Source organism: Impatiens glandulifera, chromosome 7 (assembly GCF_907164915.1).
Source record: "Impatiens glandulifera chromosome 7, dImpGla2.1, whole genome shotgun sequence".
NCBI classification, from domain to species: Eukaryota; Viridiplantae; Streptophyta; class Magnoliopsida; order Ericales; family Balsaminaceae; genus Impatiens; species Impatiens glandulifera.
The window spans coordinates 30,077,564-30,149,652 of NC_061868.1; the positions used below are offsets into that span (position 1 = coordinate 30,077,564).

A 72,089-nucleotide genomic window follows, 5' to 3' on the forward strand; every position below is an offset into this window, starting at 1 on the left:
TAATTGGTTGTTGGATTTGGTTTTAGGTTATATTGAGTTTGGTTGTATGATTTTGTAAGATAATGTTAGATTAGGTTGAAAATATGTTTGATTTTGGTTAGTTTAGGTTTTGGATTGATTATTTTCTTGGATTGATTTGATATATGTTTGGTTTGATTTTGGTTAGTTTAGGTTTTGGATTGATTATTTTTCTTGGATTGATTTGATATATGTTTGGTTGAATGTTTGTTGGTTTGATTGTTTTTTAATTGAGGTTTGATTTAGGTTAGATATGATTGAAGTTTAGGTTAGAATTTTAGGTTAAAATTTTGATTTTGGTTAGATTGAAGTTTGATTGGAGTTTGATTTGGTTAGATTTATTGGTTTGAATATTTGGTTATATTAATGTTGGTTATTGTTATTAGGTTTGGATTAGGAATTTTAGCCGCCCGCTGTCCGCCCGTCGATCTACATCCGCTGCTCTTCTTTGTCGCTCTGTTTGTGCAAGGTTAGTTCTTGTTGGTTTATTATATGGTTAGGTTAGTTTCATGTTAGATTTATGTTATATTTGAAGTATGTTAGATTAGGTATTATGTTTGATTTATGTTAGATTATGTTAGATTAGGTTTGAAATGTGTATGAATGTAATAATGTTGAATTATAATTGAAATAGGTTTTGAAATGTGTATGAATGAAATAATGTTAGATTTAAGTTAGATTTATGTTAAGTTTTATTATTGTTTGTTTATGTGGAATTTTGGTTATAATATTAGATTAAATTGAATTTTGGTTGGATAATGATAGATTAGTTAGAAATTATGTTAACATTAGGTAAGCCTAATTAATTTAGACAAAATTAAGTAAATAATAATCCGGGTTGTTTTCCATTTTATTAGAAATATGGAAGTACCCGATAAAAGCTGGATGACCTTACGTCGAGATCATCCAGATTACGAGGAAGGTGTTGACAAATTCCTCGAGTATGCTGTTAGGAATACATCCCGACAAACCGTGAAATGTCCCTGTGTGAAATGCTTGAACACGCTGTTTATGGAAATAGACGAAGTGAAGACTCACCTGATCGTTTATGGAATAAATGTGCATTATGAGTATTGGTATTTTCATGGAGAAAAAAGACGTACTACTCAAGTGGTGAATGACGATGTCGATGAAGATGCCGATGACTATGATGATGATGACGACGATGATCAGTCGGAGGATGCCGTGCCGGAATTCAACGATCCGATACAGGAGATGAATAATACAGTTAATGAACAGGTCAACGAAGAACGTTATATGCACGAATTTATAAACGATATGTTCCCCAACGTTAATGACGTCCCGAGCAACGATGAACCAGTCGAAGATGCGCAAAGATTTTATAAATTGCTTGATGATTCCAAACGGCCATTGTACGAAGGTGCTCGAATAACGAAATCATCGGCACTACTGAAACTACTTAACATAAAAAATGTATGTCAATGGACGAATTCTTCGTTCGATATGTTGCTGCGTCTGTTTAAAGACTACATATTACCGATTGACGCTCAATTGCCAAACTCATACTACGAAAGTAAAAAATTCATCACTGATATCGGGCTTAAATATGACAAGATAGATGCATGTAAGAACAACTGTATGCTATTTTGGAAGGACGACATAAATGAAGATTCGTGCAGAGTTTGCGGTCTTTCAAGATGGAAAGTCGACCAAACAAGTGGGACAGTTCGGGAGAAGCAAAACGGGAAATTCATTCCAAAAAAGGTGTTGAGATATTTCCCTTTAATACCAAGACTGCAAAGACTATACATGTCCTAAAAAACGGCTCCAATGATGAGATGGCATAAAGAAGGAAGAGTTGATAGTGATACGTTGAGACACCCCGCTGATTCCTTAACTTGGAAGACGTTTGATGAAAATTATACAGATTTTGCTTCAGAATCTCGAAACGTAAGACTGGGTTTATCAAGCGATGGGTTTCAGCCATTTGCAAATGGGAAAAAATCATACAGTGTTTGGCCGGTTATTCTTGTTCCTTATAATGTGTCACCCACGACTTGTATGGATTCTAGCAATTTCATCTTATCTATGTTAATTCCGGGTCCAAAGAGTCCGGGAGATGCAATTGACATATTTCTCCAACCATTGATCGAAGAGTTGCATGAACTGTGGCAAACAGGTGTGAAAACGTTTGATGCACACACCTCGCAATACTTTAACATGCGAGCGGCGTTGTTGTGGACCATTAACGACTTTCCCGCATACGCGAATTTATCAGGGTGGAGTACGAAAGGTAAATTTGCTTGTCCTTGTTGTAACAACGACACGGTATCCCTTCGATTGGTTCATGGTTCCAAACAATGTTACTTGGGCCACAGACGTTTCCTTCCACCGAAGCACAAATACAGAAGGGATAAAGAGTCGTTTGATGGTCGAACTGATTATAGAGATCCCCCTAGATTGTTAACGGGGCAAGAAAGTTATGAGCAAGCACGAGACCTAGAAGACATTATTCTTAGTGCGGATATGAGCAAGAGAACCAAGATATATCATGAAACGCAGGGAGACAATTGGAACAAACTTAGCATTTTCTTCCGTCTACCTTATTGGAAATCGCTATTATTGAGACATAATTTGGATGTGATGCATATTGAGAAAAATATCTGTGATAGCGTGTTGGGAACAATAATGAATGTGAAAGAGAAGACTAAGGATGGTCCTAAAGCTCGTAAAGACTTAGAACTCTTAGGCATAAAATCATGGTTACATCCTATAAATGATGAAGGAGTTGTTCATTATCCAGAAGCGCCTTTCACTTTGACATCCGAAAATAAAATGCGTCTTTGTAACTTCTTGAAAGAGCTCAAGTTGCCTGATGGGTTTTGCTCAAATATCGGGGGTTGTGTAAATTTGGAAGAGAAAAAACTTTCGGGATTAAAGAGTCATGATTGTCACATTTTGTTGGAATATCTAATTCCTTTAGCAACTCGTGGATTGCTTCCAGAGTATGTGTATGATGCGTTAGTAAATTTGTCTCGTTTCTTTCGGTTGTTGTGCTTCAAAGAGTTGATTCAAGAGGACCTGGAACAATTGTACATGGATATTACATTGACACTTTGCAAATTTGAAATGATTTTTCCGCCGTCAATCTTCGACATCATGATGCATCTCCCGGTTCACTTGTCATTTGAGGCTTTGCTTGGAGGACCTGTTCAGTATCGATGGATGTATCCGTTTGAACATTACATGGGTACAATGAAAAGATATTTGCGGAATAATAACCACCCAGAAGCCTCTATAAGCGAGAGCTATCTTGTTAACGAAAGTATTAGTTTATGTGCCAGGTATATGGAGGAACAAGATCAAGAAAATGCACATCCTGAAATCTCGGGCATTTCAATATTTGTATCATTGGAAGACCTATCTAACGGAAAAGTATACAACTTGGATTATATCGATCGAGTGACAGCTCATTCTTACATTTTGAAAAATTATCCCGAAGCAGAACCTTTTTACATGTAAGATTCAATGTTGTTGTTACTAATTAGCATTAAAGAGTGTTACTAATTAGCATTCGATCTATTTGCAGAGATTATAACAACGAGTCCAGTGGAGAAACGTTTGCAGCATATTTCAAGCATCGAGTGAGTAAATTACAAACCATATATATCCTAACTCTTCTTATTCATATTAACAACTTCATTTCGGATACATATATAGGTCGCCCATTTAGCAGAAATTAACGACATATCAAGAGACCTCAAGATCTTAGGAGAAGGTCCAAGTATGTACTCGTCTATGTATGTTTGGTGTAAAGTAAACGGATTCAAATTCTGTACAGAAAAACACGACGAAGGGTTGACAACTCAAAATAGTGGGGTGGTTGTTGAGGGGTACAGCGGATCTGAAACTATGTCATACTATGAAGTTTTGACGGATATAATCGAAGTACAATATTATTCTCACAAACAAGTTGTTTTATTCAAGTGTAAGTGGTTTGATACACACTCGGGGGAACTAGGAGTGAAAGTGGACAAATATGGCTTCGTAAGTGTAAATGTAAACCGAATTTTGAAAACCCAAAGTCAAGACCCGTATATATTGGCGAGTCAAGCAAAACAAGTATTCTACGCCCCTGATATGTCAGCCCGACCCGGTTGGAAGATTGTGACAAAAATAAAACCGCGGTTTACAAACATATAGTTCAGATTAATTAATTAGGTAGATTTAATAATGTTTTTAACTTTATATTCATTTTTATTACTACTTTATTTCAATTATTCACTCATTTTTATTACTGGTGTGAATTAAGAATGTCTGAAGGTCCTAAAACAACTTGGAAGAGTATGAGGAATACACCCAAGAAATTGGATAAAAGTTACCAAAACCTACTTGCCCAATCCGAGTCGTTAAAGCTTCGAGGATCGTCTTCTAGAGACCAACCACCGATTCCTATGGTCCCGATAGCTACTGCGCCTCCCCGAACATACGAGACTGAAGACGATGATGATCTCCACGAGTTTATAGAGAGCACATACGCTGATAACCTACCTAGCGATAAGGCTGAAGACGAGGGTCTTGAGGAGCCTATCGAGGAGCAGGAAGACGAGGAGGAGGACGGGACCACTCCCGACCCATCATCGACAGGTATTTCGTTTACAAATTAGTTAGTGTTTCAATTGATTGACATATTTAATTAAGATTTTGATAATTTTGAAGAATCTTCTGCCCTCAAAAGACGGGGGAAAAACAAGAATATTGCGCTGTCTAAGAGGCTAGCGGGGACGAGGATCCCTCTAACGTTTAGAGAGAAGGATGGGAGGCCAGGCGGTACAGACGTGGGAAGGACACGGTGGTCTAGACATGTGGGGTCGATTATCCGGGACCCCGCAGCCGTCTCACACCGTCTTCTCAAGTGGAAGGCTTTAAGTGCAGACCAATTGGATTCACTGTGGACTGCTATCAAGGTAATACTTATAACTTGATTATACATTACGTCATTAAATAATTATTTGTAACATTTGGATGTTATTTTTTTTAGGATCCGTTCGAAGCGACTAATGGCGACATTGAGTATTTTCGAAAGACCGGGTTGGGACACGCCAATCAGATATGGGATAGATGGCGGTCAGATTTGAACAAGAATTATATCCGCGTCCACAAAGGAGACGAGGCAGCGGTACTGGCTAATCCTCCACCGGACTACGATCGAGATGATTGAGAGTTTGTGTGTCGCAACCATTTCTTCACAGAAACGTTTAAGGTACGGTTTCATAATTCAAATAAAAGTTGATATTAATTAATCTAACTTCATTTGTTATTTCAAATACAGAGACACAGTACTACAAATATGAAGAATCGGAAGAATCTGAAATTCCCGCATCGAATGGGAAGTAGACCGTTTGCACAAATTGAAGACGAGTTGTTAAGTACATTATTTGTAATAACTTAATATAAAGATTGTTATTAATTATATAAATCATTTATTTCAACAGGCGATTGAAATGGGACGGCCACCGTCTGTAATTGAAGTATTCAAGAGGACCCGTACACCAAAACCGACACAAGAAAACCCAACACCCGTCCCGGACGAACACGTGCAAGAGAAAATTGTAAGTGAATTGAATATGCCTAGTTTTTTTATTATAGAAATGATATTTTATTTGAATTGTGCAGGCTGAGATGGAGGAGGTTGTTAGTAACGAACCGGGAATATCTGATTTTGAATTGACGGAGAGGGTGTTCGGACAACAAAAACACGGGGTAGTCTTCGGAATGGGATCAGGCGTCCGGCCCACACACTTTCGTGAGGATCGTCGTAGTGGAAACAGTTCACAGCGAAACAATGAGCGATTGTTAGAAGAGAATCAAATGATGAAGCTCAAGCTGGAGGAACTGGAGAAGAGGGATGAAGAAAGAAGGCGCAGAATGGATGAAATGAAAGCGGAAAATGAAGAAATTGTGGAAAGAATGGAGAGGGAGAAGTCAGAGATGAACGCAAGAATGGAGAGAATCGAATTGTATATGAGGCAAGGACCACCTCCTCCCCCCACAAGCTAAGGTTGTTTCGATTCAAAACATTTTTTCATTAGTGGTTGAATTTAGAACAGATTGTTCGGAATATTAGTTTGGTGTCGAATTTTGTAATGTTCATGATCAATTAATGTGATCGTTTAATGTATGTTGCATTTCTTTTATCATTGATATATTGGTTTGGTGGCTGAACAGGTTTTGGTTGCGAACAAAATAATCCGCACATTTTTAAAAATTTACAGGAAAAAACCGAAAGTAAAAATGAAATCTCTCGGGTTTTCTCTTTGTGGAAAAACCGAGAGATATTAGAAAACTCTCGGTTTTTAGCCGAAGAGAAAACCGAAAGTTATATGAAAAACCCTCGGTTTTTCCTCTTTTGGGTAAAAAGCGAGGGTTTTTCATATAACTCTCGGTTTTTTAGTTTGTGGGAAAACCGAAAGTTTTGTAATATCTCTCGGTTTTTCCACAAAGAGAAAACCCGAAAGTTGTTTGCAAAACCCTCGGTTTTTCCACACAGAGAAAAACCGAAAGTTATATGAAAACTCTCGGTTTTTCCACAATGAGAAAAACCGAAAGTTGTTTGCAAAACCCTCGGTTTTTCCACACAGAGAAAAACTGAAAGTTATTTGTACAACCCTCGGGTTTTTCAAAAAGAGAAAAACGAAAGTTCTTTGTAAAACCCTCGGTTTTTCCAAAAGAGAAAAATCCGAAAGTTTTCATATAACTCTCGGTTTTTCTCTTTGTGGAAATCCCGAGAGAGTCAATACCGAGGGATGGCGAGAGTTACTAAAACCTTCGGTAAGGTCTCTTTACCGAGAGTTATATGGTCAAAACCGAGAGTTTTAACTCTCGGTTTTGACCACTTTTTCACCAGTGAATGCTCAAGGTATTGAATAAACAAAAAAGTCAATCCAAACTATTATTGGCAAAAACTTGAATTTGGAAAACTAAATGAGGAGGATTACGAGTTCAAATCTTGCAATAGGAGATGACAAAGTTGACACGGCGAATCAAAATTGCAAATGCAAAATTATCAGATGCATCCCTTTAAAGCTAAATGAGACAAAATGGAAAGAAGTGATCATCTTCCTATTCAAACAATGATGTCGCATAAGATTTCTATCCCCAACAATGCATCATAAACACTTAAAATAAAACTAATTAATAACGTGATATAAGACGTTTATAATCAATAGCGCATCGTAAGTAATCTAAAACTAATAAATAAATAAAATAATAAGTAATGTAAGTCGCCTATCCATGATAACGCAATATAGAACCTTCAACTCTTAGTAGGAGTCAAAGGATACTCAACTAAGAGCTCTAAAGGATAACTTTGTTTGTCCAACAAACTAGATCGGCAGATAAAGAATCTACATATATAACCCTCCCAAGACAAAAATAAAAAAGAATAGCAAAGAGGAGTGGTTGTTTTTTCAATGCTAATTACTTCAGACCCAATGCGAGGTAAGTTGTCTATCACTGTTAACGCATTTTAATTATTTTGAACCAAATAAATGATGATGAAAAAAAGGCAATGATAATGAAAGGTAAGTCGTTTATCGCCAATAGCGCATTCTAAATCATTCAACCAAAAAATAAATAAAACCAAAATTCACACTATGTTTCGACATCATTCCTCTCCCAAGAGAATACCGTAGGCAACATTTTCTCAAGGCCCAATTATAATCATTTACTTTCCAAAAAATATTTTAAAATGTCTCCATGATCCCTCTCTATAAAAAAAAGAGTCAAAATGAGAGTGTTCCTTCAACGATTATTTAAAAAAAACTCTATAATTTCCTCGATAGTTCGAGCAAAGGATATCAGATTGCATATTTTCGTGTACTCGCGACTAGTTCTAAATAAGGAAAGCTCGTGGAAAAAAATTATAGTCTAAACTTAAAACACGTGACTAAAATAATTGTTTCGCTTCCTAAAATGTTGCAAAATCGATAGATGTCTCGAATTCGAGACTTGTAAAAAATAAGTAAAACTAGTCATCAAGGTTGAGACGTTGAAATCATCACTACATGTTCTCTAGACTCTTGTCCTTATTGCCTAAAGACAAGAACGTGAGTGTACCGATTCTGTTAGACATTCCCGTGCTCTTAAAAAAAGAGAAAGAGAGTGCTTCCCACATGATTAAGATATTGCAATCACATATATCTCACCCAAACTCGCGTTCTAATTTCTAAAAGTAAGAGCATATGACTACTGATTCTAATAGATATACTAGGTCGCCGCAAATAATAATAATACTCAAAATGAATAAGATATTGAAATCACTACTCGATATCATTAAGACTCACGTCTTGAATTGTTTAATAGAAACACGAATTTACTGATTCTATTAAATAGTACCCGAGTATAATAAGGGATCTCTCAAGCCAATAATGATAGAGAATCTCTCCATTTTTTTTTAAAACACAAAGGAAGCGAAATAAAATCCAAAGTATATGACGCAAAGTGAAAAGTTGATTTAAGACATCAAAATGATGTTTCGGGAGAAAAAAATAATATCCAAAATATCTTTCAAAAAAATTCCGAGAATACGGATTCGACTGCATTATTGATGCACTTTGTGTCAAAATGAAAATTGGCTTCCTTTTGAAATGTTCGAAAAAGGGACACTCAAAATGAGACTCTAAACCTGTTTGATTCAGAATTTGTTTTACATTTTAACTCGCAATCCGAAAAAAAAAAGTGAAAGCCCGTGCTAGGAATATTTTCCATAAATAAATAAAATAAAAAGCACCCAGTCATATACTAATGACATTTTCCAAAAATGATTAAAGCATAAAGTCTTTAAAAAAAATGGTGTTTTCTGAAATAAGAAAAAAAATTAACAGATTTCAGTGGCAGATTTATAAGACTATTCATATCCAATCAGATGTATATATATAACTCTCTTTTCAATATATTCCATTCTTGTCAACTAGTTTATAATAAAAAATAATATTTAACATTCTCGAAAGTCTTTTAACAAACCCACCCAAATCAAATGGGCGTCTAGCCATTGAATGTTGAAAGTCCAATAACATTTTTTGAAAGTCAATCCACTAAATAAAACTTTTGAAGGATATTTGAATTCCATATTTGTCCCTATCATCATCTTTATAAAACCCAATAAACGCCTCAAGCTTCTATCAAATAATATGCAGACCTTTCTTTCTACAATTTAAGATAGTGATGGTTGTATTTGTGTTAACTTTTGCAACTATTTTGGTTTTGCTATGGGTAGCGGTTAATTCGCTGTGGGTTTTTCCTAGAAAGATCTATAAGAAGTTGAGAAAGAATGGTTTTGACGGTCCGAAGCCAATTTTCCCTCTTGGAAATATCAGTGAGATAAGACAGAGTTATGATCAGAGAGATATTGTTAAGTTCCTTCCTTCTTCTGTCATCTCTCATGACATACATTCCTCGGTCTTTCCCTACTTCTACCGTTGGCAATCTATTTATGGTAAGTTCAATTTTAAAAAATAATATGTTGTTTGTAACTTCCTAGACTATGTTGTCATTTCAGACACTCACCTTGCATGCATTTGTTCTGTACATGCTCCTTATCAGTATAACTATATATGCTTCATATTGAACACGAGGATCATTTTAAACTCACTATAATGAACTCACTAAAAAATTACAAATAGATTTGATACAAGTGTCTAAGTGAGGTGTACATCCTGGACTAGGGGTTGTCTTTAAATCACACTCCAAGGTGTTCTCTGATATTTTGATGGCCCGAATACTTGGAATAGTTTTGTAAAGTTAATTTTTTTATTTACAGGGAAGGTGTTCATCTACTGGTTAGGAACAGAGCCATTTCTCTATACAGCAGATCCAGAATTCCTAAGAAAGATGGCGTCCATAGTGAAGGGAAAAGACTGGGGAAAGCCAACCGTCTTCAAGAAAGATAGACAGCCCATGTTTGGAAACGGTCTTGTCATGGTGGAAGGACAAAAGTGGCTTACTCATAGGCGTGTTATCTCACTCGCGTTTTCTCCACCCAATCTCCATGTTAGTTCCTTCATATTCTCTTTTCATCTCATCAACTTAGAGACTTGGATTAATGCAGATTATTAGATCATTTTCTTACTAATTATTTTTTATACAATTAAACAAGATACAAAAGCTTATATAACTTATGTTCTATCCGGTCAAGTATTTATCAATAAACCTTGAAAAATACAACTATTAAAATGAAATTAAGGGGAGTAGTATGTTTACATTTTGAGATTTTCTTCTACTGATTTTATATATAATTATTTAATTACAATTTTGGTTATTGAAAGTGAAGGGTAAATATTTTTAAGAACAAAGTCAGTGTTCAAGGTTCATTCTTGGACTTTCAGATAATATTGTAAGGCAAGAATTTATAGTCAACATATGATACCGGTACACCAATACTAATGGACTATACTTTTTGGTACAATTCAACAAAAAAACTGTTCAATGTTCTAGAAAAAGAGAGCTATAAAATAATCATCAATCTCATAAATTAATTTTATATTTGATCACATAATAAAGTAACCAAAAGAAATACATGCATAAATAAATTATCATTTACAAGTTTTATATATCTATATATCTATCTCTTCACCTATATATATATATTTTTCTCATAATTTATTTAAATTAATCTAAAATATTTTCTATATCTTTTCAAACTCATCATAATTCTAATTTCCAAACCTCATGCACCATCAATGCAGGCCATGACAAGCTTAATGTTGGAATCAACAAGAAAGATGCTTGACCGATGGGGTGCACTTGTTGCTTTGGGAAAGTCAGAGATAGACGCAGAGGCAGAGCTTTCCATAACAACAGGTGAAATAATCGCTAGAATAACCTTTGGCCTAGATCATAAAAACGGAAGAGAGGTGTTCGAGAAACTAAGGACCATGCAAAAGGTGTTGTTTAGTGCTAATCGCTTTGTAGGTGTCCCTTTCTCTAGATTGGTACAACCAAACAAAGTCCATCAGGCTTATAGGCTTGGGAAAGACATCGACCGTCTGATCTTATCTATCATTAAGGAACGCAAGGAATGGGACATTAGTGGAAAAGAGAACGTGGGCGTCCACAAAGATCTCCTCGGTGCCATGTTACAGGGAAACAAACATTCAGATGATCATGTGTTTAGTGAAAGAGAATTATTGGATGAATGCAAAACCTTCTTCTTTGGTGGGCATGAGACAACTGCGTTGTTGATTACATGGACATTATTGGTTCTTGCCGCATATCCCACCTGGCAAGATCAATTGAGAGAAGAAGTCAAACAAGTAGTTGGAGACAACAACATAATTGATGCAAATATGCTTTCTAAACTAACAAAGGTAAAAATCAATTTCATTACTCCTATCCTAAGAATGTACTATTGTTTTTGGTTCGTAAAACATATAAATAATGTAATCAAAGAGTTTATTTTTTGTTTTTCTAATGAATGTTTAAAGACAATGTGTTCACCTAAAAAGATATACTTTAAGATTGATTCTATTTTAAGATAATATAGGACCCATACTTCCATTTTCATTGTCTATATGGATAAACTATTTTATTTCTAGTGCTAATTTAATTTTAATTTTTTTCATGTAGATGAGATGGGTGCAAAATGAGGTTTTACGATTGTATTCACCGGCACCAAATGCGCAAAGGCAATCTAGGGAAGACATATCTATAGAAAATAATGTCATTCCAAAGGGAACAAATATATGGATCGATGTAGTGTCCATGCATCATGATAAGTCACTATGGGGAGATGATGTAATGGAGTTCAAGCCTCAGAGATTTCAAAATGACCCTTTGTATGGAGGGTGTAAGCACAAAATGGGGTTCTTGCCATTTGGTTTTGGAGGAAGAATGTGCGTGGGAAGAAACCTATCAATGATGGAGTACAAGATAATCTTGTCCCAAATCCTCACTCAATTTTCTTTCTCGGTTTCATCTAATTACATTCATTCCCCAGTTCACATGCTCTCTCTTAGGCCAACTCATGGGTTACCTCTTATTTTTAAGTCTCTTTAAATTACTAATTTGAAATAACAGTAATTTATTTATCATATAAAATTATAAAAACTTTAGATGTAACTTCTTTATTTATGCATGGATTTTAGAACTCATGATAAGAATAGCAAATTATCTTAGGAATGATTTACTATAAATATTTTATTATTTATTTATGTTTATGTCAAATTGTTAAATTGATGCTTATTATTAGAATCAATTATGATTATATAAATGTCATTTCAAACATTATAATTTGATTTTTTTTATTGTTTATTGAATAATTATCATCTTCTATAATATTAATTATAGTTTCTAATTAAAATATCTCGAAATTCATCAATACTCTATTTATATATTGTTGTTTGAGTTTAACTAAAAACTAATTATGTAAAATTAAGCAAATTACATTTATTTTAAAATTATCATGCACAGCCATTTAAAATGGAATAAATTTGTAATTTGTAACATTAAAAATAAAACCTAGTTAAAATTTAATCTTTATTTAATTATTACAAATTTTCTCTATCCTCATTATTAATTGAACACTCATTCAAAGTTCTAGCCAACAATGTAATATATAATATTTTTATAATAAATGCATGGCATTGATCATACTTGGCAACAACATATTCCTACATAAGAAATTTTGAGAATTGGTAGGTTATATAATTTTCAAACCTTCTAATATTTATTATTAAAAAATATATATATAAAGTTGGGGCGATAATTTATTAATAATTCTATAAATGAAAACTGCAAAATAATAATAAAAAAGTAATGAAAGAAGAAAAAGACAAAAAATGAGATGTGACGCCTAAAACCGACTTAAAAAAACTGTTTAACTCTATTGTCGATACCCTAATGTCTATCTTCCTCTCGAATCACGTAAATTGAGATGATGAACCAAATTAGAATATTACTAGAGTACAATTTCAATTCTTGTAGATTTGGTTAAATCCTATAGCTTAACCTTCTCTCGTAACTATTAAAGCGAGGTGAGAAAATGGAACTTCTCGAAGGACGTGGCCTAAAATGAGATGAATAATTTAATAGAATTTAACAAAATACTGTATTAACTTTAACGTTTTTAGAGTCGCAGCCCAATTTTTGTTCGTGTGAAATTTGGAAAAAAGATTTTAATATGAAAACACAATTACAAATTCTATTTTTTGGTCTAGGACAATATGTCCATACACCAAAAACAAAATTATTAGTAAAAATCCGTTCACACTACAATCTCTATATTCAACCATCATCAAATTCAAGCAATTTGTGTTCGAGTTCGTCGTTGTAGTTGATCATTATTCGATTTCTTTACAAATTCTTAATCCTCGTTTAGTTTAGAAAACACCCAAAGGAAGCTATCTAGGTTGGTTTGGTAGAACCTAGCCGCATCGCAAGACTAAGCATTTGGGCTCTTCAACTTTCCTATTCAAGGCCCGGCTCACATTGTTCCAACAACGGACAATTTACCGAATCAAATTTAACTATTTTATCTTAAATCACAAATTCCTAAATTGATAAAAACAAACAAGTTCTCACATCGACGAGATGATGAGCAACTTGAGTAACAAATACAGAATCATCGCATCTAAGATAACGAACCACTCATAGAAAACAACAAGTTCTCACATCGACGAGATGAAGATCACTTGAGTATCAAATAAAGAATCCTCATATCTAAAATAATGAACCACTCCCAAAAAATAAACAAGTTCTCACATCGACGAGATGATGAGCAACTTGAGTAACAAATACATAATCCAGCACACCCATGTTGTTGATTCATGTAACGAAATAGATGATTTTGGTACGTTTAAGGTTTCCAACTCTCAAAGAAAAACAAATAACTCAGTACTCTAAGTCAACCAATTCATGTAATGAAACAAATCACACTAGGATCTATTGACACATGACAGGTCTAGTACGCTAAGAATGCTAACTCTTGAGACAAAATAGATCACGCTTGGATCTATTGACACGTGACAAGTACATCACGCGAAGACTACTAACTCTTGAGACAAAACAGATTGCTCCTAGATTTGTTGATACACGATAAGTACAACACGCTAAAGATGCTGACTTTGGAAACAACCTAGGTAAACTCAGCACACTAAGGCTGCTGATTTACAAAATATGAAAATGAATAAATAATCGTCGTTTGATCGTTAAAACAATGAACATTGAGATTAACAAGCAAATGAAAATTGTGTAAATATGCATAGGTGGTATTTACTACAATCATGTAATAACAATCGTTGTTGATCGTCAAAACGATCAACACCTGGGTTAACAAGAAAGTGAAACATGTGTAAATATACACTAGATGACATTTATAACATTCACTAAAATAAAATTCGTCATTTGATCATCCAAATGTTCAACACTAGGGATAACAATCAAGTGAAACTTGTATAAATACGCACTATATGATATTTACAACAAATAAATAATGAATTGTCGTTTGATTGTCAATCCAATCAACACCGGGGTTAACAAGGAAGTGAACTTGAGACTTGAAGTGTACATATCAATAATTGTAAGTTTCAATATAAAATATAAATAAACTTACTACACTTTGGGTTGTACATACTTAATGTATCTTATTAATGATCTAGTCATGAAGACTAGACATTGTATCAACAAAAGTAATAAAGACCTAGTTATTTTGATTAGGGCATTCACACCTATTGTCCATAATGAAGCTTCATTCTAAAAGGTAATGAAGATTTGTTTGCAACACTAAGCTTTCAAGATGAGATAATGAAGAACTACTGACGACACTAAGTCATCATATCAGGGGATAATGAAGAGTTGTTGGAGATACTTAGTCTTTATATTGAGTAGATGATGAGCAATTGCTGGTCACACTATGTTATCATATCGAGGAGATGATGAGAATTGATGATCACACTGAGTTCTCATATTGAGGAGATGATGAGCTACTGTTTGTAACACTAAGTTCGCATATCAAAGAGATGATGAGTAATTACTTGTAATACTAAGTTCTCATATCGAAGAGATGATGAGAATATGTTTGGTACACTGAGATATCATATCGAGGAGACAATGAGCAACTGTTGGTCACATTGAGTTCAAATATCGAAGAGATGATAATTTTCATATCTAGATGATGATGAGAAACTATTGGTAACACCGAGTTCACATATTAAGGAGATGGTGAACAATTGTTGATAATATTGAGTTCTCATATCTAGGAGAGTATGAGCCAATGCTGGTAACATTGAGTTCTCATATCAAGGAGATGATGAGCAATTGTTGGTCACACCAAGTTTGCATATCAAGGAGATGAAGAGGAACTACTGCTAACACTTTGTTCTCATATCGAAGAGATGATGATCAACTATTGCTCACACTGAGTTCTCATATTAAGAAGATGATAAAAACTTCTGGTAATATAAAATTCTCATGTCGAGTAGATGATGAACAACTTATGGTCATACTGAGCTCTCATATCGAGGAGATGATGAGCCACTACTAGTAATACTAAGTTCTCATATCGAGGAGATGATGAGAATCTACTAGTCACAATACGTTCTCATATCGAGGAGATGATGAGTCATTGGTGGTAATATTAAGTTCTCATATTTAGGAGATGATGAGAAACTAATGTTCATGCTGAGTTTTTATATCGAGGAGTTGATGGAAACTATTGGTAACGCTGAGTTCTCATATCGAGGAGATGAGCAATTGTTGGTCACACTGAGTTCGCATATCGAGAAGATGATGAGTCATTGTTGGTAACACTGAGTTCTCATATTAAGGAGACGATGAGCAATTGTTGATCACAATGAGTTCTCATATCGAGAAGATGATGAGCAATTGTTGATAAAATGGAGTTCTTATATCGACAAGATGATGATAGACGGTTGACGACACTGATTTTTCATGTCTACAAGATGATGAGAGACTAATGTTTTCTGATCATGCGATTGGGATCAACACAAAGAATTGATTACATGAATGTCAAATAAGTCACAGGTAAAGAAAAATTGCATATACACTTTATATATCTCAAAAGAGACTAAGAAAGTCCAACCGTACATAATATGACATTAGTTTCTAAGACTTCACTTCGGGTCTTGACATAGACATGAAATTAACCTAGAAAAGATAAAAAGTTGAATTTAACGTATGAAGGCTGTAGATCCAAAAGATTATGACCTGGTAAAGTGAACCAAGTGCGCCTTGAGAGCATCATCATGTCTCTTTGTTTAAGTATCATTTATTGAAAGATGATTTCTAAAAGTTACCGGTGTTTAGGAACATGTTTTACACTACAAATGAAGAAATTCCATATGCCTATGTATACACACCATAGGAAAGTTTTAAAGGGTGTATCTAGCTTTATCGAGGGTAGTAGAAACACACTGTTAGGGAATAGTTTCTCAATATAGATTGATGACACCCACGATTTTCTTTGCTAGCATCTGGTATGAACAATGAGAATATAGGCACAGCTCCGGTGGTGTTCTAATGATTATATGCATGCCTTAAAACAATGCCCTCATTGTGGACTAGGGTGTTTCGATTTTAGGATGCCACGCATGCATGACTATTCTTGGGAAGAAGGGATTTAATGCACTTCTAGCTCAAAAGCTGCGTTCAATGAATGCATTCTTTCGAAAAAATGACCTTAAAATGAACTAGGGAGTTTAATTTTCAATTAGTACAAAGAACAACAAGTTCAAAACCAAAAGATTTGAATGCATTTTGTTAGGTCAAATGTTATGGACACCGAATGCATGATTCGAAGAAATAATATACCTAGTATGAACTAGGGTATTTAAAATTTTCGTGTTGCATAAATGCATGAAGACTTGGATATTTTGATTTCTTGATGCAAAAGTTAATGAACCTTGATCCAATCGTCGCGTGCTTAGTTCTAAATCAAAACATCATCAGCATTCAAAGACACGTGAAAAGTTTTGGACGATTATAGAGGAGATTGGTTTTAACTCCCATTTCTTTTCTCGATACGAAGGAGATTATCTAGAATAATCTTCCAACTTTATACAAGCAATAACTTTTATTAAGGGTTATTTGATAACTGAAGTTTGACTCACAATGAAGATTTCCATGTTTCGATTCAGTCATCTCTTGGGCTAATCATTTCAAAATTTTATTTGCTTATATTATTTTTTTAGACATAAATTCTTAAAAACTCTAAGCATGAGAGCATATACTATGGTTGTTCGATTGAATCGGTACGCCTAATGAAAATGCCCAATAGTAATTTCAAAACCTTAACCTTTGTGAGTATATTTTTTGTAGTAATTGAGGTGTATCTGGATGAATCAGTACACCTAGTAAAATTGCCCAAAGTCTTTTAGCAAAAAGCATAATGTATGGATCGGAGGTGATATGAAGGGATTTACTTGACCATTTGTTACAAATGAGCTACCAAATGAACACAAGGACCAACCTATTTTGCTTTGTTTTTTAATTGATATCTTTTGATATACTTGACCATTTGGTATAAATGAGTGATCATTAAAAAGATCTTTGAGTTATCTTTCTATTGACAACAAGTAGTATTCATGGCTTGACCTACAACCTGCATTTGTCTTGTAACGCCACTCGACCTCTTTTGGGTTGCTAAAGATTCATTACAAACGGATGCATTAGTTGGAAAATTCAATATGGCTTCTTTCCCAATCGTTCCATGAACTTGTAGGATCTCAAACATAGTGACCATATCTACTCTAAACTAACTAATACCTTGCATCATCCAAAACTCAATACATGTACATGTTTTAGAAATTTAAACGTGAAACTAAAATCTAAAGATTTTTTTCATAATCGACTCTAACATGGATTAAAACAAATTTACAATGTTTAGGATCATCATTCTCATGCATAAGCTTAGAACGACGATTCGATTTTCAAATTGTTGAATTGTGATTAAGTTATGAACTCACCTAGTTTTGATAATTTAGTTTAAATAATTAAAAAGGGAAAAATTTTTGAATTGTGATTAAGTTATGAACTCACCTGGTTTTGATAATTTAGTTTAAATAATCAAAAAGAGAGAAATTGTTAGATTAATGTTTTAATTGATTTAGGATAATTTATCATACTTGATTTCGATAATTGATGAAATGGTTTTGATAATAAATGGATAAAATTAAGTTCAATTATATAAATATACTTAGATATCAACATTGTAAGTGGTGTAGTGGTAAGTACTCCCGCCTGTCACGCAGGTGACTTGGGTTTGTATCTCACTAGGTGCAAAAATTAATAATTTGAGTTTTATTATTTCAGCCACAGCTCAATGTCAAAGGTGCGTGAGCAGACGTCTCAAAGTCAAAGTAGTACGCGTAGATAGATGTCATCTAAATCCTTTAGATGGTGTCTAAGCAAAACAGATGAACATCTAAGATGTGTCTTTTGAAACTGATGGGCGTCTAAGAAGATGAGCGACGGCTGGCAGTAGAGCTCAACAAATGAACGACTGCCACGTACGTTGTTTTTCAAATTGCTTGTGTTGTACTACCATGATCTCAAGAATATATTCATGCTATACTACCCAATACATCATGGATAATACATCCAACGGAAAGAGAACATGTGTCCATAAAGAAGATTTTTCCATTGGTGTACTTCAAGTATAAATAGCTACCCAAGGACAACAGATGAATCACTTGTATTGCTAATACAGAAGAAACTTCTCTCTCAATATTGATAGTACAGCTGATCAAAACTGAGGATTTTGGAATTAAAAAGGAAATGAGATATGTTCAGCACATACATGATAGAAGGAACTCTGTCAAGTCTAACACACAGATTGGGAGATCTATAAGAATAATTCAAGTATGGATCAACAATGGATAATCCATCCTGGATCCAAAGAAAATAGGGTACCAAATGTGTCAATATTTACAGGTGCAGGTAAATCAAGAATAGCAGCTTGGAATAGTCAAATGACATTTGGACAGCCGATTACTGACGGACACAACATATGATAAGCAACAGGCTGAAGTGGCTGACATCTTCACGAAGCCACTTCCCGAGTCTATGTTTTCTTACCTTAAAAATATTTTAAGATTGTAAGATTGTAAGATTATGATAATGTCAAAATTGTGTTTAAATCATGAACTCACCTGAATTTTATAATTTATTTTAAATAATCAAAAAGAGAGAAATTGTTGAATTGTGTTTAAATCATGAACTCACCTGGTTTTGATAATTTAGTTTAAATAATCAAAAGGGGAGAAATTGTTGAATTGTGATTATGTTATGAACACACCTAGTTTTGATAATTTAGTTTAAATAATCAAAAAGGGAGAAATTGTTGAATTGTGATTAAATTATGAACTCACCTGGTTTTGATAATTTAGTTTAAATAATCAAAAAGGGAGAAATTGTTAGATTAAGGTTTTAATTGATTTATGATAATTTATCATACTTGATTTTGATAATTGATGAAATAATTTTGATAATAAATGGATAAAACTAAGTTCAATTATTGTTAGTCATATCAATTATATAAATATATACTTAGATATCAACAACGTAAGTGGTGTAATGGTAAGTACTCCCGCTTGTCACTCAGGTGACCTGGGTTTGTATCTCACCGGGTGCTAAATTAATAATTTGAGTTTTATTATTTTAGGCACAACTCAAAGTCAAAGGTGCGCGAGCAGACGATTGGCATGTACGTTGTTATTCAAATTGTCATATATTCACGTTGTACTATGTTTTGTCCAATAGTGTGTGCGTTAGGAGTTTAGGATAGGCGGTCAATTAAGTCTTGAGTTTCTGACTAGGTTTGTGTAAGCGCTATACAAATCAAAGTCTTCTACTGAATATCCTTCTTGTTGAAGAATAATGAGTGACGTAAGAGTTTTTATCTCCGAACATCCATAAAACTCCTTATATTCTTTACTTTCCGTCCATTGCATTCGTTTATCTGACGCTTTAAATATAGCTAGCTGTTTCCGCACTTGAACTTGTTCAAGAGCTTGCGAAGATTTATGAAGAATATAAACATGTTTTAACTTCTAACAAAGTTAAAATCGAATCGAAGTTTGAAAGTTGTTAACTGTAGTCATACCCCCGTTTCTATAGTCAATATCGATCCTAACACAAATTCTCAAAATTGGATTTCTGTGTTTACTTATCATGATTAATGAAAGCACTCTACTCAAACAACTTCTAAAACACCTAAGGGAATTTCTAAACTATAAAATCAAAAGATGAAGTAATATAAAGAATGCACAAAACTTAGATATGAAAAAAATGGGTTTATTCATAACTTATATTACAAAAAAATGGTATATTTACTATTGATTGATTTTGACAACTTCCTAGCTCACCCCTATCCAAAAAATGAAAAGCTTTAATGAGCCATAATGATAGATTCTTCTCGAGCTCTTTGGCACTAAGATTTTCTAACATAACCCAATAAAGCCCTTTGAAACTATTTAAGTTATCCCTCATCCTTCATTCTAATCCAAAGCATTCAAATTTTGAATCTGATTTTCCCCTCAAATCATTTGGAAAAAAGATGGGATTCTCATTTGATCTAGATCCCCAGGAATTGTTTGATAAATGATCCTTGTACTCTCATGATGATGTGGGATCATTCTGAGAATCAAATTTTGGGCATAAATTGTTTCGATAATTTAAAAAACAAAATAAAATATTTTGTTGTGTTCACAAGTTGCTCGTCACGAGGAAGGCAGAGACACAGGTCGTTGAACATGCTCGACGCATGACGCGTTGGAGTAGGGGAGGTCGTTTTGGGATTCTAGACTTGGTCCAATTTCTACATATTGAGAATTTGGGATCGACTTATGCTCCATTGAGTTTTCCAAGTAGGTGTTGACGAGCCTAGACTACCTAGTGGATTGAGTTAGTGCCAAGTTGACCAAGTTGACCCACATACTAGGTTGTTTGTTCTAACTATCAGATCTTCTAAGAATAGTTATGAAGAAATGAAACTTTGGAAAAACTAGGAAGGACAATAATATTTGTTGAAGAGGAAAAATTTTAAGAGTCTTTAGTGTTGTATATTAACATTTATAAAAAATCTTATAAATGAGTAAATTATCATAGAAATCCTAAATTACTTATACATATAGGCCCAAACCCATTAATAATTAAATAAACCCTAATTACATAAAAGACAATAAAAGCCAATAACTTTCAATTTGCTGACAATCAATGCTTAAACTCGCAATCTCCCCCATAAACTTGATTTAGTTCGAGATTCTTCACGTCGAGCAGCTCTCGCATCTTTGCGAATTTGACTCTTGCTAGTGCCTTAGTGAGAATGTTTGCATGATTCTCTCTAGTGCTTACAAACTCTACAACGATCTATCGGTTCTCGTAGCATTCACGGATAAAGTAGAACCGAGTGTTGATGTGTTTGCTGCGTCCATGAAACATCGGGTTCTTTATTAATGATATTGCATACTTGTTGTTGACATAGAGAGTTACCAGCCTCAGCTCGTATCCGAGCACCATGATTAACAAGTTTCCCAACCAAAGTCCTTGGCACGACGCTATAGTAGTTTCCATAAACTTCGCCTCACATGAAGATAAAACAACGGTTTTCCAATTTTGAGATTGATAGGTGATTAGATTCCCTTTGAGATAAAACACCATCCCTCCCGTAATTTTTATGTCGTTTGTGTCACCGGATAGGTCGTTTTTAGTGAAACCAACGACTTCTTCAACTTCTCATCCCCTTCTTAACTAAATCCCAAAGCTCGTCGTTCCCTTCACGTAACGAAGAATGTGCTTTACTTCCTGTTGGTGTAGAGTGGTAGGTTGCTCCATGTATCGACTCACTATGCCAACTGCATAAGAGATATCGGTTTGAGTGTGCGTCAAGTACCTAAGACACACGATGATACACCTATACTCCTTCGGATCTACTATGCTTCCTTCCACATCCTTTCTGAGCTGCCACTTTACTTCAATCATATACTTGTTCGAGTTGCAATCCTCCATTGCAAACTGTTTCAACACCTTCTTTTTATAAGTTGCTTGCTTCACCTCGATGCTATCTTTCTTCTAGTCCACCTCGATACCAAGATAGTACGAAAGTAGCCCTATATCATGCATCTCGAACTCCTTCATTATCTGTTTTTTGAACTCCTCAACACCCTTGATACTTGATCCTGTCACAATTAAGTCGTCGACGTATACGAAAACAATGAATACTTCTTCTCCATGGTTTCTCGTGTACACATCCTTCTCTTGAGAACAATTCACGAAGCTGAGACTCATCATTCTCTTTTTAAGGAAAGTGTTACATGCCCTTGGTGCTTGACATAGTCCATAGAGAACCTTATATAACTTGTACACCTTGCGCTCTTTATTCTTGATGATGAAGCCTTCATGTTGAGAGACGTAGACATCCACTTCGATGTCACCATTGAGAAATGCTGATTTAACATCCAACTGTTGGATCTTCCATCTACGGTGAGTTGCAATGGAAAGAATTAGCCATATGTAACAAGTGCAAATGTCTCCTCAAAGTCAACGCCTTACATCTGCATGTAGTCTTTCGCTACCAATATCACTTTGAGTTTGAGCATGTTGCCTTCGCTATCTCTTTTCAACTTGAAAACTCACTTTAACCCGATTATCTTGTGACCGGGTGGTAAGTTAGTGAGCTCCCATGTCTTGTTGTTCGTGATGGAGTCGAGCTCTTTCTTCATGGATTCATACCATGACTCTTCGTCTATCACCTCGTGATATGTTGTTGGCTCGTCGGTGGTGAGCAACAACAATTCATCACGATCCATCTCTACCAATGGTGCCTCCACATAGACATCTCGTAGGATTCCGAACTCCACGAAATTTTGTACGAGCTCATGGTTGTCGTTGCACCACTCTCACTTCTTTTCATCTTCGAATACGGTATCTCTATTCATAAGAATTTTACCACTCGCTAGATTAGGAAACTTTTGTGTCTTGCTTCCATCTTCGAACTTCACATTTCTAGTGATTTTCTCATCGAGCTCATTTAGTTTCTCTCGATGGCACGTCATATGGTTACTTTCTCTAATGTCAAGGTACCACATGTCGGTGTGATTACGCTCAATGCCACTTGCGAGGAGTTTCTCCATGACTTTCTCTTCATTGAGCAACACCACCTCTAGTTCATCCTTGGACGATTCTTGCACGAACTCTTCGAGGTTTGTTTCCTCATCTTCGAGAAAATTATTTGTCACTCCCTCAGTAAATATTAATATTGGCTCCTCGTCATAGAAGCTAGTGAGGTTTTCCTCATCATCTTCAGGCAAGACATTCGTCACTCTCTCATCAAATATTAATTATGGCTCCTTGTCATAGAAGCTAGTGAGATTTACCTCATCACCAAACCTTTTGTTAGGGCACTCGGACGCGTAGTGCCCGTACTTTTGACAAGCATAACACTTCTTTGTTCTATTGTCTTTGTGGGGCTGGGTGTCTTCTTGTCGATATGAGTTTTCTCCACGATTTCGACCTCAACCTCACCCAATGTCACGACCTCGGTTATCTCCACCATTATCGGTGCGACTTGACGATCTTGAAGAATAATAGGCTTCTCTATTTTTCTTCATTCGTGACATCCATTCATCATGTGTGAGTAATAGTGCTCATCCTCTTGGTCTCCGTAGCCGCGAAGTCTCTCCTTGTGGACTTTGAGATGACCGATGATCTCCTCGACAGTAATATTCTTGAGGTTACCAAATTGTTTGATCGTAGTAATGATCTGTATGTTTGTGGTACGACTCTGAGGAACTTATTAACGACGGAGATCTCCTCCACTTTCTCTCACAATGAGCGGATACCAGTCACAATGGATGTCAATTTCTTGGTGAAATCATCCACCGATCCTGCGTTCTTCATGCGAATCGCCTCGAAGTGTGTCTTCAAGGTTTTCAATTTTGCCTCCTTGACTCTCTCCACTCCAACATGCATTGTCTTTAGCATCACCCACGCTAGCTTAGCAAAATCCTTTTTGGCCACCATGAGAAGGATGTCCTCAGGGAGCGCTTGATAAATGGCGGCGAAAGCCATTCTATTATTTTGTTGGTCAACCTCGTCGAACATCACGACTTTCCAACACTCCTTGTGCTTGTAAGTTTACACGCATCTTCAACTCCCACAACGAGTAGTTACTCTTCGTGAGTAACATATAAGCGAGCGTCACGTTCCTTTCACTACCGATCTTCATTGGTGCCGCATCTCTGGTGGATCTTGTCGACGACATGTTTTTCAGATAGGCTCTGATACCAAATGTTGGTTCTGATTATCGAATCTTCTAAGAAAAATTATGAAGAAATGAAACTCTAGAAAAACTATGAAAGACAATAATATTTGTGGAAGAGGAAAAATCTTAAAAGTCTTTAGTATTGTATATTAACCTTTAAAAACATCCCTTATAAAAGAGTAAATTCGCCTAAAAACTTTAAATTACATCTACATATAGGTTCAATTCCATTAACAATTAAACCAACCATAATTGCATAAATGACACTAAATATCAACCATTTTCAATTTTCTTATAATTAATGTTTAGACTCTCATAGGTGTATTGTAGGACACATTTGTCCAAGTACAGCCAAGTTGTCCAAGTACAGATTTTTTAAACAATGTTTAATTGATTGTTCTGTCTGTGATATTTTATCGCTCAATATTATTATTATGTAGTTTAAATAAGTTTCTTATATGGAGTTATGGTTAATATTTAGATTTTTTTCTTTTCAATTTGTTGCATAATTTAATATTTAGACTCTCAATTAATTATTTTAGTTTTGTTAACTTTATTTTATATTATTTATAAATTAAATTTATTATATATATCACTTTTATTAAATAAGAATTATAACATAAAGAAAAATTAATAACATTTTGAGGCTCCAAATCTTAATAAACAAAAAAGCATACCAATGAATAAACTTCGGTAAAACACTTCGTTGTAACTCCTTGGAAACGCCACGTTTACCCAGTAATGTAATCGATCCGTTTCTCTCTCACTTATCTTCCAAAACAAAAAATTTCCCACGATCACCCTCTCTGTATTCATTTGCTTACATATGTTCTGATGTTCATTCTCTATCTCTGATAAACAAAAATGGTGAAGCTAGCGTCGGCACGGGAGAGCCGAATGTATGGACCGCGACTGGGCCGCGGAAGAGGAGAAAACTTGAACGCCGCGCTTTACCTTCTAGCTACGGTAGTCCTGGCCGGAGGATTCGTCTCCCAGTTCTCCCAAGAACCAAAATCAGGCCTTGTTCTATTACTCATCGCGACAGGCTTCATTATTATCGTTAACGTTCACGATCTTATTGCTCATCTCGTTATCATTGATTTTCGTCTCCGATTACTTGAATTAGATTTGCAGCTAGCACTGGTTGAAGTTGCAGTTCCTGTTGTACAGGCTATCGGCTCTCTCTTGTTTTTCTTGGGAATTCTCATTCTTTTTCTTCAGGTATGTATATAAATGATTTAGTATTGTACTCGCACAATCTCTTTACTTATTAGGAGACCAAACTTAATTGGAGTGACCTTAAAAAAAATATATTATTTGAATTTAAAAATAAAAAAAATGATTGGGAGCACTACTTTGGACTATTTTGGGGAGCGACTCGTACAGCGAAAGTGATCTCGCTGTTATAAGAAAGTGGCATCGCTCTTGTAATAAAGAGACATCGGATGTTATACAAAAGAGACCTCGACAGCGATGTCACTTTCGTATAACAACGAAAGTGACACTTTCAATGTACGAGTCGCTCCCCTAAAGCAGTGCTCCCTATTATTCCTCTTAAAAATATATTAGAAAACTTTATAATAAATATTTTATTGATTCTAACTTTGATTGAAAAAAATTTTGAATTAGAGAATAATTTCTTATATTAGAAAAATAAATAAATGTTTTTTGTTTGCATAATTGAATTTAGCCCTGTCCCTAATTGATTCTATTTAATCATAGATGTTGAGAATTTATCCCTAATCCATTATTGATACAATTTAATCAAAAGATGTTGAGAATTGATCCCTATTGTAGATATGTCCCTAGTTTATTCAATTTAATCATAGATGTTGAGAATTTATGTAAAAAAAATTTTGACTCAATGCATTATCTTCATCATTACTATATCAAATCAAATAATATCTAGGTCAATCAATCTCTTTGCAGATAACAATAATCAAAGAGGTTAGTATTGGTCTCATTGTTCTAAACACCAAATGTGTTGAATTATAAGTAAATTAAGGAATGTTTAGGGTTTTTGTTTTTGATTAGTAGGAATTGAATGATCATTAGATGGTTAAGTAAACATGCATATGGCTAATTATATAATAAGTAACCTTAATTAGATGGTAATAATAGGCAAAGTGCAGGAGGAGAAGGCTTATGGCTTCTTCAAGTTGGAGAAGCATGCTCTAAGATTGCTTGTGGCGGGACCAATGTTGTGGGTCCTCGGGTCGACTCATAATTCATGCCAAATCTATGAGAGAGCAGATGGTCACGTTCAAATCTTGCAGGAGAGTGTTCATGTCCCGTTCTTGATGGGAAGCTTGTTGTTCTTAGTGGGTGCCATTCTCAATTACTTGGGACAAAAGGGAAAGAGTTTGATCAATCATCACGGTCTCGACTTATTGGTAAGTAGGCATATTGTTTCAAATCGATTTTTTATTTCTAATTAACCATGTTAATTGGTCATCATATCTAAATAACCAAGTTTCTTATGATGCAATGATAAAATATGGCGTTACTAAATATCACAACTAAAAATAATTTTGTCTTCTAAACAAAATATCAATTTTTACCAAAAACACGTTGTTTGATGTTTGGATAGTCGCGCTAGATTACTTAAGGAAATAGCCATGCTTTTCAATGTAGTTAATGATTTCAATGTTGCGATTGAAAAAGATTACAATAGTTAGCTATTTAAAAGTAATTTCAAATCATTCAAACTAAACAAGGTGATTTTGATCATATAATTAGTATTATTAGGCTTAATTAATATATTATTTTATCTATGTTTGTGTAGGGTGAGGATTGGATTTGGTTTGGAATATTTGGGAGCATATTGTTCTTCACTGGGGGAATGAACAATGTGGTGAAGGTTTTCAAAATGCAGCAAATGGAGGGAGGAGTGCGACTAGAAAAGTTGCGTGGGGGAGCTCAAGAGCGGCTAGAGGAAGAAAGGGGAGGAGACGATCATTTTCCTCTCATGTTGAATCATGATCATATAATTAAAATTCCAACTACTGATGATAAACCGCCACACACTCCTTCGGCCAAGCCTAGAGTGGCCGCACTTACCCCAACTCCATACAAAGACGTGCTTCTTGGCCACCCCGTCTAAACCTCCTTCGAAAGCCGACCATTACTAGCGTTGGATTGAGTTTACAAGAGAAAAGAAAAAAAATCCATTTTTTGCTACACTACTAAGTAGTAATTAGCCTTTTCACACACTTAATTTCTTTGATTCTAATCAAAATTTTCTTTTCTTTGCATATGACAACATTTTAGAACTCAAACAAACATTTAAAGGATCTCATTCAAACTCCATTTGGCAGGCCAGATATGAGAACTGGGAAGCTCTCATTTAAAAAAAATTATAATAACTTATTTAGACTATTTGATTAAGAGTGTGCTTTCATGCACTTTGAATGTATTATTTTTTTCTTTTGTTTTTCAACACGATCTGATATGGAGTACTAATTTGAGGGATATCATTAGATACTTTATGCAGTTAGTGAAGAGAAATTTTATATCTGAATTTGATCACGTGTATACCTAATTCGGTGTTCCTCGACGGGTACCTAATAACAAATTGAAGAGAAATTAGAGAGGATAAAGGTTATCAAATTTTGAAAGAATAAAGGCTGATGAAAGAAGTTAATGAATAAATCGAGCTCGTCCATTGTTCTTTTCTTAACTAATTTATTAAATGGGTAAAAAATAACATTATTTTTTTTCGGGTTTTAAAATATTTACAAATACGCACATTTTTTAAATATTTTAAACGCATTCGATAATTTGAAAAACATATATCTTAAAAATACAAAATTTAAAACAAAAATATATTCAAATTAATAAACCGAACACAAAATTTTATCGTTTCGAAGTTTTATAAACAAACAAATATAAAATTTATCTTTATTCCGATTTTCTCAAATCTATTTTGTTAGATCAAATATTTTAAAGTCACTCAAATCACCTTTAACAAAATAGAATACATAAATCTTGAACTAAATACTTAATTTAAAAATAATAGGTTGAAAATGTCTATAAATTTTATTGTATTTACACAAATTAATTAGAAAAATGTAAATGATATGTTATAATAAGACACGTGTATTAATTTTAAGAAAACTCTAAATGCTTAAAATTTTGATAGTTCGAGTCTCATATGACACAATTCAAAATTTGAGCCAGTTTGATAAAAACGACTCAAATTTGAACTCAAAATAATAATTTGGCTCTTTGTTATTTGAAAAAATGAAAATAAAGAGTAATGATTGGTAAAAAGTAAAAACAAAGTAAAGAAAAGAGTTAATTAAGTGAGAAATAATTAACTTAGAAATAAACAAAAGTTATGAAACATTAAACAACGGAATTTTGATAATATTTAGAATGAAATTTTGATAATCTTTATAACGAAATTTTGATGATGTTTAGAACAGAATTTTGATGATGTTTAGTTGTGAATAAAGCTAGATGTTTAAACAGAATAAATCTAAGTTGTCTATTTGTCTTTGTGGAGGTGCATTAAACTATGCTAACTTAGACGTGGTCTAAGTAGTCGAATTAGACGAAGTTAAATGTGGTAGTCTAACTCAATTAGACTTGGTCTAATGGGATGCGAAGTTAAACGTGGTAGTCTAACTCCATTAGACTTGGTCTAATGGGATGTGAAGTTAGACGTAGTAGTCTAACTCCATTAGACTTGGTCTAATGGGATGTGAAGTTAGACGTGGTAGTCTAACTTCATTAGACTTGGTCTAATGGGATGCGTAGTTAGATGAGGACGTCTAACTCCATTAGACTTGGTCTAATGGGATGCAAAGTTAGACGAGGACGTCTAACTCCATTAGACTTGGTCTAATGGGATGCGTAGTTAGACGAAGACGTCTAACTCCATTAGACTTAGTCTCATGGGATACATAGTTAGACGAGGACGTCTAACTCTATTAGACTTGGTCTAATGTGATGCGTAGTTAGACAAGGACGTCTAACTCCATTAGACTTGGTCTAATGGGATGCATAGTTAGACGAGGACGTCTAACTCCATTAGACTTGGTCTAATGGGATGCGTAGTTAGACGAGGACGTCTAACTCCATTAGATAAGTCTAATGGGACGCGCAGTTAAACGAGGACGTCTAACTCCCTTAGACTTGGTCTAATGGAGCACGTCTAATGTTTTGCTTTAGTCGTCGTATGAAGAAAGCATCCGTCTAACCACTATCAACTAGTTGTCATCTACTCCTGCTCCACTCACTTCTGTGCAGTCTGACATGTCATCTAATTGTATCAAATGAACAAACGTCACGTATGCAAATGTCCTTTCAACGGTTTTTCCAGTACAAGACAATTTTAGAAGGATATTCGGCGCACTACCATTTCGGTACAGCCACGATCCATTTGCTTTGAGTCCGCTGCATTCTGGTAATATGGAAGGCCTTCCAAGGACACTTGCCACGTGTCCACAAAAAGATTTGACCGTTTGTGTCCTTCTACTACAAATAGATGTTCAAGGAAAACGGACGAAACACATTACCCGTTTACTGAATTCACAAGTTTACTATGGCTCTTAATGATCTCTATAATCATTCAAGCTCAAGAGAGAAAATCAATTACTGTCTAGCTGTGAGAATATTGTAAGTTGAATAGAGGTTGTTTTGTTCAACAGAGAGTTAGTTAGCTTAGTAAGTTGTATTTGATTCAAAGTATTTAGTGGATATCCTTCCGATTGTGGAAGAAAGGGTGAAGTAGGAGGGTTTGTTCCGAATATCCATAAACAACTCCCTATTTTCTTTATTTTCTGTCATTTATCTTCCATCGGTTCAAAGCTTCAAATCCGACGAACAATTTCACACTTAAATTCGTTTAAAGAGTTCGAAGGATTTGTGAAAAATATAAACAAATATTAATCCCTCACAGGATTAGTATCGAATCGTTTATCATAAGTTGTTATCAATAGTCAGACCATAGTCTCTATTAGTAACACTGATCCTAACAAGTGGTATCTGAGCCTCGTTTTCTATTCTCAAGCACCAACAAGAACCTAAATCATGACCAAAGACACCAACTCCTCCAAAATCCCCATGTTTTCGAAAGAAAACTACATCGTGTGGAAGAAGAGAGTTCGTGTTCATCTTACTTCCATAGATGATGACATGTGGAGTGTTGTCATAGAAGGTCCTATCAAGATAGAGAAAGATAGAGTTGGGTGGACAAATAAAGATAAGAGGAAGAACAACCTCGATAATTTGGCCATGGATATCTTATACAGACTTCTTGATGATAGCATGTTTAACTACATCATATCATGCGAGTCTGCCAAAGAATTTTGGGAAATACTCACTCAACTCTTTAAAGGCAACGAGCAAACCAAAGAAAATAAGATTATGGTTGTCAACCAACAGTTCGACAACTTTAAGATGCGTCCTGGAGAAACGATGTCTGAGTTTATGCAAGATTCAGCAAAATCGTTATCACCCTATCTATTATGGGCAAGAACTACAACAACAGAGAGATTGCTATAAAGGTCATGCGAGATTTGATCAGGGAGTGGGACATCAAGACTAAGGCGATGAGGGAGTCTAAAGATCTCAATAAGATGGAGGTCTTTGACTTGCATGCCGATCTGAAGGCTTATGAGTTCGAGTTGATCTCTAGGAATGAAGAGGAGCACTCCACATCCACAATCATAACCAAGGCTATGGTGACTTCTAAGGAGCCACTAGTTGCCACTAAAGTAAAGACGGATGCGCAGCAGCTCAATAGCGACGTGATGGCTCTCTTCGTGAAGAAATTCGGCAAATTCATGAAGAAGAGCAATTCTAACTCAAACTCTTCAAACAATAACAATGATGATAAGACTAAATCTAAGGCTAACGTGAAATTTTTTAACTATGGTATACTAGGTCATTACAAATAGGAGTGTAGGAAGCAAAAACGTGATGAAAAGAGGAAAGACAACGAGAATGAGCTGAAGGCCCTCATGGCGGCTGGCAGCAAGGCTAAGTGGATCAAAAGCGACTCAAATGACTCATCACCCAGTGATAGTGATGATGAAGAGGTTTCTTTCTTCATGGCAAGAGAAGAGGAAGACTCTGAGGTATTTGATTTCTCTTCAGAAGAGTTTTCACGAGATGACTTAGTTACTACACTCAATGACATGGTCATGGAGTACAGAAAGTTATCTGACTCTCAAAATGAAATAAGGTCAAAATCTGAAATCGATAAATCTATTATATCTCAAACTACTGATTCAAAAGTTTTTGAAAACAACATGGTCGAGATCTTATCTGAAAATGAGGGACTTAAAGAAAAGGTTCAAACAATGTTTTCTGAAAACCAACGTTTACCTTATATTGTCAATTCTTGGATAAAGTCTGGAAAAACTATCAAATATCAGATTAGTCTGTTAAGGTCTGCCGGATGCAAATCCAGTTTAGGATATGACAAAGCTATTCCAGATGAGTCCAGTGAAAAGTTAAACTATGCAACAGACAAGTTTAAGCCAATAAGCTTTGTCAAAGGGAGATTAACTAATAATGGAACTGATCCAAGCTGTGAGGATCTAACTTTAAAGAATGAGATTATTTATGTTCCGCCATATGTAGGCTGGTTAAAACCTAGAAAGGAAGCAACCAGCAAGTCTAGCATATCAAAACTTGACAAGAAGTCAAGAAATTTTAAACGAAAATCATCCTCTAAAGTTAAGGGATCAGCTGCTAGCATAAAGACGTCTACTAAGCCTAAATCATACGCACTAATCACAACACAAAATGGGAAGTCCATCAGAATAACTCAAATATGGATTCCTAAGGGACTGATTGACCGAGGACCCAAGTGAATGTGGGTACCAAAAGTTGTAAATACATTTTTGTGTAGGTGATACAAGAAACCTGCATGGAGGAAACTTGGAGCACACTCTTTTGAGAACATGCTCCAGAAGATCAACAAGTGGCACATTTGCCACTCCTATGGACTAAGTTTTTCTTCCTTAAAATTATTTTTGGATCTTGAGGACATCAAATCATTTATTTATTTGTTTTAAATATGAATAAATTGAGGGGAAATTTAATGTTTAATTTGTTCAGACAGATGCACGTAGACGAAATCTTTAATCGGTCTAATAGACGAGGTCGTCTAAAAGAAAAGCAAGTACTTAGAAGTATACTTTCTTATGTAGTTTGTGCTTCTGTGTTGGATATTTGTCTTGGTTTAAAACCTACGCATGTTAGATGTCTGGAAAAACAATACTTAGACGCTCACGTCTAACTAGACACACGTCTAACACGTGGTGTTCAAGCGTAATTAGACATCTATGTCTAATAGATGTCTAGACGTCTAGACGTCTGTAAGACAAGCGTGATTAGACACCTGCGTCTAATAGACGTCTATCCAACATAGACGCCAGAATGTAAATAGAAAGTTAGACGTCTAACTAAGTGTGTAGTTAGACTCTTCATCTTCGGATTAATTGAGGACAATTGTCATCTATACATGTGTTGTCATCTAATATTTCCCGCCCAAACATTAAAATAGTTATTTTCTAAACTTGAATAACTTGAAGACACGTGTCTTTCAATGTTAAAGAAAATAACTAATATACCCTTAAATATTAAGATTTTTTTTGGTAAAAACTCAGTTAATGATACCTTTGGGAAAATGCGTCAAAAATTAATTGAAAAGTTTCTTTCTCAAAAAGTGATGGTTAAACATGTGACTGTTTGAATTCTATTTAAAGACATTTTTCATGTGTTCTGGGTTCTTACGCTTCATATTTTCTAAGAACCCTAATTTTCTCTCTATCTTATCTCTAAAGAACCTTGCTTATTTCCATATCAATCTATCTCCTACTCTCAAAATGGCGAACGATTTGAGCAAGATTGGAATTCATTCGACAATTCTGAATACGAGGAAATCATTCTATGGTCGGTTGGTGTCATGAGGGAGTTATACAAGTTCCTCAAAACTTATGCATACACTACACAAACAAATGCAAACCAAACATGGCAAACCAACAAGGTTTGGGGCAAAAACGAGACAACTAATGGAAGCAAGCTCAATGTGAATCCTAGCCTAAAAAAAATAACGCTCGAACACCCGCTCCAAATTGAACTCCTACTAGAAATTGAAGAGGGATGTGTCAATGATTGGAAGCGATTTGTCGTCGAGCACTTCATAAGCACCCACAAGGCCCCATTCCGAGCAATCAAGACCTCCCTTTTCCGACAATGGAGCGAAAAGGGATTAAAAAAAGTCAAAGTCAACGACTTTGTATATTTCTTCTTCACTTTTGGCACGAAGCCTGAAGCCCAAGCCATTGTCGACTCAGATTTCACCTTCATGTTCAGTTTATGTTTCAAGCTCGCCAAATGGAATGGAGAAATGGACATTAATAGAAAACCGCCACAATTCGAACAAGTGTGGGTGAGACTAAGAAACATCCCACTGCACCTTTGTAATGCCAAAGCACCTTCCTACCTCATCGGACTCATTGGAAAGCCGCTTAAGCTTGATCCCGACTTTGACTCATTTGAACGGGTCACATTTTCCCGTATTTGTATTGAGATCGACTCAACAAGTACAAAACCGGAAAATTTCGAGTTAAGATGATGGAATGGAAACATGGCCACCATTGAGGTCATGTACGAGCAGCCGAAAAAAAAGGACGGAAAAAAGCAAAAGAAGCCTGTGGCCACTCCCGAACAAGAGAATGTCAAGGTGGTCAAGAAATCCTATATCGAAATCCTCAAAGAAAATGAAAGCCACAACGAACACGTGAACGAGAACCAAACAGATCCCGATCCCATTAAGCCTGAAATCGAGGCTCTTTTCCCACTAATTAGGTTCGAAAAGCCCGAAGTCGACGTGGATGATAGCGAAGGTCAAAGCATCTCGAAAACCATGAGCTCCGAAACCAAAGAAAGTCGCAACATTGTCAAAGAAACCACCTTAAGGGAAACAACTCATACTCTCAACTCCAAACTCAAGCCCAAAAGAAAAAAAGTGACAAGAGAAGCTAGTGAAGACGAAGAAGCCGGAACTCTATATGGAAATATATCCCAAAAAGACTTAAGGGTGACGAGAAAGAAGGAAACAAAAGAACAAGGACAAAGACAAGAGAGACGAGTCCGAGGAAATCAACCTCTATCGTCTTGTTTTAGTTGATTGATTGTTAGTTTCATTCCTTATTCACTTTTGTACTTTGATTTAATGTCCGTGTGCGTTTTTTAGGTCAATTGTGGATTCCTCATGGCCATCGTGTGTTGACTTTGAGCAAATTGTTGTAAGCTCAATTTCAGCTCTTGTACTCATTTTACCCTTTTGGGGTCTTTTTAATTAATGGCGTAAGTCATTTCTCAAAAAAAAATTATCTCTTTTGCTCACAACACACTGCAGGTAGATTTTGACTCTATTTACTCTTTCGATCAACAGGATGTCGTGGAAATGTTCCGTTCTCTTGAATACTCCAGCCTCAAGAAATATCTCGACGGTTCTTATATCTTCTATAAAAAGGAGGTCCGTGAGTTTTTCAAGATGGCGAATGTGGTTGGAGATTCGATAATGACGACGGTGAACGGAAAGTCTATCTCTTTCGATGAATCGGTGTATGTTAAGTTCTTTGAACTTCCATCAGAGGGTCACTCCTTTGCACAGCGCTTCCAGCCGAAACTATTTCATAAATGCATATCGTCTTCTAAAACGATGGTAGTTCTATCAGATTAAACGGGAAGAAGAAGGCCCTCAAGCATCATTTTATTCTTCTAAACGATATTGTGGCAAAGACTCTTCAGGGCAGGGCAGGTTCGTTCGACCTGTATATCCAAGACCGTTTCGATTACATGATAGCCATATCAAAAGGTATGTAGATCAATTGGGCATCCACCCTATTTTCTAATCTCTTCCAGTTGGTTTATTAAAGGAACAAGTAGAGTGTGGGCCTCTCAGTCCAACTCGGCTGGTTCATGGAATATTTGGGTGTTCCTATGGGCGAGGGTGAGACCATTAACCCTAGTCCCATTTTCACCAACTTCTCTGTGAATAGCACCCTTGCAAGATTGAATCTCTCGAAGGAAATGAATTTTGGCTCGTCTAGAAAATAGACGGGTGGCCAATCGGTCACTCGGTCTAAACGCCAAGCTACATCCATCCATTCTACGGGTGCTAAAAGAGTCAAATCTTCAGTTATGGAATCTGTGGCTAGCTCTAATAACCAAAAGAGTACGTCGAAAAAGTATTCTGGAGCAGTTGACTCCATTTCTGAAAGGGCAAGACAAGGTTTTCCTCTCCTTTCCGCTATTCCAATCTCGTCTCTTTCGCCCTCCCCCAGCCCGATGAAGAAGCAGGCTAGATCTTCTGGTCCTTCTATTGATCAGACGAAGGCGTCTAAGGAGTCTAAGGCGTCCAAGAAGTCTAAAAAGGTAATTTCTTCTTCTTCTCTGGCTGTAGTGCCTAGTATTGATGTTCCTGTGTAGGAAAAAGCTGAAGGACCGACTGTTGAGCCAGTTGGTTTAAATATTCAATGCTTTGATAGGAATTTATCGCATGTCCTTCCTGAAGAATTAGTAGCTGATGAGGCTACTTGTAATGTCAATATTATTAATGAAACAGAGCAGGTAATTGCTCCAACTCTTGTTGTTGTTATATCCTCTAAACAAGCTCCCATTCAACCGAATGTTGAGTCGATTGGTGACAAAATTGTTGAAGATTAACCTGTCGTTAAGGGAATGGGAATAGTGTTTGTACTTCCAGAAGGGGCCATTCCGAAGGCTATGTCCCCTTATGAAATTATGAGAGCAATTAGGAGCGCTCCTGGCATAACCATCAGAGAATCTTTGCCCACTCCCAAACCAGCCGTAGTTCCTGGAAAGGGAAAAGGCATTGCTGAAGAAATTCCGAAAAGGTTTCGGAGGCAGTTGCATTATTAATCTTATCATGGAGCAAATTGAATTGAAAGCGGCTGAGAAGATTAAAATCTTCGATACCTAGCTGAATCACAAGTTAGTCACTCAATTTGATGAAAATTATCCAAGAGGGCGAAATTGAAAAGGAATGGAAGAAATTGATCAAGATGGAGAAAAGAGTCCTGAAATGGGCAAAGACATATGAGCTCTTAGAAGCCCTCAAAAGAAAGGATCTAGTGGTGGCCAATATCATGGGTCGTGTTCTCTTTCCCATGCTTGAGGCAAGAAAGGCCAATTTCAACCCGCTTGATAGGGATGCTCTTGCAGAGCAGAATGCATTGAAGCAACTTGATTTAATTATGAATAACTATGACTCCATAGTCCTTCAACACGTTCACTACACCGAGTCTTCTGGGTTGATTTTTTTTTATTATATGTCTTCTAGTCAAGACGAGCCGATGCAAATCTTTGAAGGTGATCAGACTATTTCCGAAAAAGAGGAGCAGGCTGCTGCCCATCTCATTGAGCTGGTCAATGTATCATTTGAAGAAAAACGACTAATGGCCTAACATATTATTGAACAAACTCCTGTCTTGGTTCAATCCGATATCAACATAGAAGAGGAAGTAGTTACTAATGAAGTTATTCATGCGCCCAGCCCACAAAAGGAGACATCTGAAGTGGCTCCTCCTATTCTTGAAACAGAAAAATCTCCATTGGTCGAAGAAGAATCACCTAAGTCTATAGGGTCACGGGCTGAGGGAGAACCCTTAAAGCAAGTAGATTTTGAGAAGATTCTCTCTGTTGAGGGGAACAATATGAAAAAGACGATTCATCCTCATTCTTAGAAGAAGCACCTGTGAAAGAAAATTATATTCCTTTTCCTCATGTTCATCAATCATCCCCCATTAAGACAGTTGCAGATATTGTTGACAACGTTGTCGATCTACCTCTTCACTCTGAAGACATTTCAGAACGTATTCATCAGGTATGTGTCAACATTCTAAATGAAGAAGATCAGTCTAAGGATACATCAAATGCGCCCTCTTCCCCTCCCAAAGATAAAGAACCAGAGCATTCTTTACAAGTAAATGTGCATGCGAATCCCATTCGCACTACTCTAGCTTGTTCCCAAGTCGCATCTTCGACTTCTCAATCTTCTGAAGAAGCTTCTCCCGGAGGAGAAAACTTTTGCAATTCAGTCATGGATGCGCTGAGTTCTATGCAGCGGAACATTATAGACATATCGTCCAGATTGGGTCATTTTGAACAGGGGTCTACTTCAAGTAAAGAAGATGTCTCTTCTATTCTTGCAACCCAAAAAGAAACTGAGAAAATTCTGAAGCGGAATACCTATGAAATCAACATCCTTAATACTCAGTATAAAAAGTTTGAAAATAATTTCTTTAATCGTCAATCGGAGCATCATGCTGAAACTAAGGCTTTCACCCTAGAGCTTCACCAAGATATTATATCGGCAATAGAACATATTCGTGCACAAATGATGGAGATGTCAAACACATTGAATAGAGAAGAAGTTGAGCGAATGGAGCAGACTGACTCATTTGCAAGGCAAGTTGAAGCTGCATAAGAGGCTGAAGTTGTTGCTGAGAAGGAAATAGCTTTTGTTGTTGCCGAACCTGATAATGTTAAAAAAAGGGGAAGGAAGCACAAGAGGAGGGTCAATGCCTGCTAAAGGGATTCGATCGAAATCAAAGCGAAAAGTTGTTGGAGGTGGTGAAGATGGTTGTGGACCAGCAAAGAGAGGTCTAGGTCGTGGAGGCGACAGAGGTGGTGGTAATGGAGGCCAAGGGATCACTCGATTCAATAACATCCTAACTGGCGAATCAATGCCTAAAAGCGACGCATATTCAATAGTGAAAAGGGAAGGACCTTAAATCGTTTTTTTTTTGTTTCTCGTACTTTTTAACATTTATCTGGTCATCCAGCATTCGATGTTTTAACATTTTTAGTTCCCTTAACATTAGTTCATTAGAGTTTTCAATCAAACGCCATTTTTTAATGGTCTTTATAAATGAAACCAAGTTCAAACACTATCCTCTTAGAAAATTTTGCATCGGAAGTTTTTGAAATGTTCGAAGTCTCGTCAAATAATGTAACCCTTCACTGAGGGGAATGTTCAACTCAAAACTGATAATGAAATTATGATTACAGAGCTAATATATATACTAAGGTAGCTCTAGTAATAAGAGTTTGTTTTAAGTGATTAAAAGTTATTTTTCAATTCATATTTATAACGTCATTTAATAAATGCCAAATTTTCTATATTAAAAAAATTTATATTTATATATATAATCTAATAAGATAAATATGAATAAATTAATGTGTGTCCAATACATCCCATCATTAATAAAATAAATGTAGAATTAATTAGGAAAGGAAAGGAAATACCCAAAACTACAAAAACAAATAGAGTTTCTAAAGATAAATAACAAAACTCTAATTGGTGATCAAGTGCAGTTCTAAGCCACTTTTTTCTGTTCCAAAGGACCTTTGGGGATTTTACTTAGCACCTTGGCATCAAAAACTGCATATTGCTTCTGGAGCTCAATCATTGCCTTCTCAGCAAGAGGGTTTACACGATCTTCATGTTTTTCATATAGAATAGGTACACTATGTAGCAAGAGAAAGCCTGTGTTCCCCCATAATAATTATAATAATAAATGAGATTTGTTCAAGAGAATATATGGAAACTGAAAATAAAAACAAATTAGTTTAATTTCACCAATGATTATTTTACTTACATATGTAAAATAATGTTAGAAGATCTGACCAACTACCAATCACTGAAATAATCCACAAGCTGGCAATTGCCTGTCACAAATGATTGTATAATATAGTTAGCAAAGACAGATTAAAATATAAATATTAATTATTAAGTTATTGAATATGGATCTAAAAGAAGGTATAAAAATAATTTAAAAAGTGTTTTTAGATATTAATTACTAATATATACTATTTTCCCATCTTACCAACTTTTTGTGTGTGTGTGTGTGTGTGTTTTAAATATAATTTGATTTAATCCAATTACATCAATCAGACAAATTTCAAATTTGAACATATTTTTTTTCAGAATAAATAATAAAGGGTAAATGCAAATTTCTAATTTTGATGTTAAGACCTGGAAAATAATTACAAACCTTATTATATGGCTTCAAATTGCTTGCTGTACATGAACAAAAAAAAAACATTCTCTAATAAATAAAAGAACATTATGAGAACTTACTCCAAGAAATTTCTTCAAATTTCCTCCAACTACAATATCTCGGAAAATGTCAACACCTCGATTGATCTCACCTCTTACCATTGAAACAACCCGAAGAATAGTTTCATCAGATACCCTGAATTCTGGAATTCGAGGTGGAGGCCTGATCATTCAAACATTTTAAAAAGAGGAGATAGTAAAAACAAATTTGAAAAGGTTGGTCCTTATAAATAGATATCAAATTAAACATACCTGTTGATAAAGCTGGTTAAATTGGACCATAAGAAAAGTGCTGTGAACGCAAATATTAAGATATTGCATGTAAGAGATATCAGGTGGTACTCGAATAACTCGAAGAGCATCCATATAGTTGTGGCAATACCAACCACTATAGCTGATCTTTTCTTATCCCTCCACAACAAAACATCGGCAGCTGTATGGAAAAAAAGAAAGAAAAAAAGTACAGTTATCTCATAATAAATTTTGTGTGTTTTTGATCCTTTACTAGCCTGTTTCATCACCAGTTCAATGAGTAAGTTTAGAATGCAGGAATGACAATAACAAGTATCATACAAATACAATATATCCCATTCAGGTCAAAAGTTATGTTATGATAAACAACAACTATCAAATAACTCAAGGAAATTGAGATCTAACATCAACCATATGAACACATTATGGACCCAAATGGAAACACTTTACTATTAAGAATGACACATGCACCTGGATTGGGTGGGAGGTTTTATTTCCTCTATGAAAAATTAACGTTAACAGCGTAATTAAGAGTGCACTGCGATATAGAGAGAGGGATGTTAGATTATACATTTTCCTCCGCCGAGGACATGATGCACCGACTTATCTTTTCCAATGATACGAAATGCTTTTTTGTCACCTTCGAAGTGAATAGACGATGGGTCGTGCTCGTTAATTTGCTTCGTCAAGGACTCGTACTCCGGGTCATGATCGGCCATCGTTCTTTCAGTAATAAATTTGGCGCCTGTAATTCAACAACTTAATATACGAAGAAATCGTTTCCTTTGAAGAACGAGTAAGAGAGATAGAGAAAGATGTAGAGAAATACAAGCGCGCGGGGCCTATTTCGAGCTTCCAGGTTCGTTGAATTCCGTTAACGAATACGAGTGGCATTGCGAAAAATATGGAGACCCATTTTACGTGGGTATTGTTTCATCTTATAAAGAATGGATTATTTGAGTTATTTTGCTAAATATAAAAATAAAGATTATTTAATTTATAAATAAAATATTAAATTATTTTTATTTTATTCTTAAAAAATATTATAATAAATGTAATTAAAAGCTATTTAATAAAGAAAAGGAAAAAAAAGTTTACTTAGACGTATGTACTTTACAACTACCTACATTAGACGTATTTACTAATAAAAACTCATCTAAACGTACGTATTATCAAAAATTGGCTCATTTAGCCTCTTTTAGTAAACCATGATTAATTTTTATTTTTTAATTTATATATTTAATAATTAAATATTAATATATTTTCTCTCTCATTCATTTTCATTTATTACTAATAAATGAATCCTCTATATTTTATATTTTTTATAATTTTTTATTATTTCTATATGAGTATTTATTATTAATTATTTTAATTTTATTTAATTTATATGAGCATTCATCATTAATTATTTTAACTTTATATTTTTTCTTCTTTTTTATATTTTTTTTTATATTCACATTTATTATTAATTATTTTAAAATTATTTGGTCTCAATAATTGATGATTGAATATAACAATTAAAATCCTTTCAACAAAAAAAATTCTTCCACACAAAAATAAATTAATTAAAAATTAAAAATTGAATAATAATAAAAACTCATTCATCAAACACCAAAAGAGTAATAATCAAATATTAGACAAAACAATGCACCTTACTATTATAAGTCGTGAATAAAAATTAAATAAAAAATTATTAATTTCATTTTTGTTTATATTAAATTAAATATTACAGTAAAATATAAAATTCATAAATAAGTTGTTAATTTTTTTTAAAAAAATAAGAATTTAAAAAATATGAGAAATAAAAACTAATAAAAAAGAAAGATGACATATAAAAGAAATTAATAATAAAATAATAAATAAAATAAATTACATGCTTTAATTAATAAATAAGTTGTTAAATTTTAAAAAAAATAAGAATTTAAGAAATATGAGAAATAAAAACTAATATAAAAAGGAAGATTACATATAAAAGCGAAATTAATATTAAAATTTAAAAAAATAAAAAATAAATTATCTGATTTAATTAATGAAAAAATAGGAGAGAGAAAATATATTAATATTTAATTAATAAATATATAAATTTAAAAATAAAAGTTAATCATGGTTACTAAAATAGGCTAAATGAGCCAATTTTTGATAGTACATACGTCTAAATGAGGTAGTTATACAAGTATATACGTCTAAATAAGCTTTTTTTCTAAAGAAAATTATTTATATAGATCATTTAGTTCATGTATGAAATATCTAAAATTTGATAAATCTAATATTAATAATTGGTTAATTTACATTTATTTATGTTTAATCAATCTTATTTTTATTTCATCCTCATTTAACTCATTCTCTCATTTATTATCCGATTAAATTCTTACATTTTATCACTAAAGAGTGTTCAATCTTAATTTTTTTTAATATTTATATTTAAAAAATTTAAATTATAAATATTGTAACTTCTAAAAATATGATTGACGCAAATCTAATCGACACTATTCGAGTCATTTCAACTTCAAAACTGAAATTTTGAACTAAACGACAAGATTCGATTATGTAATTTTTAAACTAGTTTTAACTTTGTTGGAGTTGTCAGGAAAGAAAAATTAGCATTTTAAAAATACAAATAAAAAAAATTCATTTTTTTGTTTAGTGTTTGGTCATACTCGGGAAAGGGTCTCGACGCTATATTTTTTGTGTCCATCAAATGTTGTCTCTATTCAGGGACGGACCTAGGATTCGATAATGGGATGTGCTTAAAAAAAAATTAGGGTGATCATAAATAAATAACGATAAAATTTTGGATAAAACGAATAAATAAATGAAAGTTTTACCATTTTTTAATAATTAAATAAACAGAATAATAAATTCTATTAAAAAAATTTAAAACAATAGAGGTAATATAACATTTTAACCACAAAAAAAAATTCGGGTTGGACAACCTGCATAAATAGCATGTCTCTATTATAAGTTTTTAATATTTTATAATAACACAATATACTTATAGGAATATAAAATTTATCTAGAGTAAAAAAAAATATAAATAATCTAGAATGAATATTTATTTATATCCATTTCATATAAAATAATTATTTATTTAATCCTAAAAATATATTAAAATAAATTGGTAGAATATTTGACATATTTATTTTAATATCTTGTGTATTTAGAAAAGATCAATTTAAAGCAAAAAGGTGAAAGAAAAATCAATTTCAAACAAACCCTTAAAATTTTAAAATAAATTTTTTTTTGCAATCCAGTGTGGCCGTAATCATAAGAATCTGCTGCAGTTGGAATCGCATCCAATGCATCAGAGCGCTCCGCGTAGTCCGTTGTAGTGAAAGCAGCGCACGCCCAAGACACAAAAGAACAACTAACAAGACGTTAGCTCTGTTAGTCAAAACGTTAACGGAACGCCCATAAACTAACGGAACGCGGACGCACACGAAACGACGTCGTCTTATCCTCCGATCGTCTTCTTCATCATGACACTATGTGGATAAGCTTCAAGATCCGTGGTTGATTTCTCCAACTTGGAACTTAGTCGTTAGTTAACCATTTCGGCTCATTTAAAGCCTGAAATAATCACCCTACGATGGTGATCATTTCTCCCTATCAAAATAGGGATGATTCATCCCTATTCCGGCGACTTAAACCAAGAACAGTCAAAAGTCATTAATGAGTTTTGGCCGATTCAGACCACAAGAAGCTTTCACCGACTTAGGGCAACTATAAATAGACCCCTTGCGTTGTTCCCGAACTAGAGAATCCAATATACACTCTCAAATCACGATTTACAGAAAATCCGTCATTTGAGCTTAAAGCTTTTAGATTTTTCGAAAATCCATTTGAAGGCTTAAAGTTTGGATCTGAGTAACCCAAAAGCTTCTATAAGGATCAACAAATGTTCTCCAATCCTTGGTAAGGTTCCAATCACCCTCTAATTCATATTTATAGTTTGAATTTGAAATTTTTATATATCAAATTGCTTAAGCTTGTATGCTTGTTGTTTATGGTGTTTTATGGAAGGAAACCGATCCTAAGTTCATTTAGAAACTATTTGAATATGATAGAACTGATCAATCGATCTAAATAACAAAAACCTAAATATGAATTTTCAAAATAAAAAAATGGGTGTTGTTCTTGGGTTAATTCTATTGAATTACAGCCCATAAAACTTCCCAACACGATTGTGATGTTGAGAATCTATTTGGATCATGTATGATCCATTCTGATCATGTTTGATCAAAATCAAAAATTTCAAAATAAATTGAAAATTTTGATTTCTTGATTTGGTAAAAATGAGCAAGCAATATTTTTTTTGTGTCAATCAAATATATTTAATATAAGGAAGTTATTGGATAGTTCCTTACACTTCAAAATAACTTTAAAATAAAAAAACTCGATTTTTTATCACAAACTGTTTTTTTAACAAATTGATCATCATCCTAATCAATTAATAGCTTGAGGTGGATATCAACATGTTCCTAGGAGTTTTGTGAAGCTACCCAAACTCTTAGATCAAAGAATTATAGCTAAAAAAATAAATTTTAAAAACCTCCACTTTTGTGTTCTTGAGAATTGAGGTTTGTTAGCCTAGAACCGAGGATCCTCGGTCTGGACCGAAACCTAGGACCGAAAAAATCAAACCTAGGACCGATGTTCTTGAGCCAGGACCGAGAATTCCAAACCCTAGTACCGAGAATCCCAAACCCTAGGACCGAAAACCCCAAATCCTAAGATCGATAGGTCCGACCTTAGGACCGAGAATCCCAAGCTTAGGACCGAGAGCTCCCACACACAGGACCAAAGGACTTAGCCTAGAGTTAGCCCAAGACCGAAAGGTTTATACACCTCGTCCGAGAAACTTTGCCCCGGGCTAATCCATGACCGATAGGTTTATACACCTAGACTGGTATGATCATCCAATGACCGAAAGTCCTTAACACCCAGACCGAGGGACTTTGGCACTTAGACCAAAGATCTTGAGCCTTGATTGAAAGGCTTCTCGACCCAGACCGATGATCTATTGACCTCGACCAATAAAAACGAACCCCGTGCTTAGTACTCCGGTTATAAGTTATGTTTGGTTCCACTTTTCAAAATCCAAAAATATTTTTATAATTTTAGAACTCCTAATCATTTTCTAAATATCCAAAAAAATGCATTTAAAATATTTTTGGGATATTTCCACAATAATATTTCGACAAAGACTTGTTTGGTGTTTATTTCTAAACCCTAATGTCTTTAAAATGAATAATATTCTTTAAGTATTTCCTCCTTAGTTATCATGACTCGTTCTTAACATCTTATGTGAGCAAAATAGGCTCACCTCTAGTCCTCTATATCTAGATGCAGGGCCGGCCTCGAGAGTTGGGAGCCCCATGCAAATTCAAATTTTGTGGCCCCAGAAAATTAAAATAAGTTTAATAATTGTACATTTTATAAAAAAATATTAAATATACAAATTAAATATATAACAATATTAACTAGTGTAAAAAAAATTTCAAAATTTATATAAAAAAATATTAATATTAATATATATCAATTAACTAGTATTCATATTCAACAAAAATACTCTTACTTGCATTTTTTGAGTCATTATACTCAAACTTTCTAAGCACTCTTTTTCGGATGATATCATAGCCAATACATTTGTCATATATTATGTATGATGTCTCTATAATGAAAAAAAATATGATAGATATTTTAAAATAAAAAAAAATTATGGAGATAAATATAAGAATAAGAAGAAATAAAAAAAATTAATTTAAGAGCATTAAAATATAACCCAAAGATTATTTTCACAATTATGGATTTATGATAAAAAAAATTAAATTATTAAATATAGAAAGCTGCTAAAATATAAACAATATAATTAGAGTTAGTGATATAAGATGACAACAATAAGAATAAATAAAAGATGACCTTAATATTAAAGATAAAAAATAATAAAATATTTAAGAGAGAGAAAAAATTAATATATTATTATATTAGATATAATATTGAGAGAAAAAATTATTATATTATATATAATAAAGAGAGAAATAATTAATTTATATTATTATATAATATGAAAAGAGAAGAAAATAAAATAAATTATTATATATAATATGGAGAGAAAAAATTAACATATAATTATAAGGAAATAAATATAAAATAAATAAATAAATATAAAAGATTATAATATTATAGGTATAAAATAAATAAATATAAAAGTTTATAATATTATACGGTAAAATAAATATTTTATAATATATAATTAATAATAGAAATAATAATATTATATACTAAAAATTTGAAAGATTTGGGACTCCTGAAAAATGGGGCCCTATGCAACTGCATTAGTTGTATTGCCTTTGACCGGGTCATGCTTGACAAACTTAGACTCCTACCACCAGCAGGGGCGAAGCCAGGAATTGAAACCTACCCGGGCTAATCTTTTATTAAAAAAATCTATCCGGGCTAGTTTTATATTTTGCTGTCACCAATGCCTTTTAGCGACGAAAAATAGCCTTTTAGCGACGGAAAATAACCAACAACGACGGTAATTTACCGTCGTTATTGATAAAATACATAAGGCTCCCCGGGCTACAGCCCGGGCCAGCTTGCACTTGGCTCCGCCCCTGACCACCAGTATGTCCCGGAGACATCTTATCCCCTCTCTTCATTATCGAAGAATGAGAAAAGCTTCACCAAGACCCCCGGTGAAAAGTGACGATAAAGGCAGGTATTTAATCCCATGGTACCCCATCGGAAGAATGACATACATGATGGATGAATTATTTTTTATTTTTTTTGACTTATTTGTAATATCGTTCTCTTATATATATTTTCTAATTTAAAGACAATAATATCTAATAACAAATTATATCAAGGTGCGGTTGAAGGTGGGACGATACGACCTTCTCCATTGAGTTTACTATTCAACCGGACTTAGCTGTTCTCTGGACGGACTCGGCGATAACTCTATATTGAATTTTAGCAAAATAAAAACTAACTAGCATATATCCCGTGCATTTGCACGAGTAATAATATAAAAAACCGTGAAAACAATATTACGATAAAATTTTTATGGGCGGGTCAACCCACAATCCGACTCAAGTATCCATTTACTCTCACATATATCCAAATTAACCACAGCTCTCGACACGGCAATCCGAATACTTTAAAAATGAAGCATCATTCTATATATATATATATATATATTTTCTTTTCTAATTAAGAACTGTAAGTTCAATCTAAACTAATATATTTAAATCTTGTAAATTCTTTACAATTTCGTCCTTTCTCAACCCCTCAAGAAACGCAGGGTTTATCTTCTTCCTACTTCTGCGCTAGCTCTCGTCCCCGCTTTCCCTGTATCGATCGGTTCCCTCTGTAGGCATTGGTTGATTCGACAATTTCTCCCCTCTGTTTCCTCCTACTGTCGACGCTGGCTTCTTCTTAGCTCTTTTGACCTAATTCATTTATTTCTGTGGCCATTGATCATCGTCTCTTAGGATGCTTAACTTGAGGTATTCTCCGACCATTTTTACTAAAAGGGTTGGGTCTGTTGAAAATCCTAAGCAGATATGTAGCATTGTGGTGAGCTTCAATCCTCTCTAACCGTAATATTTGTTATTTGTTCCTATAATTGGATATCTGAACTTCGAGGTTAAACTGTTTCACGGGTTTATTTCACCTCGTCTCTGTTGCTTAGTAATATCTTTGATTTGTTGTCTTGGGTGCAAGTTATTCTTGAACAATGGTTAATCTTTTAGTCTTATGTTTCATTTTGGCTATTGTATTTGATTTGAATCATTTGCTAGCATCTCCAAGTACTGTACTGAAATAGTATTATATTATCTGTTTTCCAGCTAAAGTGAATAAGTATTTCTTAGTTTTGTATGAAGAACCTTGCTTCTAGTTTATTTTGATTGTCGTACTCCAATGTTTTTCCTGAAATTTCAACTTTTATTTGGGGAAAGTTTAATGTCTGGTTTCCATTCAAACGTGGAAACATGAGATACATGAATGTTTTCATGCAAGGGGGGTGGCTTTGGCATTGCAAAACTCTATTTTTATTTGTTTTGTCAGTATCTTTTTCCAATCAAATAATGTTTTTTTCATTCAATTCTTTTACTGATACAATAATCAGATGTTTCTCAGGTTTGTGCTGCAAGAGGCCCTCGACCAAGATATCCCAGAGTATGGAAAACTCAAAAGAGAATTGGGACAGTCTCGAAGTCGTTGAAACTTATCGACTGTGTAAGAATTTTAGTCTCTTCTCGGCTATTTTAAAAGAAGTTTTTTTAGTCTTGTCCTTATCCTTGCATTGAACCATCCTCCACTCTCTACTTAACCCCCTAAACATAAAGCAGGAAGAAGAATTGGATGAATATGGGTAACTGATTTATTTCAATTTGATTCATAAATCAGTTTAACAATCACACTTGCTAATTTAGATTTTTTTGAGTGCCGTTAGGAACTTCATAATCTGTTATAATACTGTTTTTATAGCCTCTCATTGGAGAAAGCAATTTAACTTGTTTTCTTCTTGGATAAAAACTTAAGGGTTATCTGCTTACAGGTGAAGGGATTGTCAAATGTAAAAGAGGAGGTTTATGGGGCTCTTGATTCTTTCATTGCATGGGACCTGGAATTTCCTTTAATTACTGTAAAGAAGGCACTGAAAACTCTTGAAGATGAGAAAGAATGGAAAAGGATAATCCAGGTCCATTATCTACCTTAGAGATTGGAAATTGCTGATTTAAATGAGATTATGATTTTATATAATATCTTATAGGTGACAAAATGGATGTTAAGTAAGGGTCAAGGAAGAACAATGGGAAGCTATTACACATTGCTGAATGCTTTGGCTGAAGATGGTAGGCTGGATGAAGCTGAAGAGCTTTGGAATAAGTTGTTTACAGAGAATTTGGAGAGCACACCTCGTATTTTCTTCGACAAAATGGTTTCCATTTATTATAATAAGGAGGGCATGCATGACAAGATGTTTGAGGTACTTATTGCTGTTATGTTTTACTAGACTTATTTCAACTTAAAATGCATGAGCACGTCTTTCTAATAATACTACTACCACTATATTACTGCCAAGATATTGAATGTGTTTTATAAACTTCTCAACATCTCAAATATTTAGTTGAAAGAATTGCAGTTGTTTCGACAACAAAAGAAAAGTGATATTTTTGAACAAGAATGTTAATTACTTTTAATGAACTTGACAGAAGGCCACTTTCTTATCAGAAGAATGGGTTATTTTTGGAGTAAAAAGTGAAATGGAGCCTTATAAGTCAAATATCTTCCCCACTTAATATATCCTTGATGGTCATACATACCTTTAGATATGCCACTTCTATTTTGACCCCTCATATTCCATTATACATTTGAAACTCCTAGGTTACATTTGTTTTCACTACCTTTAAAGATTCTGTCCACCATTAATCTAGACTTCATAGTCTTCTGTCACTTTACTCGGAGAATCGTGTGTGCAATAATTTGTTATGGTGTCTTTCAATGTACAATGGCGGTTTTAACGTTCAGATGTCCTTTGATAAAACTGAAATGTAAGTACTGAAAATTAAACACTAGAAATTAAATATTGAACATTCTTAGTGAATTGGCATATAATGAAAAGTAAATATCAGATATAATTTGAATTACAGCTTAGCAAGTTAAATGTACAGTTAAGTTGACTTGTTATAATCCATTTCACGCAGCCTATTTGGAAATTGATATTTTGTCACAATCTTTGGCATAATGCCATAATCATGATCTCATTAAAACATTTTCAAAAGTAAAAATTGAGTGATATTTTTCGTTTGGTATTGGAAAATAGATTTATTGGGACCATAAGATGTTATAACAAATAGATCCATTTGAGCTCTGCATAATTAATAAGTGGTTTACTGATTTATGTAATCAAAGCATCTTAATTGACAATGTACTAAGTGATAAATCATATATACATATACATACATATATAATATAATATATTTGTTTTTGTTTTGGTAGATATTTGCTGACATGGAAGAGCTGGGGATGCGACCAACAACATCAATAGTCACAATGGTCGGAGATGTTTTTCAGAAGTTGGGTATGTTGGACAAGTACAAGAAGTTGAAGAAGAAATACCCACCTCCTAGATGGGAGTACAGATACATAAAAGGGAAACGCGTTAAATTACCAGTAAAACATCTAAATAATAATATAGGGGATAATGGTGGTGTAAGCCACACCAGTTGGATTAGAAATGTTGAGGAGGAATCCTTAGATGATGAATCAACATGTGATGTAAATAATGCTTCTCAACATATGATAGATTCTGGCACACATTCAGAAGATGCTGAGGTGAGTTCAGAATGAAACAGTCAAAATTCTTAATAATATGCTTCTTCACTTCATGTTTATATTTGCAGTTTCATCTTTTACTTAATCAACCTGACAACTGCTTTGCTATCAAGATTGAATATGTTTTATGGTAACCATAAACATTAGACCAAGTCCAAACCAATGAAATGCACCACATCCACCTAGTCATACTAAAAATGGGATTAATTGTGGAATGGTTTTCTCATTTATTTGATAGTAATCACTCATATAAATACATAAAAACTTAAATAGACAAATTGATAAAGAGAAAATAGTTGAACTTCTGGTAGTACATTATTATAGTTAAGTTATGGGGCTTTTCATAAGTTAAACTTGTATCACTATTCACTAGTCTAGTCCAGATTTGACGTGAGCAACCCAAGCCACCTTAATCGGCTCCATATGAAACATTCAATGCTGGATTATGGATGAATATAGTAAATTGATAAAGTATAGTAGATAATATGATATTAAATTTGGTTGCATTCAATATATATTTATGTTAAAGATAACAAATAACATTTTTTAAGAAATTAACAACTCAAAACAATAAAATACTTTCTGTTTTATATATATTTTGTCTGAATTGACAGGGTCTATTATATTTGGGTCGGACATGTAGGTTAACCCAGTCATAAATACTTATTAATATCTAATTGGTTAAATATGATTTATAAGTTATTACTATTATTATTTGTTTCAAAGATGAAAATAAATATGCACATAAAAAAATGTTTTTATTCATATGTAATCTCATTAAAAATGTTGTCGAAACAAACATTTGACTAGACATATTCACAATTTTCCAATTGAATTAACAATTAACAATTACATTTGAATGTTGAACAATATAGAAAGTGAATCTTACTATTTCACGTTATATTGTGTGATTTTTGTAACTTCAGCATAATCAATACTCAAATCTTGATATGTTTTTCAATTTTTTGAGTGATCGAGATTTTTTCTCACATGTGAGTGATGTCGTGCACATCGGTTCGAATGTCTCCCAAATTTGTTCATTAGTCAAAAGATTTTTTTTGCATTTCTTTTTGTTCAAATTTATTATACTATAATTCCAAATATATATTCTTGACCATGTTAGCTACTAAATTTTTTTATCTAGAAATTATTGGATCATGTGCCATTCTTTAGGAAAGTTAACAAAGTTTATAGTTGTTACAAACTTCATTCATATATGGGTTCTGAAATCATCAATTTCCAAAGATATAGAGAACTCAATCTTTGTTGTGCACAAGAGACTAGAAGACTTCCCTTTGCAATGCCTTGATTTCATAAATTCTAATTTTAGTTTCCTCTTTTATCACCATATGTGTGAGACTTTTCTCCTCATTTAAATAGAGACTAGATTAGAAAACATGTTAATTGCTTCTTTTATGGCTATAAACACTCATTTTTACCTCACTTTATAATTTCCAAGATTAATCCGGAGAATTTGTAGGCTCATTGCATCGAAATAAAATAAAATAATTAATTTTGAAAAATATTTCGTATCAATTAATTCCAAGATTAATTAAATATCAAACGCATCTTTCGGCAGGGGAAAGGAGGCGACTAGTCGCTTCCGGCGGAGTTGCAACAATATGATATCAATAGATAAATGGGGGAATCAAAGAGATCAGAGATTTTTACTACGTACCTGATCTCAAATGCAACAAACTGAGAATGGGACAGTTGATGGATAAAGGGTACTCTACTCTAATGAAGGATCAAAAACTACAACTGAAGATTAAACTCGGGAGACTCATTGTTCAGGTAGAAATAAAGAATAATCGCATGTACAAACTTGAGCTTAAAATAATTCAAGATAAATGCATGCAACTTAATCAGGAGGATGAGGCCATCAAGTGACATTAACGGTTCGGTCATCTTCACTTCGAGGGTTGACCGAGTTGGTGAAAAATGAGATGGTGCTTAGAATGTCTAATATTAAATTCGAAAAGAGGTTCTATGAAGATTGTGTGATCGGGAAGCAAGCAATGACTTCTTTCCCAAACAGTTCTAAATATCGAGCAAATGAGCAACTCGAATTGATCCATACCAATTTGTGTGGGTCGATAACTTTAGAGGCATTCAGTGGTAAGAGATACTTCGTCTCTTTAATTGATGATTTCTCGTGGAATACGTGGGTTTATTTTTTTATATGAAAAGTCACAAGTGTTTGAATCCTTTAAGAAATTCTAAGTGATGGTGGAGAAAGTAATAAGAAAATTCATCGAAGAAGTTCGATTCGATCTGACTGAAGATGTGAGTTCACTTATATTGAGTTCAGCAAATGCTACGAGGAACATGGGATCAAACATTTCTTGACCGCGCCTTATTCTCTACAGTAAAATGGTGTAGTGGAACGAAAGAAGCGAACTATTCTCAATATGGTTCGATCTATGTTGAAGGGAAAGAATATGCCGGAAAGGTTTTAGGTAAAGAAGGTTCAGTGCACAATCTATGTGAAAAATTGATGTCCACGTGCAAAGCTAGAAGAGTAGACACATCAGGAGATTTGGAGTGGTATGAAGCCAAGTGTCTTTCATCTCTAGGTTTTCGGTAGTGTGGCTTATGGGCAGTATCAAGTCAACACATGACAAAATTAGAAGACCGGAGCAAGATGTACATATTTATCAAGTATGATAAAAAATCTAAGTCGTACAAATTTGTTGATCTCGTTAACAAGAAAGTGCCGGTGAGCCGAGATGTTCACGTAGAGGAATCAATAGCTTAGAACTGGAGTAACCTGATTGAGGAAGAAATATGTTCGAAGATTATTATGCTTCTAATATCAATAACCACCGAGATTTTAAAAGATGAATCTGAGCCTCAACAGCCAAGAATGAGAATTCAATGGACACATATGACACTACAAATGAAGTCCAGGTTGTATGTCTCCAGGCCGACTCATAAGAATTGAATTTTGAGAAAGCTGTACAAGACGAGAAAAGGAGATCAGCTATGGATGAAAAATTTGGGTAATTGAACGCAATAAAACCTGGGAGTTGACCGACCTTCCTGAAGGAGTTCGACCAATTTGAGTAAAACAGGTGTACAAAAGAAAAGATGAATGTTGAGGGAGAGATTGAGCATTATAAGGCTCAACTTGTGGTGAAGGGCTATACACAAAATGAGGAAATCGATTATGATGAAGTCTCTGCTCCTGTCACGAGAATGAAGTTAATCCGACTTCTGATTTCGTTAGCTGCTCAAAACCAATAGTCGATTCTACAGATGGATATGAAGTTAGTCTTTCTAAATGGAGTGTTGAAAGAGGAGGTGCACGTCGAACAACCACTTAGGTATATGAAGAGAAGGGATGAGAAGAAAATGTTTATATTGAGAAAAGCCCTCTACAGGCTGAAGTAGGCTCCTCGTGCCTGGAATTAAAGAATTGATAAGTATTTCAAGAAAAATAGGTATGAGTAGTGTCCGTACGAGCATGCCTTGTACACAAGGAAATAAGAAATGATATAACAGTAGTCGCTCTCTATGTTGACGACCTCCTATTCACCGGAAACAACGCAAAATTGATTAAGGAGTTCAAAAAGGTATATGAAGAAAGAGTTCGAGATGATAGACTTAGGTCTGATGACATATTTTCTTGGCCTAGAAGTGAATCAGTCGGAGGAAGAAATTTTATATCCCACGATAGGTATGCACTTAAAATTTTGAAGAAGTTTAAAATGGAGGAGTGCAACTTGGTTTCTACTCCAATAGAATCATGCACTAAACTCTCAAAGATTGATGGAGGAGAACGAGTTGATATTGGGAGATATCGAAACTTAATCGAAAGTCTAAGTATCTTACAAGTACGAGACCCAACCTAATGTTAAGTGTTGGGATAGCAAGCAATTTAATGGAGGATTTAAGCTATACACATTGGAAAGCCTTGAAGTCTGATATATGTTCAAGAAACCCTTTTACTTGGTATTTTCTATTCAAAATTAGATAACTACCAATTAGTGGGTTACTTAGATAGTGATTGGTGTGGTGATGTTGATGTTGATCACCGAAAAAGTACTTCGGGTTATGTATTTCTACTCAGGAATACGACTTTTACTCAGTTGTAAAAAAAACCTATTATAACTTTGTTGACCTGCGAGGCAGAGTATGTGGCGGCCTCTTGGAGCGTGTGTCATGCAGTCTAACTTTCAAATTTACTAAGGAATTTGGGAGTGATCTGAGACAAAGGGACTATGATCTGAGTTGATAACAAGTCGGCGATTAAGTTGGCAAAGAATTCAATTAATCACGAAAGGAGCAAGCACATTGACGTCCGATTTCATTTCATCAGAGAAGGAAATGTTGAGTTGGAGCATGTTGAAAGTTGAGCTCAATCCGCAGACGTATTCACCAAGCCACTACCGATCACACTGCTAGAAAGTTGTAAAAGACTTATTGAAATTAGAGATGTGAAGAGTATTTAAGTTTAAGGGAGAAATTTGTTGAATAACTTAAATTAAAAAGTTTTTTCTTATGTTTAGTATTCCTATAATAATAATAATAATAATGATAGTTTTAAGAGTGAATGAGATAACCAATTGATTTAGATTTTGGTGGAAGACTTATTTAATATGCATTAAAATTTATTTTGGTATTTGAAGAGGCAAACATTTGAAAAGTCTAATACTCTGCCTATAAAGATTTGTAACAATTCATTTGAAATGAATAGAAAGAAATAATCCCTATTGTTACAAAAAAAAAAAAAAAAAAAAAAAATTAATAATTTTGTATTAGAGTAGAAAAGACACTGACCAACAAAACTAGAGGATAAAAAAATCGTTATTCAGAGACTTGAAAAACAAGAGAAAAGAGAATCATTGAGAGTGAACATCAAAACAACTTATTCTAATAATTCTTGAGCAAGTCAATTTATTTATTTTAATGGAAAAAATCAAAAAACATCAAAATAAATTTTAAAATTATCTTCATGATTGAACAAAGTACTTAAGAGTTTGTATTCATTAAGGTAATTTGGAAACTTCTTGGGATATTTGACCTCCAAGGAAGAACTTGATATATAAATGGAGTTCATTTAGAAGAGCCTGAAAAGCCCATAAGAATATATAAAAAAATGGTATAGAAATTATCACGGGATACTTTTATCCTTTAATTAAGAGACGATGCTTAGGATATGAAGAATGAAGATGAGTTTATCATTCTAATAATTTAAATTAATCAATATCACCAGTTATTCACTTTAATGAAACTAAGAGAACATGATACTACTTGTTTTAATTTTATGTAGTGTTAAATTTTATGGTTTTCATTTTAGTATATTTGGTAAACATGAAATTAGATTTGAGATATGTTTTCAATTTTTATATTATGTAAAACCTCTAATATTAAAAATTATAAACGAAATTAGAATTCTAATAAAATTCAAATCAATATAATCTTATAATTTTCAATTCCCATATATATTTTAGAAAATTAATTTATCAATCTGATATTTTTTTTTAATTTTTAATTTTTAATGTTAACATTTGCCTAATTAATATATTATTGTTAATTTAGAAAGTTAACATATCAAATAAATATTTTTTTTGTAAAAGAATTATATCTTAAACAAAACTATTAAAACTTGATATATTGTGTTAAATCAATATTTTAATAATATAGATAATTATATATATTAAAAAAAATATTATATTTATTTTCGAATATAAGAATTGAATTTGAATTATAATTAATTTTCCAAATATAAGAATTTTAATTTAATGTTTGTTGTTGTAGAATTTTAATTATAATTCTATTATCCGTTCTAATTTTAATTCCATTAATTTAAGTGGACCTTGAATATAAAATTGGATCTTCCACAAAAAAATTATGGTAGAAGAATTTAGTAAATTTATTACAAAAACTCAATACTTTTGAGCTAAACAGTTTTCTATCCCGCAAATATCAATCTATAGAACGGTGATGTCCTCTTAATCTACAACCTCCACAACTCTGAAATGATGATGATATTAAGGGCTAGTTTGATTCAGGGCTAGATTGATTCAGCTTATTCACTTATTCTTAGCCTATTAACGCGAGTTTATTCAGCTATGTTTAATTGATTTCAGCTTATTTGGGTACGTTTGATTCAACTTATACGCCTAGTTTATTTATTTTTTTATATTTATAATATTATTTAATAATTAATATTATATATATATATAATGTTATACATATTTATTAATTTAATTTTAAATATTTATAAATGATTTAAATTAAAAAAATAATATATATTTAAAAATAAATTTTAATCATATATTAATTTTTATAAAATTTTGTTAATATATAATTTTATATATTAATAAATGACTTAAATTAAAAAATAATATATTTTAAAATATTAATATATTAATTTTTATAAATATATAATTGTAAATATATTCAATATATATATATATATATATATATATATATATATATATATGATATAAAAAATATATAAATATATATACAAATATTTAATAATATTTATAAAATTAAACAAAAGTAATTTATTATTATTATATATATTTTTACATTTTCACCCACTTTTTCCTGCCACGTTCTATTCATCTCAATTATAATGTGTACTTTGGATAATTAATTAAATTTAGTTTAATTTCTAAAATTATATTTATAAATTAAAATCAAAGTTGTATTTATATTTCATATTTTGTTTAATTATTTTATATATTAAGATACATATATTATAAATAATAAATAAAAATATATTTAAATATATAATTTATTATTATAATATATTTATATAAATATATAAAATATTAAAAATAGATTAAATAGATAAGAGATAATGAATAAAATAATTAGAAAGAGATTAAATATATGAAAGAAAATAAAATAAAATAATTGGAAATGAATTAAATAAATTAGAGAGAATAAATAAAAAAAAAAGTAATGGTAGAGAGCGAAAAATTTGTAGCTAATGGGGCATCATGTACATGTCACCATAGAAATATGATACTATATCATTCTCTCTTTAATTTTAAATTGTACATGTCATCTATTTAATAATTTTTTCCTCTTTAACTTTTTATAATTTTAAAAATATATTTAATAATTTTTCTCTCTTTAATTTTTTTATTATAAATAATTTTTTATTTAAAATTTAGATAAAGTATTCAACTTAAACTATAAAATAATAAATAAAACTTAAATTATTAATATTCAATTTAGATAAAATTTTTTTTATAATACTAGTTGAATTGAAGTTTTAATAAATCTTAAAAGAAAATGAAATAAAAAAAAAAACTTACAAAAATAACAATTTAAGCTTTGGTGGGATTGGAGTTATTTGAATAATAATGATGGTGGATGATTTTGAGGAGGTGATAATTATTTTGGGTAAGAAGACCTAAAAGATATTGATATATATATAAATAAAAATAATAAAAATAATTTAAAATATAAGGTATTTTAGTATTTGGGTCAAATAAAATAAATGATATTATGGATGATAAATGATTGATTGAAAAAATTTATTTAGTAAAATTAAATAAAAAACCTAAGGAGAATAAGGCCTTAATAATATATATATATATATATATATATATATATATATTAATTTAATTTAATTTATTCATTTTCTTTATTATTATTTAATAAATTTTATATTTAACTTCTTATAATTCTCTTATATATATATATATGTATATTAATTTATTAGTTTTTCTAATTATTATTCTTAAAAATATATAAATTAATTAATTAATTCAAATATATAAATAAATAATTACAAATTAATAGATAAAAAAATATATATAAAACAAACTTTTTCGTAGAGTTCTCATCTTGTTCCCAATATAGTCTCTATTATAGAATTTATTATTTAATAAATAATAGAGAATAAATTATTCAGAGGGAAATAATTAAAATGTCTTTAAAGTGTACAATAATTTAAAAAAAATATATTTATAATAATAAAAAATTAAAAAGATAAATTATTAAATGTTTTTTAATAAAAAAAATTATAAAAATAAATTATCAAATGCATCCTATTAAAAGTGTATTTAAGAGAGAGAAAATATAAATATTAAAAAGAGAAAAATTATTAAAATATGTTTTATTATAAATTTTTAAGTGAGTTTTATTATAACGTAAAATTAATGTAACAAACTTATTACCCAAAAACCACTGCGGAATCAATCAAAGCTAAGTTTAAGTAGATAGTGGTAAACACTATTTCAATAGTGAGGGATTTTGTTTTACAAAACAGTTTAAAGGAAGAATAAAATAAGTGAGTTTGTAATGTATGAGTTTACAAGAAAATAAATAAGTGAGGGCCGTTTTAAAAAGATTATTAAACTGTAGGGTCTAGTTTGTATAATTTATTTGTTTATTAGGCATAGGTCATTTTTAGTTTTCTTAATTTTGGACATTTAGGGCCATATAAATGTAATGAAGGCCTGAGTGGTATCTTTCAAATCAATGGAAATTTTTGCATTTGTGGTGTGATGAAGAACTTTATAAAAGAACATTTGAGACATACAATGATTAGATATATTATGATTTAGTTTGATTCAACTTATAAATTATGAGAGATTCGGTGCCTAACAATTGTTTACAGTAATTTTAATTAATAAATTACAAATAATTGTTTTTATAATAAAACATGTTTTTGTGTTTAGAACACATATTTTCATCTATATTGTCATCTATTTTAATTTTTAATTTATTTATTAATCTAATCCTTTTATTATTTTTATTTATTCTCTTACTCTTTTTATTAATATTTTTTATTTCTTTTTCTATTTCTTTCGTCTTATTATTTATTTAATAATTAATTATGTAAAATTATTATAATAATTTTAGATTTATATTTTAATATAAATATATATATATATATATATATTTAAGAAAATAATATTTATAATTATATATAAGATATGTTTACTGATAAATGGTATTTTTATTTATCTAATCATGTATTCTTTTCAATTAAATTTTAAAATTATATATTAGTGACTATTTATAGAAATCAATCCATTTAATTAAAGAAATTTAATAAAAAATAAAATTGAATTAATAACAAATTAAAATTATTTTAAATAAAAAATTAAAGTTATAAATTAAAAATTGAATAGTTATTTTTTTATTATTAATGAATATATAATTTTTTTTTAAAAAGTGGTTAATATTTGAAAATAAATAATATGTCTAAATATATATAATAAAATATTATTATAAATATAAATAAATTTTAAATACGGATTAAGTTTGATTTAGAAGGTACTTAGGGTGTGTTTGGTATACAGAATTGTCAGATTAGAAATTGGATTTAAATTAGAAATACGTAGATTTAGTATTTTAATTGTAATATTATGTTTGGTAAGAAATCAGAAATAAACCCAGTAATAATTTTTTAGTGTTTGATACATATAAAAACTGGATTTGGACTTGATGTTACATTACCAAAATACCTCCTTTTATTTTATAACTCCACCTTGTTCCAGCCTTAGTAACATATTCCGCCCAAAATATTGTGTCAGATTCACGGTGTGTTCCCTTCGCTCAGCTCAAAAAGGTCGTTCCTCTCCACGATAAGTATTCGCTCAGCTCAGCTGTGGTTCTCCATACTTAATTTTTTCTCAATTGTATGTTGTAGCTGTTTAGAGTTTGTGAAAGCGATATCTACATGATGTATTATCAATTTTTCTTCTAATTTTACAATTAGGGAATTAAGGAAAATCATGAGTTCACATGTGGAAAGTGTGAATGGAAAGGTTTCAACCAGAACCAAAAGATGTTGGTCCGATGAAGAGGACGCATTGCTTATCCAGATTCTTCTTGAATTACATAGCACTGGGAAGTACAAAGCAGATCGTGGATTCAAGCCTGGGCTATTTCAGGGAACCGAAAGAGAATTTTAACAAAGGATGTCTGGTTGTGGGATTCGAGCTGATGCCCATATTTACTCACGAATTAAAACATTGAAAACACATTTCGGCACAGTTTACGACATGTTGTACGGGTCAACAAGAGGATTTGGTTGGGATCCCATCCGAAAATGTTGATAAACATGTTTGAGACTCTTATCTGCAGGTACTCAAATACTTGTAATGTTGTTATGTTCTTCATTGATAACATTATACATTTTATATGTTTAATGTGTAATTTGGAAATTGTGTAGAGTTATAAGAATGCCGCTCCATTCAAGGACAAATCATTTCGCTACTTCGATGAAGTTGCAATCATTTTTGGAGTGGATCGTGCCAATGGGAATGACGTTGTCGATTATGTCCGAGCTGAGGATGATGTCAATCAAGGGGATGAGTAGTTAGGATGTAATCTTGAAGATGACTTTACTGACCATATTTCAACACCTGTTTCCCAGCCTACTACTGAAAGAAGCTCGCCAAAGGGAAGAACACCTAGTCGCAAGCGAAAAGCTTCCAAAGATGCCGACTTGGTTAAGGTACTAAGGGACAACACAACAACAGTAGTGGCTGGCTTTGAGAATGCAACTGACAAGATTTGTAATGCAATTACCGACATTGAAGTGCGTTGGAAAAGGGGTTTGCTGAATGGTGAGCTTCTAAAGCTAGTTGGGTTGATATGTAGAGATCGCATGAAGGCATATCGTGTGATAGGTTGCAGCAATCACATTATTTTGTTATAAGCTTAACCCTTTTGATTAATGAAAAACACTAATGATATCTTTATATTTGTATTTTGACAATTGTAATACTACTGAAAGATGAAAGATTTTTGCATGTTTATTGTTGTTTCTTGCATTAGCAAAAGTTCTATATAGTTGTCATTGTTGTTAGCAGAGAACAACATTTGGTTCTTTTAACCATTTATGACTGCCTTTCATATTAATATGCAGATTCAGATTTTTCAGAGAGTGTTTCTAAGTAGATAATTGTTTCTTACATGATCTAAGAGACTAAGACAATTTATAAACTTTGTCTATTTTATATTTACAATTTCAATGCATCTTTACTACAAACCTATAACTTATACAGATGCATTGCACTGAAGATCAAAAATATTACAAACCTGAACATTGTGTCAATAATAGAACTATATGAATTATATGAATTTGTCATGTATTTGAAAATGAATATATAAAAAAGAAACAGGGATAAGTGATAAAAAATAGTAATATATGCTTATAGAAACATTAACATATTGTTCTTCAAAATCCTTTCCCGTCATAAGTGATATGAGAATTCTTAACTTCACTACACTATGGTTACTCCGAGAATACCAACAAGAACTAAAGATTTACAAGTAGAATTGAGAATCACAATAGCCCAAAAGGACTCTAAAATCAGAACCTCTTCTAGAAAGGATTCTGCTTTTCCAGTTTCAAAGATTATCCACAATGTGAACTTTTCCACTCATTATACATGCTATGCGCTAGGTGTTCTTGAAAGGAGGTCCATGCATCAAATGTCTCAACCCCGGTTATAATTTTAGAAAACTCTACATTGGGTTGACTTCCGCTCGAATGAATGTCATCTCCCAACGGATATCCAAGCATGGTTTTCTTTATATGATTATGTAACAAACAAAAAGTCAACACTATTTGTGTTTGGATTCCAATAGGATAGAAAGAAGAACTTCTAAGAATAGCCCATCGAGCTTTAAGCTGACAAAAGCACCTCTTTATCATGTTTCTAGCCGATGAATGTTTCATATTCAAATATTCTTCGGCAGTAGTAGGCTGATGTCCATCCCTCCAATCATTCAAATGATATCTTTGTCCTCTATATGGTGCAAGAAACTGATATAGTTTAAAGTAGATTTAACTGATAACCTAGTTATAAGTGAGAGATACCTTGATTTAAGTGAAGAATAGAATATAATAGAGGTGAGAATGAGATTCACAAGTATTAGGTGAGTAAGAAATTAACGATAAGGAAGAAGAAGATAGGAGATAGAAAATAGAGAGAGAAGTTAACCTTAGAAGGTTTCTGTAAAAATGTTAGGGTACCCCTTGCAGATTATGATCTCCTCTTTATATACCCATCATCTGCCATAATTAACTTCCCGCTAATTCCATATATTTTGCTAATACCTTATTAATATTTATTTATTTCCATAGAAATAATTATTTATTAAGTATTCCATATTCTGGCTAACTGCCTTATTTATAATTATTTATTTTGCATAATTAAAAATAGAACTGCTGACATGGGTTACGTCTACCTGTCAGCTTATTTTAGGGTTAGGAAACCTAACCCTAACAATTCCTTGTAACATTAGCCTCCCCTTCAACGTTTGTTCGACCACGAACAACACAATTAAAATGAGAAGCTGATTTGTTGCCAACCAATCCGAGTTCTGGGAATTCTAATTCCAACCAAGAGTCATCCTCCCATGTAGCATCATCGTCCGTTGAATTAGACCAACGAACTAAATATTGACCAATGTTGTGTCCATATTTCCAGATAACTTTTTCATCCAAAATAGCATTAGGAACAGCTGTTGACTGAGTTTGTAGTGATGGAACATGTGGCATAGCCACTGCATTTCCTACTTTCTTTTTTAGTTGCGACACATGAATCACATTATGCATCTTAGCTGTAGCAGGAATATCCAATTTGTAAGCCACTTGTCCCACTCGCTCTATAATTCGGAAAGGTCCAAAGAACTTTGGGCTAAGTTTATGAGTCTTCCCTCTAATTGACGTATGTCGATAAGGCTGTAGTTTAACGAACACCCAATCATCCACTGTTAAAACATAGTCCACTCGTTTTTTGTCTGCTTGCTGCTTCATTTGATGTTGGGCTCTGTGAAGATGAACTCGCAACAATTTAAGAGCTTCCTCTCTGGCTGATAAACTTCTATCCACTGCTTCTACTCTGGAATCACCGGCCAAGTAAGGATAGTGAACCAGAGGTAGTTGACCATAGACAATCTCATATGGTGATGATAGTGCAGCCGAATGAAAATTTGTATTGTACCACCATTTAGCCCATGTTTCTGGTTTTTGACCATCCATACATCGCAGATATGTCTCCACACTTCTATTTACCACTTCTGTCTGACCATCGGTCTGAGGATGATACGTTGTTGACATCGCTTGGGTAATTCCCTGTAATTTGCATAATTCCTTCCAAAACGTACTGACGAATATCTTATCCCTGTCGCTGATGATAGTGAGTGGCATACCATGTAACTTGCATATATGATCCAGAAAGACCTGAGCAACACTACTTACTGAATAGGGGTGTCCCATACTAATGAAATGTGCCATCTTTGAAAGTCGATCAACTACGACTAAAATAATTGTATGCCCTTGTGATTTTGGTAATCCTTCTATTAAATCCATAGATATGTCACTCCAAATAGAATTAGGAATCGCCAATGGTTGCAGTAAACCGTTCGTTCCTTGATTTTCCCATTTTGTTGCTGACATTTCAGACAATTCCTAATGAACTCCCTTACATCGCGCTCCATACCACGCCAATAATATGCTTGTCTTAGTTTCTGATATGTCACCATCACACCTGAATGACCTCCCACTGATGAGTTATGCATTGTAGATATTATGTATGATCTGAGTTCCTTATCAGCGCCCACCACGATACGTCCGTCTTTTCTCAACTGCCCATTGATAAACAAAAAGCCCTTAATACCTTGAGGATCGGATTGTAACTTATTAACAATTTGCTTCAGATTCATGTCTTCATCCCATGTCTTAGTTATTTTCTTTAATAATACTGATGAGAATTTAGATAACGCTAGACAAGTTCCCTCTGAATTAGGGAATTAAGGAAAATCATGAGTTCACATGTGGAAAGTGTGAATGGAAAGGTTTCAACCAGAACCAAAAGATGTTGGTCCGATGAAGAGGACGCATTGCTTATCCAAATTTTTCTTGAATTACATAGCACTGGGAAGTACAAAGCAGATCGTGGATTCAAGCCTGGGCTATTTCAGCCAACCGAAAGAGAATTTTAATAAAGGATGCCTAGTTGTGGAATTCGAGCTTATGCCCATATTTACTCACGAATTAAAACATTGAAAACACATTTCGGCACAGTTTACGACATGTTGTACGAGTCAACAAGAGGATTTGGTTGGGATCCCATCCGAAAATGTTGATAAACATGTTTGAGACTCTTATCTGCAGGTACTCAAATACTTGTAATGTTGTTATGTTCTTCATTGATAACATTATACATTTTATATGTTTAATGTGTAATTTGGAAATTGTGTAGAGTTATAAGAAAGCCGCTCCATTCATGGACAAATCATTTCGCTACTTCGATGAAATTGCAATCATTTTTGGAGTGGATCGTGCCAATGGGAATGACGTTGTCGATTATGTCCGAGCTGAGGATGATGTCAATCGAGGGGATGAGTAGTTAGGCTGTAATCTTGAAGATGACTTTAATGACCATATTTCAACACCTGTTTCCCAGCCTACTACTGAAAGAAGCTCGCCAAAGGGAAGAACACCTAGCCGCAAGCGAAAAGCTTCCAAAGATGCCGACTTGGTTAAGGTACTAAGGGACAACACAACAACAATAGTGGCTGGCTTTGAGAATGCAACTAACATGATTTGTAATGCAATTACCGACATTGAAGTGCGTAGGAAAAGGGGTTTGCTGAATGGTGAGCTTCTAAAGCTAGTTGGGTTGATATGTAGAGATCGCATGAAGGCATATCGTGTGATAGGTTGCAGCAATCACATTATTTTGTTATAAGCTTAACCCTTTTGATTAATGCAAAAACACTAATGATATCTTTATATTTGTATTTTGACAATTGTAATACTACTGAAAGATGAAAGATGAAAGATTTTTGCATGTTTATTGTTGTTTCTTGCATTAGCAAAAGTTCTATATAGTTGTCATTGTTGTTAGCAGAGAACAACATTTGGTTCTTTTAACCATTTATGACTGCATTTCATATTAATATGCAGATTCAGATTTTTCAGAGAGTGTTTCTAAATAGATAATTGTTTCTTACATGATCTAAGAGACTAAGACAATTTATAAACTTTGTCTATTTTATATTTACAATTTCAATGCATCTTTACTACAAACCTATAACTTATACAGATGCATTGCACTGAAGATCAAAAATATTACAAACCTGAACATTGTGTCAATAATAGAACTATATTAATTATATGAATTTGTCATGTATTTGAAAATGAATATATAAAAAAGAAACAGGGATAAGTGATAAAAAATATTAATATATGCTTATAGAAACATTAACATATTGTTCTTCAAAATCCTTTCCCGTCATAAGTGATATGAGAATTCTTAACTTCACTACACTATGGTTACTCCGAGAATACCAACAAGAACTAAAGATTTAAAAGTAGAATTGAGAATTACAATAGCCCAAAAGGACTCTAAAATCAGAACCTCTTCTAGAAAGGATTCTGCTTTTCCAGTTTCAAACATTATCCACAATGTGAACTTTTCCACTCATTATACATGCTATGCGTTAGGTGTTCTCGAAAGGAGGTCCATGCATCAAATGTCTCAACCCCGGTTATACTTTTAGAAAACTCTACATTGGGTTGACTTCCGCTCGAATGAATGTCATCTCCCAACGGATATCCAAGCATGGTTTTCTTTATATGATTATGTAACAAACAAAAAGTCAACACTATTTGTGTTTGGATTCCAATAGGATAGAAAGAAGAACTTCTAAGAATAGCCCATCGAGCTTTAAGCTGACAAAAGCACCTCTTTATCATGTTTCTAGCCGATGAATGTTTCATATTCAAATATTCTTCGGCAGTAGTAGGCCGATGTCCATCCCTCCAATCATTCAAATGATATCTTTGTCCTCTATATGGTGCAAGAAACTAATATAGTTTAAAGTAGATTTAACTGATAACCTAGTTATAAGTGAGAGATACCTTAATTTAAGTGAAGAATAGAATATAATAGAGGTGAGAATGAGATTCACAAGTATTAGGTGAGTAAGAAATTAACGATAAGGAAGAAGAAGATAGGAGATAGAAAATAGAGAGAGAGAAGTTAACCTTAGAAGGTTTCTGTAAAAATGTTAGGGTACCCCTTGCAGATTATGATCTCCTCTTTATATACCCATCATCTGCCATAATTAACTTCCCGCTAATTCCATATATTTTGCTAATACCTTATTAATATTTATTTATTTCCATAGAAATAATTATTTATTAAGTATTCCATATTCTGGCTAACTGCCTTATTTATAATTATTTATTTTGCATAATTAAAAATAGAACTGCTGACATGGGTTACGTCTATCCGTCAGCTTATTTTATGGTTAGGAAACCTAACCCTAACAATTCCTTTTAACATTAGCCTCCCCTTCAACGTTTGTTTGACCACGAACAACACAATTAAAATGAGAAGCTGATTTGTTGCCAACCAATCCGAGTTCAGGGAATTCTAATTCCAACCAAGAGTCATCCTCCCATGTAGCATCACCGTCCATTGAATTAGACCAACGAACTAAATATTGACCAATGTTGTTTCCATCTTTCCAAATAACTTTTTCATCCAAAATAGCAATAGGAACAGCTGTTGACTGAGTTTGTAGGGATGGAACATGTGGCATAGCCACTGCATTTCCTACTTTCTTTTTTAGTTGCGACACATGAATCAAATTATGCATCTTAGCTGTAGCAGGAATATCCAATTTGTAAGTCACTTGTCACACTCGCTCTATAATTCGGAAAGGTCCATAGAACTTTGGGCTAAGTTTATGAGTCTTCCCTCTAATTGACGTATGTCGATAAGGCTGTAGTTTAACGAACAACCAATCATCCACTGTTAAAACATAGTCCACTCGTTTTTTGTCTGCTTGCTGCTTCATTCGATGTTGGGCTCTGTGAAGATGAACTCGCAACAATTTAAGATCTTCCTCTCTAGCTGATAAACTTCTATCCACTGCTTCTACTCTGGAATCAACGGCCAAGTAAGGATAGTGAACCGGAGGTAGCTGACCATAGACAATCTCATATGGTGATGATAGTGCAGCCGAATGAAAATTTGTATTGTACCACCATTCGACTAAAGGTAGCCATTTAGCCCATGTTTGCGGTTTTTGACCAGCCATACATCGCAGATATGTCTCCACACTTCTATTTACCACTTCTGTCTGACCATCGGTCTGAGGATGATACGTTGTTGACATCGCTTGGGTAATTCCTTGTAATTTGCATAATTCCTTCCAAAACGTACTGACGAATATCTTATCCATGTCGCTGACGATAGTGAGTGGCATACCATGTAACTTTAATATATGATCCAAAAAGACCTGAGCAACACTACTTGCTGAATAGGGGTGTCCCATACTAATGAAATATGCCATCTTTGAAAGTCGATCAACTACGACTAAAATAACTGTGTGCCCTTCTGATTTTGGTAATCCTTCTATAAAATCCATAGATATGTCACTCCAAATAGAATTAGGAATCGCCAATGGTTGCAGTAAACCTTTCGTTCCTTGATTTTCCCATTTTTGTTGCTGACATTCCAGACAATTCCTAAGGAACTCCCTTACATCGCGCTCCATACCACGCCAATAATATGCTTGTCTTAGTTTCTGATATGTCACCATCACACCTGAATGACCTCCCACTGATGAGTTATGCATTGTAGATATTATGTATGATCTGAGTTCCTTATTAGCGCCCACCACGATACGTCCGTCTTTTCTCAACTTCCCATTGATAAACGAAAAGCCCTTAATACCTTGAGGATCGGATTGTAACTTATTAACAATTTGCTTCAGATTCACGTCTTCATCCCATGTCTTAGTTATTTTCTTTAATAATACTGATGAGAATTCAGATAACGCTAGACAAGTTCCCTCTGAATTGATTCTAGATAGTGCATCAGCAGCTACATTCTCCTTGCCTTTCTTGTATTGCACCGAAAACTCAAACCCCAATAGTTTGTATAGCCATTTCTCTTGACTAGGGTGTTTAATCTTTTGCTCCAACAGATGTTTCAATGCTTCATGATCCGTTTTTATGATGAATGGTTTGAATTGTAAATAACTTCTCCATTTCTTGATAGCATGTAATACAGCTAACATTTCTCGTTCATAAACAGATAAGGCCTGTAGTTTCGGACCGAGCCCTTTACTGATATATGCCACAGGGTATCCTTGCTGCATCAAGATCGCCCCCATACCATTGTTACTCGCATCAGTTTCAACCACAAATCTTTCCTCGAAATTAGGTAATTTTAGTACTGGTGGATTCATCATGGCCTTTTTCAGTTCCTCAAATGCCACAGTGGCTTCTTCATTCCAAACTAATTTTCCATTTTTCAATAAGGATGTTAGTGGCCGAGCTATAGACCCATAATTCTTAACAAACCTCTTGTAGTATCATGTCAAGCCCAAAAATCCTCTAAGTTGTTTTAAGGAATCTGGAGTCGGCCATATTTTAATAGCTGATATCTTCGACATATCTACAGCAACTCCCTGCTGTGAAATAACATGTCCAAGGTAATCTACTTCCAAACAAGCAAAGACAGATTTGGAATGTTTCAAAACTAAATGATGTTGTTTCAGTAACTCGAATACCAATCGCAACTGTTTTAAGTGATCTTCCCATGTTCGACTATAGATTAAAATATCGTCAAAAAAACTAGAACGAATTTCCTCAAATAAGGTTTAAAAACCTCATTCATCATTCGTTGAAACGTGGAAGGTGCATTTGTCAAACCAAAAGGCATCACTACAAATTCATAATGACCCTCATGTGTCTTGAATGCAGTTTTATAAATGTCTTCCTCCTTCATTCTGACTTGATGATAACCAGATCTTAAATCTAGTTTAGAATAAATACAACTACCATATAGCTCATCCATTAGTTCTTCTATAAATGGAATTGGAAATTTGTCTTTATTGGTTACCTCATTTAAACGTCGGTAGTCGATGCATAATCTCCAGCTTTTGTCCTTCTTTTTTACCAGCACAACGGGTGAAGAAAATGGACTATAACTTTTGCGTATCACTCCTGATTTAAGCATCTCTTCTATCATGCCTTCCATTTCATCCTTTTGAAGAGCAGGATATCGGTATGGCCTTAAGCTGACGGTTCCTGCTCCTTCTTTGAGATTAATTCGATGATCATAATTGCGAGTAGGTGGAAGTGTTGTAGGTTCTCTGAATAATTCTTCAAACTCTATCAACAATTTCTCCAATTTTTGTTCCTTGTCAGCCTCTGGTGAAGATATCATTACGGAATACAAATCCGATTCACACCCTTCTGATTCCCCAATACTCAGCATAGCCACATTAGCGCCCTTTCGGATAACCTTCCCTAATGTTCTTCCTTCTATCATGGAAACCAAATTGGATGTATCCCCGTGTAGCTTCCGCAGTTCACCATTAAATGGAAATTCCATTATCAGATTCTTGAAGTCCCACTGAATTTCACCAAGTGTCACCAACCATTCTATTCCGAGTATAATGTCATACTTGGGAATGGACAATACTTGTGCATCGACATTGAAATCTATTCCCTGAGCTGACCATTGCAGTCCAAGACATTTGGTAGTACTTACCAATTGATGATCGCTTGCTACTGTGACCATTAGTTTAACCGCCGGAGACGTTACAAATTTTGTATTCCTGATCACTCGTGGGTTAATAAAATTATGCATACTTCCCGAGTCTATCAGAATAAATACGTTGTTTCGTCCTACCGTTCCTTGCACCTTCATGGTATAAAATGTATTTAATCCTTCAATTGTCATTGCAGCTCCATCTTCTAATTCGTCCACGGTTTCAACCAATTTTTCTTCCTGATTTTCTTCCTCGAATAGTTCATTTATCATCGCAATGGCACCCGCCCTGCATCTATGACCATACTCTCATTTCTCTTCACAATAGAAGCACTGTTTGTTTTTCTTTTTCTCGTCATACGCTTTCTGATCTAAATTGATTTTTCTTGGAATAGTATTTGTTGCTCTATTTTACTGGCATGTACTATTAGAACTGCTCGCAAGGTTCGTCGATGTTCTATTATACGGTCCATTATTATTTCCTCGATTCAGGAAAGATGCAGCCTTCGAAGTTGGCAGTAATGGACCTCCCTTGTTTGCTAAATAGCCTCGCCGCACTAACAAATCAAAAACAACATCTTGTAATTTCTGATTAGTTCGTTCTTGAAGTTTAGCCATTCCCATCGCTTCAGTTAAGGACTGAGGTTTCTGTATCCTGATTGGATTGGCTATTTCTTCTTTGAGTCCATTTAAGTATCCCTTAATGGAGTACTCTTCAGTAAGATGTGGCAGTTTATATGTAATATCGAGATATTTCTTACCGAAATCCTTAACTGTTGTCGTTTGTTTCAAGTTCTTCCATTCGTCTAGTGGATCATCCAATTCGCTTGGACCGAACTCCTTCAAAACTAACTGCTTCAGTTCATTCCATGTCATAGCTCGCCCTGGAAGTCGGTATTGTAAATATGAGCTGAACCAGCAACGCGCTCGACCGGTCAGATGAGCACATGCATAATCCATCTTTGATTCTTCCGATGTTCGGTTTAATTGAAAAAACATATCGACTCCGTAAATCAAGTCATCCATCTCTTCGCCGTTAAACCTTGGAAAATCAATCTTCGACAGCCTAGTTGAAGGTTTATACCTTTCCTCGTTATGAACTTCCCGATGTTTGACATCTTCGCCTCGTCTGCGATCACGATGATTATCACCTCGGAGATTTTGACCTTCATCTGGTGGTACTTGATTATTCCCAGTTGTACTTAGTCGGTTGATTGCATCGCTCATTGAAGCCATCATAGCTTCCATCCTTTCGAATCGGGCCTCTTGAGCCAACAGTCGTTCGTCTTGCGCTTGATTGCGGCTGCGAATTTCATTCAACTCCCCGTCGATACGCGTTTCCACCATATTGCCAAGAACTTGCTCTGATACCAATGATATAGTTTAAAGTAGATTTAACTGATAACCTAGTTATAAGTGAGAGATACCTTGATTTAAGTGAAGAATAGAATATAATAGAGGTGAGAATGAGATTCACAAGTATTAGGTGAGTAAGAAATTAACGATAAGGAAGAAGAAGATAGGAGATAGAAAATAGAGATAGAAGTTAACCTTAGAAGGTTTCTGTAAAAATGTCGGGGTATCCCTTGCAGATTATGATCTCCTCTTTATATACCCATCATCTGCCATAATTAACTTCCCGCTAATTCCATATATTTTGCTAATACCTTATTAATATTTATTTATTTCCATAGAAATAATTATTTATTAAGTATTCCATATTCTGGTTAACTGCCTTATTTATAATTATTTATTTTGCATAATTAAAAATAGAACTGCTGACATGGGTTACGTCTACCCGTCAGCTTATTTTAGGGTTAGGAAACCTAACCCTAACAATCCCTTGTAACAGAAACCCCTCACCATTACTGTATCTGGCATCAACAAGATAATACTAACCTAAAAGTAAAATAATTCATCATTTTAGATAATGCAATTACAATCACAAAAAAATTAACACATATCAGTTCAACAGTCTCATTGCATTGTAGGCAACAATGAGATATATAAATCAAAAGCAATTGATCTAGATGATTTATGATAAATGTAAACATTAAAGAGATGATTTAGTGATGAACTCGTGGCCTAAAGAGTGGTTCCATCTCCAAAACATTGCAAACATTATCTAATCTATTGCATAATAATGCACAAGATTCAAAATGTATTTTAATATAGGATCAATAATGACAAGTTGAACTAATAAAAAATTGGATCTTCCATGACAAATTATAGTAGAAGAATTATGTAAATTTAATACAAGAATTCAATACTTTTGAGCTGAACAGTTTTATATCCGGCAAATATCAATATAATAGAATGTTGGTGTCCTCCAATAGCAACTCTAAAAAACTGAGGGAGATTCAAGTGTAAGTAGTTGGCAGTGAAAATTATTTGAATAGTGATGTATTTTGTTTTAAAAAACAGTTTAAAAAGAGAATAGAAAAACAAGAAAGAAGGTCGGTTTTAAAAGTTTTTAATGTATGAGTTTAAAAGAAAATAAATAAGTGAGGGCCGTTTAAAAAGATTATTAAACTGTAGGGTCTAGTTTGTATAATTTATTTGTTTATTAGGCAGAAGTCATTTTTAGTTTTCTTAATTTACCAACGCATAATAT

The 72,089-nt window shown here is 33.5% G+C and overlaps 4 protein-coding genes and 1 long non-coding RNA gene across 5 annotated transcripts; 3 read left to right on the forward strand and 2 right to left on the reverse strand.

Annotated features, from left to right (window-relative positions):
* The first annotated feature begins 9,204 nt into the window (after positions 1-9,204).
* Positions 9,205-12,069, forward strand: LOC124909710 (cytokinin hydroxylase-like). The gene is made up of 4 exons (XM_047450362.1): positions 9,205-9,475; positions 9,800-10,029; positions 10,725-11,345; positions 11,605-12,069. The coding sequence occupies exons 1-4, from the start codon at positions 9,205-9,207 to the stop codon at positions 12,031-12,033; spliced, it is 1,551 nt and encodes a 516-aa protein (XP_047306318.1). The 3' UTR covers positions 12,034-12,069.
* Positions 12,070-25,043: 12,974 nt separating this feature from the next.
* LOC124910649 lies at positions 25,044-27,358 on the forward strand. The gene is made up of 3 exons (XM_047451322.1): positions 25,044-25,474; positions 26,386-26,646; positions 27,039-27,358. The coding sequence occupies exons 1-3, from the start codon at positions 25,118-25,120 to the stop codon at positions 27,354-27,356; spliced, it is 936 nt and encodes a 311-aa protein (XP_047307278.1). The 5' UTR covers positions 25,044-25,117; the 3' UTR covers positions 27,357-27,358.
* An 11,289-nt stretch (positions 27,359-38,647) lies between these two features.
* On the reverse strand, positions 38,648-38,985 carry LOC124910508. Its single transcript, XR_007096425.1, has 2 exons — positions 38,905-38,985; positions 38,648-38,792 (listed from the first exon to the last, which is right to left on the reverse strand). It is a non-coding gene; the product is annotated as an uncharacterized LOC124910508 (long non-coding RNA).
* A 329-nt stretch (positions 38,986-39,314) lies between these two features.
* LOC124909711 (reticulon-like protein B6) lies at positions 39,315-40,336 on the reverse strand. Its single transcript, XM_047450363.1, has 4 exons — positions 40,189-40,336; positions 39,618-39,798; positions 39,387-39,528; positions 39,315-39,326 (listed from the first exon to the last, which is right to left on the reverse strand). Exons 1-4 carry the CDS (start codon positions 40,334-40,336, stop codon positions 39,315-39,317), a joined length of 483 nt encoding a protein of 160 aa, XP_047306319.1.
* A 6,553-nt stretch (positions 40,337-46,889) lies between these two features.
* Positions 46,890-50,020, forward strand: LOC124945505 (pentatricopeptide repeat-containing protein At4g21190). The gene is made up of 5 exons (XM_047485950.1): positions 46,890-47,195; positions 47,760-47,858; positions 48,181-48,324; positions 48,397-48,612; positions 49,626-50,020. The coding sequence occupies exons 1-5, from the start codon at positions 47,112-47,114 to the stop codon at positions 49,974-49,976; spliced, it is 894 nt and encodes a 297-aa protein (XP_047341906.1). The 5' UTR covers positions 46,890-47,111; the 3' UTR covers positions 49,977-50,020.
* The last annotated feature ends 22,069 nt before the right edge of the window (positions 50,021-72,089 follow it).

Coding starts and splice junctions, on each gene's coding strand:
- LOC124945505 (XM_047485950.1), top strand. CDS start 47,112: ATGCTTAACTTGAGGTATTCTCCGACCATTTTTACTAAAAGGGTTGGG. Junction 48,325..48,396: donor AATGGAAAAGGATAATCCAG/GTCCATTATCTA, acceptor AATATCTTATAG/GTGACAAAATGGATGTTAAG. Junction 48,613..49,625: donor TGCATGACAAGATGTTTGAG/GTACTTATTGCT, acceptor TTGTTTTGGTAG/ATATTTGCTGACATGGAAGA.
- LOC124910649 (XM_047451322.1), top strand. CDS start 25,118: ATGGTGAAGCTAGCGTCGGCACGGGAGAGCCGAATGTATGGACCGCGA. Junction 25,475..26,385: donor TTCTCATTCTTTTTCTTCAG/GTATGTATATAA, acceptor GGCAAAGTGCAG/GAGGAGAAGGCTTATGGCTT. Junction 26,647..27,038: donor ATCACGGTCTCGACTTATTG/GTAAGTAGGCAT, acceptor ATGTTTGTGTAG/GGTGAGGATTGGATTTGGTT.
- LOC124909711 (XM_047450363.1), bottom strand. CDS start 40,336: ATGGCCGATCATGACCCGGAGTACGAGTCCTTGACGAAGCAAATTAAC. Junction 39,799..40,188: donor TGTCCTCGGCGGAGGAAAAT/GTATAATCTAAC, acceptor TTTTCCATACAG/CTGCCGATGTTTTGTTGTGG. Junction 39,529..39,617: donor TTAACCAGCTTTATCAACAG/GTATGTTTAATT, acceptor TTGAATGATCAG/GCCTCCACCTCGAATTCCAG.
- LOC124909710 (XM_047450362.1), top strand. CDS start 9,205: ATGGTTGTATTTGTGTTAACTTTTGCAACTATTTTGGTTTTGCTATGG. Junction 9,476..9,799: donor CCGTTGGCAATCTATTTATG/GTAAGTTCAATT, acceptor TTTTATTTACAG/GGAAGGTGTTCATCTACTGG. Junction 10,030..10,724: donor TTTCTCCACCCAATCTCCAT/GTTAGTTCCTTC, acceptor CCATCAATGCAG/GCCATGACAAGCTTAATGTT.